At 41.6% G+C, this 72,089-nt stretch overlaps 1 long non-coding RNA gene and 1 gene segment (V, D, J or C); both read left to right on the top strand.

Annotated features, from left to right (window-relative positions):
* The first annotated feature begins 28,618 nt into the window (after nt 1–28,618).
* Nucleotides 28,619–41,904, top strand: LOC144698023 (Ig heavy chain C region-like). The segment is given in 6 exon segments: nt 28,619–28,673; nt 33,983–34,297; nt 35,806–36,111; nt 36,236–36,553; nt 40,513–40,833; nt 41,281–41,904. Coding segments are annotated over 6 exon segments (1,698 nt in total).
* A 4,709-nt stretch (nt 41,905–46,613) lies between these two features.
* LOC144697641 (uncharacterized) lies at nt 46,614–53,340 on the top strand. Its single transcript, XR_013580416.1, has 2 exons — nt 46,614–46,742; nt 53,203–53,340. It is a non-coding gene; the product is annotated as an uncharacterized LOC144697641 (long non-coding RNA).
* The last annotated feature ends 18,749 nt before the right edge of the window (nt 53,341–72,089 follow it).

Raw genomic sequence — 72,089 nt, 5'->3', positions numbered from 1 at the left:
AAGTCCCCATTGTGTTTCCTTTTGAAATCATCATTGGTCTCTGCTTCCAGCACCGCTGTGGGCAGTGCGTTCAGGCCCTTGTCACTCGCTGCATTACAAAGACAAGCTGTTCCTATCATTTCCCCTTCGGCTTTTGCCCAACATCTTGAACTTGTACCCGATAGTTCCATTCCCATCAAATAATCTGGGGAGAGGCCCTCGCCTGCCTCCTCCAAACGAGCTACAATTTTTCACAATGTTATCCGAACTCCTCTCAATCTTCTATGTGCAAAGAAGAACAACCCCAGTTTCCCGAACCTAACCTTGTAGCTAACATCCTGCACCCCCGCCCCCGCGCCATCTCTGCCCTCCCCCCTCCTGCTCCCCAGCCCTATATCCCTACAATCTTCCTGCTAAATCATCTCTGCACCCTCTCAAGGACCATGAAATCCTTGCTAACATGTGGTGACTGGAACTCGATGCTATACTTTAGTTGTGGCCCAACAAGATCAGTGCAATGTCCATGTTTTTGTACACAACGTTTCTCTTTCTGAATGTCAAGATCCCACTGCTTCGCAATTCAGTCTCTCAATAAGTCACGTTACCTGCAAAAGGCAATGCACATGCACCCTCAGGACCCTCTGCCCCTGCGCACTATTGAGAACTTCGCCACGGTATTGATATTGCCTTTCCCTACCCATTCTGCCAAAACACATCCCCCCACATTTCCCCTTGTTGCTTTTATCAAATGCTGGGCAGGAATAATTTCAGAATCGACAAGTTTCACACTGTTCTCAACATTAATAAACACTGCACGAATCTATCTTTCTTTTTATATTCTTTCATGCGATGTGGGCGCCGCTGGTAAGGTTAACATGTGTTACCCATTCCTAATTGCCCTTGGACTGAAAGTTTTGCCCTGCAATTTCAGAGGGCAGTTAAAAGTTAGTCACTTTACTGTGGGTATGGCGTTACAGGGTGGCAGGCTGCTGACTTTCTAGTCACCATTACTGATTTGTTAATTGAATTTAAACTGCACCAGCTGCTATGTTGCAACATGAACCAAAGTCCCCTGAGCATAATCCTGAGCCTCTGGTTTATCAGTCAAGTGAGTTTACCACTACTGCAGCGCCTATCTCCCCGGCCCACCAAAAGTCCATTATATTATGCCATCTCAGTAAGAAATAGGAAGGCGTTCCATACTAACTAATAAAAATTCCATTCACAGATTTCCTTATTTGTCACATTCACAGAATAATATAATCATGGAGTTGTAAATCCTCCAAACACGCGTTCGCCAGTTCGCTCTCTCTCTCTCTAAAAGCTATTCAAGAATTCCCACTTACTTCCCCTTTAGCGACACCCCTGCAAATATTATTATCTAATTATTTTCTAATTATATGTCCCGTTTTCATTTGAATCATTCTGTTGCACCTGCTTGCACTACCAGTTCAAGCCAAACCACAGCACACTGTGTAACAAAAATAAGTTGTTCTCCTGCTCTGTTTCTTTACCGTTTATTTTGAATTTGTGTTCCAAGGTTACAGACCCTTCTGCAAGTGAAGGGCTTAATCTTTTTCGAGCCTATCCAAAGCTCCAATCATTTTGAGCATCTTGATTATATCTCCTTGTAACCTTTATTATAGGAAGAAGAGGCAAAGGTTTCCTAGTCTCCCCACAAAACTGAAATCCAAAATCGTTGTTAAATCTCAGTTTCGAGACCTTGGTATTGTTCCTAAATTGTAGTACCTGGAATGAAATGCAATACTGCAGCGGATGTATAATCATTGATTTATTTTTTAAAAATAGTGGAAATTCTGCTGTGGTCTATACCTTTATTAATAAAACCAAAGATCGCTTTTACCCTATGAAAAAACTTCTCAACTTGTGACTATTCTTTAAATATTTACCTCCGTGAATCCCTGCACCACTTCTTCATGTCCCCTCTTCAAATATTATCCCCGTCCGTTACCCACTATTTTGTAGCACAACATTCCCCCAAAGCAGCCCCTCAGTAGAAAATAGCAGTGTTTGTATCATTAGCCGATCTTGTCATAATTAGTCACCTTCACCTTCTTGGAGATATTAGGCGTGATATTGTTACATTGGACCTTTCGGTACTTCCTGTTTGTCGTCCATCTGTGCGAACCTGCTCCACGTTTACATGGTTCACAAGAAAGCGGCACAGAAGTATCAAAGTGAGTTGCAGGTGTTAAACCTACTGAACATTGAGCGGTTTCGCCCCCAATTTACATATTTTATGTTTTTCTTAATACCAGCAGAAAATCACTAATAAATACTCAGTCGTAAGTTCTGCCTTCCCTTAAAAAAGGATAATATAGAATTGTTCGCCGATCAACTCAGCTGAAGTGAGATTAATTGATAGACCAATAACTATAGTTGTTAATATGTGGGTTTACTTGTGTGTCTTTAAGCAAATATAATCATTTATTATCTGACCATTAAGTGGAAAACGTCATCTGTATGCTGAAAAATAGTGCTCAGTTCCCAGAATGCAAGGTACTGACCCGTAACTGAGCGCGGATTAGCAGCCATCTGGCTCATCTCGGTAAATTGTCACCTAGAGCAGAACAATACAAGGACTGCTATCGATAAGAAATTGAAATAAAAGTCTCTGATTCTACTGTGCTCATTTGTTGCAAATTTGTTGATCGATTTTCCAGTAACAAATATTTGAACCTTCATCAGTCTGTGCTTCCTACTAGTCCACTTTGGGACGCTCGCCGGCTCAACGGTGAACTCGTTGGTTCAGCTCTGAAATGTGTTATGCACTAGTCTCCACTATTTTTCACAAATACATTGCGGAACTGAGAAGTTTACAGTGTTATTTTTAGTTCCCTCCCCCATATTTGTCAACCTGTTTTGAGAGCAATTTCAGGCTGAGAACTTGTGTGAGGAACTGAATCAATATTCAATATTTGGCTTGCGATGTCGACGTGCCAGGCATAAGCTAAAATGTGCAATAGCTGAGATAACTCCATCCCAGAGATAAGGATGCGGTTTAGGAAAGCTTGCGATGTATAACATGGTCTTAATCCGTGTCTGTTGCAAGTCAACTGTATTTTAATAAATTGAAAAGTGTTCTGGAGGCTGACTGAAGTGGGGAACTCATTACCATTACTAGTTGGCAATATGGAAGCGAGGATATAATGGTGACCACATGCAAGGAAAGAGTCAGTTCCTTGTTTTAGTTCCTTATGATACCAGAACTGCAGGTTATTAGTGACATCGGGGCGAACCCCGCCTGTGTGTTGCGGTGAACGTCAACGATATTGATTGGCTCAACTCAAGATTGATATATTTATTGTGATATATTTATGTATGTGCGTGTGTGTGTTTGTGTGTGTATTTATAAATATGTGCTTGTGTGTCCGATTAATCAGTGGTATTTACATAAAAGAACGGACTATAGCATCTTTCACCACCGTATGACACGTCAAAACATTTCACAGGCAATCAGAGACTTTTGTAGTCGCTATCGTATACGATACACGTGTATAGATAATGTTCACCCCTCAGCACTTAATTTAGGCGATTGCATCGCCGTTCATTTGGACTTCCGTTCGTTGATTTGTATTCCTGTAACAACATGCATAAATCAAAAGTGCACTGAAACTTGGGCACTGTAAGATTATCCCCGGGATTAGTACTAATTCGGTGATAGAAGCAATGAACTGCGGATGCTGGAAATCCAAAATAAAAACAAAAATAGAAATACCTGGAAAAACTCAGCAGGTTTGGCAGCATCGGTTTGTAGCCGGTTCCTTACTTGGTTCAAACGTAAATGCTGATTATTTGTGACCCTGTGTCCGCACATGGAAACTGAATCCTGTTATAGTGAGCGGACTTTAGAGAACAAGAGGAACATATGCTCTGGATTGATATGGTTGTTGACGTTGGTGTTCAGATTCCAAGCACGGCACAAATGAATTTTAAATCCAAGGTCGACGTTAAGTGAGCTGGCGAATCATTGTCAAACGCCTTTTACCCAACTGTCAATAAAACATCCCTCCCCAAAGCGAAACCTACAAGAGGTGGCCCTAATTATGGTGATAAAGTCGGGAAATTTAGACTTAGTATCTATTTGAAAAAAGGAGGGTATATGTTATGTTAGGCATGCCCCTGCCAAGTGTGTCAATGTAACTCTTACTCGAGTTAGTAATGGCGAGGCTGATATCATTCAGGCAGACATCAAACATAAACAAAAATGAAAGAATCATATTCTCTTGATTCAACTGCCAGAAGCCCAGAAGACTCTTGCACCATTTACAGATTTTATTTCCACATCCCTATCAGAATACCCTTCCAGGGAATGCTAATTCTTAATCTATACAAGTTCTATCAAACATCAGTCAGAAACGCGCCATTTAACAGTTTGTGTGTGCGTTCAATTGACCTGCACTCAATTTAAATTTGATCTCCAGCTTCATCTCTTTTATGAAACTCATAGATTCGCCTCATTTATAGGTCAATGATCTGGAAGTTCCTGAGGCCTGCTAATATTCTGATCCTCTGACTGTAGGAATATCATCTGTAACGCCGCCCGGCACCAATGCCAGTGTTTGGGCCTTACTGCTGTGTCACAAGGACCCCAGTTGAAAACTAGTTTCAAGGCTCGACCTGAAATGTTGAAGGTGTCAGGTTAACCCAATAGACTTAGAGGGCTACCCTACCAAGGTGGCGGGATGGATTAGAAAGCATTACTTTATCGAACAAGGCTCCAATCTCTATCACATTTCCAGGGATCAGTGTTCGCCTTTAGCACCAACCTGGATAGAATGGCCTGGGTAACGCAGAGGAGATTCAAACACTGTTTATCAAAAAAGGTAGGCAAGTCGGAAGGATTTCTGTACCAAAGTGCCAACCTACCCACCCGATTTTCCGTCTTTGGCTGGTTGAATTATGCCCCCATAATGTGAAGACATAAACTCGGCCCATACTCCCATCCATTTCAGCTTGCTCATCATCCTCAAGGTAGCGCGTTTCATTTCATAATCTCAATGTTAATTGCTTGTATTGTATTTAATTTGTCGTAGTCCTATCCGGACAGACACCAAATAACTAGCCGCCAGTAACCAAATTATTGTGTGGTTAAATGCATTCCAATACATTTCTTCTGCGATCTGGGCCATCTTGTATTTCTTTCTGAATTGGGATCGCTTGAATAATGTGGGAAGCTTGACTCCCATACTTGGGAAACCCAACTTTTTTAACACTAAATTACACCCCTAAATAGAATTGAATATTTACCGTCCTTCAGTGAAATGCTACGCCATCTTCACCTTTTATCCATGAACCAATGGATATTAAACCTTAGGCAGGCGCAATGTGACCTGGCGAATAGTTGTCACCAGTCTTTTACCCAGCAGTCAATAAAACTTCCCTCCAGCAATGTTTTAATCCACTGCTACAGCCTTTGATGTGGAACCTTATGGAAAGCTTGTATTGAAACCAAGTGTACTTCATGACCAGGCTGTCCACCATTCACTGTTTTTGCTATTTCTTCACAAAATATGTTTAGTTGAGAAGGTCTGCTATGGCGGAGGAATCTATTACTAATAGAGGTAAAGCGGTGCAAAACTGAGTTGAATTTTGCATTACCATGATCTTGAAAACGGTCATGAAAATAGATTTTCATTTTTCAATCCCGAGGTGTTTCTTCGTTTCACGGATTCACTCATTATAGCGTCTGCAGTGGGATTGTACATCTATTCTTGCACTGAGAGCGATTGTATGTGCAGTGGCCCTCCTTAGAAATGTCTTGCTTTGGGTACCTCCAGCCAGTATAGAGAGCCACATAGAAATGACAAGTACATCATGATAGATTTAAGAAGATACGTAGTGACTTGCATAAATTTTGATGCAGTTCATTTTGTTGTTAGGTTTTGATGAGGAGACAGAAAGTGTTGAAAATTTTCAAAATAACACGCTTGTCAGCAATGTTAATGTCACTGTATAAAAGGCACAGCGGCAGGCTGTGTCCAAAGATGGATGATTGACAGATAACAGACAGCACTGGTGAATCATGTTTTTTTTTCTAACCGGAGGAAGGCATGAAGTAGGGTTCTCCAGCAGCAGGTACTAGTATAACTGTTTTCCTTGATATAAGTTAAGGGCTTGGACTAGGGTTTGCAAGGAAACAATTTCAAAATTGACGCATTGTTGAAATCGTGGAAGTATTGCAAACTTGTTAGAAGGATAGCCATCGATTTGAAGAGGACATGGGCACACTGGTGGAATAGGTGGACAAGTGATAGATGTAACTTTAGACAACGTTGGAGTGATAAAAACAAAAATAGCTGAAAAAACTCAGCAGGTCTGACAGCAGAGAGGAATATAGTTAACGTTTCTAGTCCGAGTCATCTATCGTTTTATCTCCACCTTTTAGCCCATTTCGATTCCTTCCCCCCCACCCCACCCCCACTAGGGTTATCTGTCACTTGCTTGTCCTGCTTTCTACCCTTAATGTCACCATTAGCACATTCATTAGGTAATATGACCACCGTCAACACCCCCTCATCCTTTTGTCTATCAAATATTTGGCTATATCTTCTTTGCCTTCACCTATCACTGGCCCTCCATCCAGGTCTATCGGTCCCACGCCCCTCAAGCAGCTTATATTCCACCTCATGTCTCTATCTCCTTAGTTCTGTTGAACAGTCATTCGGACTCGAAACATTGACTGTATTCCTCTCCGCAGATGCTGTCAGGCCTGATGAGTTTTAACAGCTATTTTTGTTTTTGTTTAAATTTTCCAACATCGGCAGTATTTTGCTTTTATTGAAGTGATAAATTTTGGCAAGAAGAACGAGGCAAGTCAATGAATAAATAAGGGCACTTTCCTCAGGGGACTGAAGGCACAGACAGACCTGTGGGGTATATTTGCACAAACCAATGAATGCAACAGAACAAGTTGAAAACGTGGTTCAAAAGTTATAGCTGATCCTGGGCTTCATAATTAGAAGCATATGATACAAAAACAAGCAGGTTGTCATAAACCTTTATAAAAATGTTTGACATTAACTGGAATATTATGCTCAGTTCTGGGCTCTGCTCATTCGGAAGGATGTGAAGGCATTAATTAGGGTACAGAAACGAATTTCAAAAACGGTACCAGGGATGGGGTGGTTCCGTTGCACGGGTGGTTTGCAGAAACTGGGGCTGTTCAACTTGGAGAAGGGAAGGACGAGAGCAGATTTTATAGAAGTAATTAAAAAATTATGATGTGCCTGGACAGAGTACAAAGTGAGAAACTATTCCATTGGCGGAAGAATCAAGAACCAGGGGGGACTTATTTAAGGTGAAAAAAAGTGGCACAAGGGAACGGAAAAAAATAATCTTTCTTAAACTCAGCGAGCGGATAGGCCCTGGAATGCCCTGGAGTGAGAATCATTCATGGCTTCAAAAAAGAATTGTATCATTATCTGAGAGAGAAACATTGCAAGGCGGAGAATTGGGTCTATATGAGTTGCTGCTGCAGGGAATGGGCACGGGTATGGCGATCAGAATGGCTTCCTTCTGCGCCGTACCCAGTCTCTGATTGTATGGCTAAAGGTTCTGAAATTCATTCCTCTGTCGACTTACCAGATGGCCCGATTATGATGTGAATATCGAAAGCCTGTGGATCACTGTTTAATATTCAGGGATTGTACGACTAACTTTCCCTCAGCACGGACTTTATATTCCAAAGGCTCTTCCCACTGAAACTTAATTATCTGCGGATTGTGCAAGAATACCAAACGTCTGATCTTGTGTAATGACTTCAGTTGTCAAAATGATTGGAATGGATTTGGGAAGAGCGTGATGGATATGTTAACATAGCTGCAAGTTATTGATATTTTGGAGCAGTTTCAATGATTTATGGACACACTGAAATCTTTACGTGCGACTTCGAAAGACCAATGAGTGCATTGGGTGGGGGTGTGGGGGGGGGCGGGGAGGGGGGGGGGCGGCGGCGGTATCCTTTACATGAATCAAGCGCAATGATTGTTATCAAATCATTATACAACGATTTCAGTATGACTGTTAGAAACTTGGATATACGGTAGAATACAAAAGCACAGAAGTGCGTTATTAGAGAAACAAAGTCGATACACAATAAAGAATGTGTCATTTGGTGTTTTTAGCCTGCTCCACAATTCAACAAGGTCATTGCTGAACTTGTATATCAACTTCCCCCTCCACATCTATCCACGAATCCCTTGATTCCATAGTGTAAAATGTCTATCTTTCCAAAAATTCATATCCTCAGCTTTTATTTATTTGTTCATGGGATTTTGGTGTTGCTGGCTAGGACATTATTTATTACTCATCCATAATTGCCCTTGACAAAGTGGTGGTTAGCCTCCTTCCTGAACTGCTGCAGTCCATGTGGTATAGGTGCACCCACAGTGCTGTCAGGAAAAGATTTCTACCCAAATGAAGACATATGTGTAGAATTTAAAAACAAAACACGAACACATTTTTGGGAGTGTACTATAGGCCCCCATCAGTCAGAGAGAATTAGAAGAGCAGATATGTAGGCAAATTTCAGAGAAGTGTAAAAATAATAGAGTAGTAATGGTGGGGGATTTCAACTTCCCCAACATTGTCTGTGTTAGTCATAGTGTGATAAGTTTAGAGAGAGCAGAATTTCTTAAAATGCATCCAGAAGAGTTTTTTCAAGCCAGTACATGGAAGGTCCAACAAGACAGGGGGCGGTCCTGGACTTAATTTTAGGCAATGAAGTCGGGAAAGTAGTAGAGGTATCGGGGGGGAGCTTTTTGCAGATAGTGATCATAGCTCCGTTAGATTCAAGGTTGTTATGGAAAAGGACAAGGATGAGCCAGAAATCGGAGTTCTAAATTGGGGGAAGGCAGATTTTAATGACATCAGATATGATTTGGCCAGATTGGAATGGGAGCAGCGACTTTAAAGTAAATCTGTGTCAGAGCGGTGGGGCTCATTCAAGAAGGAAATGTAAAGAGTACAAGGCCAACATATTCCAGTAAAGACAAAGGGTGAGACCAACAAATCCAGGGGACCCTGGATGTCGAGGGGTATACAAGACTGAATAAAGATAAAAACGGAGGCTTACGGTAGATACCGAAGGCTCAAAACACCGGAATCCCTAGAGGAGTATAGAATGTGTAGGAGGAAGGTAAAAATGAAATTAGGAGAGACAAAAGGGGGCATGAAAAAACATTATTCAGGTAAAATATAGGTTAATGCAAAGTTATTTTACATGTATATTAGGAGCAAGAGGATAAGTACAGAAAGAGTAGGGCCCATTAAGGACCATAGTGGTAATTTGTGTGTGGAGCTGAAAGACGTAGGTACGTTCAAAAAGAATACTTTGTGTCGGTGTTCACAAGTGGAAGGGAAAACGTGGGTACGGAAATCAGGCAGAAGTACTGTAATATAATTGAAGAAATTAGCATCGAAAGGATGGAGTTCCTAAGTGGTCTGGCAGGCACAAAAGTAGATAAACCTCCAAGTCTGAATGAAATATGTCACAGGCTGTTGACAGAGGCATGAGAGGAGATAGCAGGGCCGCTGGAAATAACTTTAAATACCTCTCTTTCCATCGCAGAGTTGCCAGAGGACTGGCGGCAGCCAACGTGGTACCATTATTCCAGAAGGGAGGAAAGGATAAACCAGGGAACTGAAGGCCAGTCAGCCTCACCTCAGTGGTGGGGAAGCTATTGTAAGTAATTCTGAGGGACAAAATTAATCTACACTTGGAGAGGAAGTGATTAATCAAGGACAGTCAGCATGGCTTTGTTAAGAGGAGGTCACGTCTGACCAATTTGATTCAATTTTTCGAAGATGTGACTAGGCGTGTAGATGAGGACCATGCATTTGTGGTACCTTACTTGGACTTCAGCAAGGCTTTTGATAGGGCCCCGCATGGAAGACTGATAACGAAGGTAAGAGCTCATGGGATCCAAGGCAATTAGGAAAATTGGATCCAGAATTGGCTGTGTGGCAGGAAACAGAGTTTGATGGTCAAGGTTTGTTTTTGTGACTGGATGCCTGTGTCCAGTGAGATTCCACAGAGATCGGTGTTGCGTCCCTTGCTGTTTGTGTTATATATAAATGATTTTGACTTGAACATAGGAGCGTTGATCAGTAAATTCATGAATACCATTAAAGTTGCTGGCGTGGTAAATATTGAGGAGGATAGTCTTAGATTACAGGAGGACATAGACGGACTGGTCAGATGGGCTGATCAATGGTAAATGGAATTTTATCCAGATAAGTGTGAGGTGATGCACTGGGGCAGGATAAGCAAGGTATGGGAATACACAACAAATTATATGACCCTGGGAAGTACGGAGGGTCAGAGGTAACTTGGTGCACATGTCCACCGGTCCCTTAAGGTAGCGGGGCAGGTAGATAAGGTGGTTAAGAAGGTTTATGGGATACTTGCCTTTATTAGCCGAGGCATAGAGTATAAGTCAGGGAGGTTATGCTGGAACTGAATAAAGCGCTGGTTCGGCCACAGCTAGATTATTGTGTGCAGTTCTGGGATCCACATTATGGGAAGAATGTGATTGCACTAGAGTGCAGAGGAGATTTACCAGATGTTGCCTGGGATGGGGAGTTTTAGTTAAGAGGAGAGATTGGATAGACTGGGGTTACTTTCCTTAGAGCTGAGGAGGTTGAGGGGGGATAGGATTGAGGTGTATAAAATTATGAGGGTCATACATAGGGTAGACAGGAATGAACTTTTTTCCTCGGTGGAGAGATCAATAACCAGTGGTAATAGATTTAATATAAGGGGCAGGACATTAAGGGGCAATGGGAGGAAGCATTCTTTAACCCAGAGGGTTGTGAGAATCTGCAACTCAATGCCTGAAAGGGTGGTAGAGGCAGGAACCCTCATAACATTTAAGAAGTATTTGGATATGCACTTGCGATGCCATGGCATACAAGGCTTTGGGCCTAGTGCTGGAAAATGGGATTAGAATAGTGAGGTACTCGTTCGACCGGCGCAGACTCGAAGGGCCGAAGGGCCTTTTCTTGTGCTGTAGACCTCTATGATTCTGTGACTATATGGTTTTGACCCAGTGACAGTGAGGGATCGGGGATATAGTTCCAAGTCAGGATCCTTACTCTCTTGGCAGAAAAATCCGAAAGTGTTGATCCCTCTAAATGAAAATTTTTGTTTTTTAATCATCACAGTTGCAAATGACCGGGCACTTACCAGAGGGAATGAACCCCAATTCTGGGCTCTCCGAGCAGAGGAAACACCTTAGCATTTACCCTATAAATCTCCCTAAGAGGTTTACTTTTGCCTTTCAATGCATTTGTCTCTCATTCCCGAAACTTCAGAAAGTATAGGCTAAATTTATCGTTATATGAAATTCCTCTTGCAACTGAAACAAACTAGCGAGCGTTAGAATTACTCCCACTGGGAGAAGTATATCTTTCCATAAGGCCGGGGACACAAAGAACACACGCTGCTCCAGACGTGGCCTCACCAATTTCCATGATTAATTCCATCCACGGTGAAAATACACCGACATTAAAATTCAGAGGGAAGACCACGGAGTGAATGGACAATGGTATGTGAATTCGTTCACTTTATGACTTCCGCCCCCATCCGGGAGCACCTCCAGCCGTGAGGAGATACTGGCCAATCCAGTGGCTGGCAACTCTCCAATGCCAGCTGCAGAAACTGGAGGGGTGGCGACTGGTACGACTGCAGCCAATGCTCAATGGAGTGCAGAGCTGGAGCCGGATAAGATTGCGGGTGGGGAGGGGTGGGGGCGGAGGTGGGAACACCAGTGTTGCGGGTGGGTAAATTGGGCTTGTGTGAGTGTTTGTTGTGAATCCTGATCGGAAGGAAAGGGACATGTCGAATTTAATTCCCTCATTTAAAATGGCTGGAACAGATAATGCAGGAAACTGTAGGCCTTCGAGTTTATATATAGATAGATATATGTATCAGAGATTAATAGAAATTATGAGAACGCAATTTTCCATGCTGCATCTAAACTTACATCGAGGCTTGTGCAACTCAGACATAAGGTAGTCCACAGTTTATTCTAGTCGCATGTAAATTAATAAAATGCTATTAAACAATATTTATTATTGTTGTAAAAACAAAAAACTGCAGATGCTGGAAATCCAAAATCGGTGGAGAAGAGTACAGTTAACGTTTCGAGTCCTCATGACCCTTCAACAGAACTGTTCTTCTTCGCCGATGTTGCCAGAGCTGCTGAGATTTTCCACGTATTTCTGTTTCTGTTTTTGTTCATTATTGTTGTACCTGCCTCCCTCTTTTAATAAGTCGGTTAGCTGTCCAGTATATTTGATCGTCTACATTTAATTATTTCTATTGAAGTCTAATATGTCCGAGAATTTACCATAAGCTCTGAATTATTAAGAGAGAGATTGAATAGCAAATTTGGAGCCAAATTACAGAAAGAACATATGATTACATTGTAGTTACAAACGGGACTTCAATTATCTTAATATATACGGAAGTAGTGGCAATGTGAAGTGCAAAGAGGGAGAGGAATTCCTGAAATATGTATAATGTGTGTGTTGCCAACTCACGAATAAATGTAGCAAATTTATTAGGATGTACCCATTTGACATAGTTTGTGTCTTGGATGGGAGGTAGGAGGCAGAGTTTAAAGATTAACCAATATGTATTCAGATTGACAGGAGTTATGGGTTGCTGCCATGATCATTATGAATGTTAAACACTGCTGGTACTGCGGATGAATGTCTGATATATTGTTCGGCTTCCTTGTCCAGGATGGCGCCAAGCTTCGTTATGATTGTTGGAAGTGCACTGATCCAGTCGAGAAGAGATATTCCATCACATTCCTTACTCGTATCTCGATGATGTTTTACAGGCTTTTGAGGGGTTCGGGATGTGGGAAATTGGTCAAAAGATGAGTTACTCGCCTCAGAATTCCCAGTCACTGATCTGCTTCATTTTATAGTTACTTTATTTACATAGTTGGTCCAATTTCGTTTCAGATGAATGGTGATCCCCAAATTCAATAGCCGATGCTGTTAAGATGATGTTATGATTACTGTTTCTAAAATATTTTCCCAATGAAACATGCTCCGTTAGCAACATTTCATTTCCTAGAACTAGATCCATTGTTGCCCTTGGTTCTTGAGATGGAAAGACATGATTTGTACGTATTTCATGAATTCCGCTCCCACTTTGCACTTTATACTGCCACTATCTCAGGCTCTTGGATAATGTTACAAACCGGCGGAAGTTAGCTAATGTAGAGAAGCGAAAGCATGACAGTCAAGCTTACGATTAATTAAAACGTGTAGGCAGGTCGAAAAAAAGCAATGCAAGTGTATATGTTTAGTATGTATGTTTACTGTTTCACATTTGGCTGGAGTATAAAGGGGAGCGTGTTATGAGTCAGTTGCACTGACCCTTATCAGTTCAAGCGCACCAGTTTCGAATTGCCAGAGTAAGCTTTTTTTTAAAAAGTTTTTTTTAAGAAATACATAATTGCATATTACGTATTAAAATCCACGTGCATCTGTAAAATTTGCCCCCACCACGCTCTGCGGTTGAGCTATATAATGTCCATGGCGGTCAGTCTTACTATGTTGAAGACAGTGTCTCACTTGCCGTTCATTAGAAGGGAAATTCTACAGGAGATATGTAGTAAATCATTCAACAATACAGGCGTGGGCAGAAACGTTGTGCAAAGGCTTGTACATGTGAATGAATAAGGCTTCAAAGAATAACGTGTGTGCGGAACACTGGGGAGCAATAACACCCACATATATGAAAAACACTAATACTCAATGGCAGCAGCTAAACATTAAAGAAGCTCACTGATGAATAGTATTGTGTTAGAGGCACGCATTATCCTGTGTATCTAAATGTAAAATAAATTTAACAAACTCGAGCTCATCGGACATTTGTAGATATCTGGATATGTGAGCATTTTAGAATTCTATTTCTGGTTTTCAAATCCCTTCGTGACCTCACCCCTTATTATCTTTCTAGTTTCCTTCAGGCCTACTATCGGTCGAGATAACTGAACGCCACCAAATCCGGCCTGATGTACACCCTCAATTTTAATCACTCCATAATTGTGCCTTCTGAGGGCAAGGCCCTGGGCGCTGTAATTCCGCCCCGACACATCTCCACATTCCTACAACTCTTTCCCTCCTTAAGACGATTCTTAATAGCACGCTGACCAAACATTTTTTTTACATCTGTCCAAATAACTCCTCATGTGAAAGCAAAATACTGCGAATGCTGGAAATCTGAAATAAAAACAGAGAATACTGCAAAAACTCAACAGGCCTGGCTGCTTCTGTGGAGAGACAAACAGAATTAACGTTCCGAGTCCGTTTGACTCCGAAGAAGGGTCCTACGGATTCGTGGCGTTAATTCTGATTCTTTCTCCGTATATGCTGCCAGACCTGCTGAGTTTTTTTTTCAGCATTTTCTGTTTTTATCCCGTTATGTGTTTTTTTTTTGGTTCCCCTTAATTAACCCCTTACTATTCGATTAAACCTTGTGGTAGCGAGTTCTGAATTTTCATCACTCTTTGGGTGAATAAGTTTATTTTGAATTACAGGCCGGATTTGCTGTCTCTCTTTTAATGATAGCCTCTGGTTATGTTATTTATCAACAAATAAAGTATTTCCTTCGTATAGATTATATCCAAACCTTGCATACATAATGGCCTCTATTATGTCACTATGCAGCCTTCCTTACATCAAGGGAAATGTGACGCTCGCTCCTAAGCCCTTCCTGATATATATATCTACGAAATTCTGGTAACATCGTTGTGCATTTTCTTTTCACTCTTAAGCGCCTCTATACCCCCTGATTTTATAATTCGTAGAGCATAACTGCACACACTACTCGGAGTGTAGTTGAACCAAGGTTCGATATAGGTTAAGCATAAGGTTCCTGCTTTTCAAATTTAACCCTCTATAAAGAATTCCTGATGTTTTTTTATTGTCTTGCTAACTTGTGATACAAACTTTAGAGAACAATGCACTAACACCCCACGATCATGCTTGTTTCCACCTTTACCCCATTATCACTTACGTCTTCCAAGTTAAAAGTGACCTCCACATTCTTCCCACCAAAATGTATCCCTTCACATTTATGTGTGCTCAACTTCATTTCCCAAATATTTGTCACTTTTTCCAGTTTATTCAGGAAACACAGAAGTTAGCGAAAATTCAGCACTCGCTCCTACATGGTGTGGTCGTGGAAAATATTAATAATAAATTTAGGAGAAGCTAGAGTACATGCGAGAGGAAGGCATGAAGCATATTTTGATTTGTTGACATGAAGCAAGTGGAAAGCGGCTTTTGTGGAGAATGAACACCCGCACAGAGCTATTTGTCAGAATAACCAGTAACTGCACTGTAATGTTCTCTTCAATTATGGTCAGTAAGAATCAGCACACATTTGGCCTTTTTGTTTTGATTCGCTGTTGCACCTCTGTACAGCTTTAACAAATATGAATAGTTGGAAATCTCTTTGTTCCTCCTCTGCAGTCTATAGTTGTATCAGAATGTAGAATACATCTTGATATATTTGTCTTGCATGAAAGCAAAGTGACCTCGCACTTGATCAAATTAATCTCCATCTGCCGGGCTTCAACCGAACTCCTAATCTGTAGATTAATGCTGTGCCCCCACCTGCACTATTTTCTAGCTCACATGCTTACAACCCTCTGCAGTCTTAGACATTTAAATCTCTATTCTTTCATCCAATACATTCAATAAATAAGGCGGACATTTGAAAATCCAGATGACAAACTTGGGGAATGATGACATGTCAGATCCTATCAATCCGAATGTGTAACATTTATCACAATTTTTTGGGTCGTCCTTTTTGTTTCTTTTTGAGTGCCTGTCGACCTTATTCGAGGGTTTCACTAAATCTGTATGGCTAATGTCGCTTGCTCCACTGGTTTCTACTTACGGGTATCATCCTCAAAAATTCAGCTAAATTTGCCGACTCACCATAATCGTAACAATGCACTGCAGACACTATGGGAGGAAATCTCAGCTCTCCCCGCCGGTGAGATTTTCCAGTCCCACCGGAGTCAATGGACTTTTGAGCGACTCGTCACATTTTAAGGCCCCGTCCCCGCTGTGCTTGATTAATTTAACGGGAAAGTTCAGTCAACCCAATGCGAAATCTTTGAGAGGAATAAAGAATGGAGTCTGGGATAATCGAGCATGAAAGTCAGGAGAAAAGCTCTAATCTCACGCTATTGAAGACAGAATCAGGAACGTGGGCTTTAGTGGAAATGGAATTACAGGTGAATAGGGAATGGAAATCACACATCGTCATTTTGCTTCTGGCATTTGAGCTAAGATTCAGGTGCCAGTACATTTCATTCAACCAACTCTACGACACATCCTACATTGCCGCCATTTGTGCATTTGAACTCGCTAAAGCATTCCCTATAACCAGTGAGATTATCTATTTCAGTAGCAAAAACAGGAAGGCAGATTATTATCTGAATGGCTATAAATTGAGAGAGGGGAATTTGCAACGATACCTGGGGGTCCTTGTACACCAGTCGCCGAAGGTAAGGATGCAGGTGCAGCAGGCGGTAAAGAAGTCAAATGGCATGTTGGACTTCATACCGAGAGGATTCGAGTACAGGAGCAGGGATGTATTGCTGCAATTGTACAGGGCCTTGGTGATACCACACCTCGAATATTGTGTGTAGTTTTGGTCTCCTTATCTGAGGAAAGATGTACTTGCTAGAAGGAGTGCAGCGAAGGTTTACCCGAATGATTCCTGGGATGGCGAGACTGACATATGAGGAGAGGTTGAGTCGATTAGGGTTATATTCACTGGAGCTCAGAAGAATGAGGGGAGATCTCATAGAAACTTATAAAATTGTAAGAGGACTAGACAGGGTAGAGGCAGGAAGAATGCTTCCGATGGTGGGGGAGTCCAGAACTAGGGGTCACAGTCTGAGGATGTGGTGTAGACCATTTAGGACTGGGATGAGGAGAAATTTCTTCACACAGAGAGTGGTGAGCCTGTGGAATTCGTTACCACAGAAAGTATTTGAGACCAAAACATTGTGTGCTTTCAAGAAGGAGTTAGATGTCGCTCCTGGAGCGAAAGGGTTCAAAGGGTGTGAGGAGAAAGCGGGAGCAGGCTATTGAGTTGGATGATCAGCCATGATCATAATGAAAGGCGGAGCAGGCTCGAAGGACCGAATGGCCTGTTCCAGCTCCTTGCTTCTATGTTTCTGTTTATTTTCTGAAAGCTATATTACAACCTCAGTCTCTGTGTTGCACGGGATACACTCCATGTAAAATGTTGCGGCTCCCACATATACAGCAGATGGTTAATAATTGAAACTGGGCCGGAAGAAATCAGCACGACGTACTAGGATCCCTATAATGCCCATCATTCCATTTCATAATTGGGTTATTGATCTGCTTAAAATAAACCAATTAAAATCTCTGCGAATGAAAATGGCTTCCCAATGCTCTTAATGTTGGTTTCCCAACGCCATCAACATTAATATGCAAATGTTAACTTCAGCTGCAATGTTCATGGTACCAGCAATTAGAAATAGTACAGTCCACCTGTCAGTTATTATCAAACCGACACTGTTTTCATAATATGAACTTTATCCAGGCCCATTATCACTATCATGTTGCCAGCTTATGTATATGACCAAGCTGAGGACAGCAAACCCTCAGTACGTGAAAACTCGTTGATCACACGGGCATTGCGTTTGCGTGAATCGAATTACAAGGCCCACGTTCTAACAATTATGAATCACAAATGATTGGAATGGTGATTTTTCGGGAGATTTTTGGCAAGTATGTATCAAAGTACATCCGGACGGTGATTTACCGCCCGTCGATATTAATGATCTAAAATCATGAGAGGGCGGCGCAGTTATGACGATTTGAGTTACAAAGCCTTGCGGGAAGGGTACCGGAGGGAAGTACATTCTTTGAAACTAGCACCTTTGATCTTACAGTTACTCCTCCCATGAATGCCGATCGGCTCGACTATTGGAGGGCTAAAAGAGTACCATTCCCTGTTTCAAGGGATATATCCACATGAACATGGTTTTGTGCTTTCCAGGGGGTAATGCACGTTTATATCTGTCAAAGGCAATGTACCTGGCTCCTTGAGCTCTGTTTAGGAGATGAAAAAGCGGTGTCAACTCTAAACGCCTTCCAAACTAATCGTATATGTTCACATAGCTCATTAATCAAGCATTAAACTTGCTCGTAAATCCCGCAGCCCCACAACTTTCTGTATGAAGACGTTTCACTTGATCACTGCTTAAAATCCCTGAATTTTAATATTGTCCTCTCCTTGATCACTTAACCATTAATAACGTCCTGCTCCCAAATATCTACCCTGACCAATTCTTTGACGTTTTTAAACAGGTTGCTTTATCTACTCTTAATGTAAGCTTTCTTTAAAAAAAATGAGCAAGCATATAGTTTTTTTTATTCCTATTTACATATCGTCATAACTGGCATCGTTCTAGTCATCAAGAATAGCATCAGAGTGATTAAGCTACAGAAGAAATAGCCTTCAAGGCTGCCCTAATAGTATAGGAGCATGAGTTAAAATACCAAAACAGCAGCTTGGGAATTAACATTCAGTAAATTTAACAAATCTGCAGATAAAACGCTACGATCAGCAATGTTCACCTGAAATTACTGGATTCTTATAGAGGACGGCCCTTTCGTTTTCTAATGCCATTAGGGAATGATACCTGCTCTTCTCACCCCGTCTCATATTATCAAAAACCCAAATACCCAACAATGTAACTGGCTTTTAACTACTCTCTGAAATTATAAAGTAAGTCATTCTTGTCAGGAAAGGTGCTCATCACACTTCGAAAGGGCAATTAGGGACAGTAAATAAATATTAGTTTTACCAGAGGCGTCCTGTGAATAAATGAAGCCACAAAAAATGTTTGGCACAGCATTTAAAGCCTCAACGTCCATATATCATATTGGAGAGCCAAAATTACGTAAACTCTCTGCTCTTCCCCAAAACCGAACTAATTTCCTTTCAGAGTATCATTTCCAGTGCCTTCTTTACAAACGGCATCATCTCAATGTTATTGGCACTGAATGTCCCATGCCACTTATTAGCACTTTCCCGCATATTACCCAACTCCGTTTGGTTTTCCAAATATTAAAAAGTGTTTCTTATGTTGTGTTCACCATTCGGAAAACTCTCCTCACGGCTGTAACAACAAAAAATAATAAAATGAAATGTAGCGTCTTTCATCGGCCTATGGGGTTTCACTGTTTGAATTATTAAATACAGAATGACACCAAGGCACATAAGGGGACATTGGGTCAGATAACCAAAAGCTTCGCCAAACAGGTAGTTTAATGAATGACTTAAATGGAGAAAGCGAGGCAGAGAGGCGGGGAGCTGTAAGGACTGCATCTCAGAGTTTGTGTTCGAGACAGTTGAAGGCACAGCCACCAATTGTGGAGCAATTAAAGTTTGGAGTGTACAAGAGGCCAGAAATAAAGGCATTGATATCTTGTAGGGTTTTTGTGTTTGGAGGAGATTACAGATATAGAAATGTGCAAGGCTATGGAGGCTTATGAAAACAAGGATTAGAATATTAAAATCAAAGGTTGCTTGCCCAGAAGTAAATGGTAGTCAGTGAGTAAATAGATTATGGGTGAGTGGGACTTGCTTTGAGATAAAATGAGGGCAGCAGAGTTTTACATGACCTCAAGTTTACAGTGGGTAGAATCTGGGAGGAAGGAGTGCATTGGAATAATTGAATCTAGAGGTAACGAAGACAAGGGCGAAGGGTGAGCTGAGACAGGGGCGAAGTCAAGTGATGTTATGTGGGTGGAAATAGTGCATCTTAGAGATGTTGTGAATATGAACTCGGAAGCTTTTTTCCGCATCAAATACGACATCGAGGTTGCAATGAGACTGCCATAAACACAGCCTGTTGCCGGGGAAATAGTTGGAGTCAGTAGCTAGGAAAGGGATTTTGGAGCGGGGACCACAATAATATCACTGACGTACGGGGTGATGAAATATGCCCAGAGAACAGAATCATGTGCTAGAGTTTTACCCATTTCCAACAACACTGATTGTAATGAGATCCCTGTTGGCCTTGCTGTGTTGCATTTTAATTGAGTTGCGTTCTTCTCCTAAATCTTTCCATAATTCTGCGGTACTGGCCTATCAACGGCTTTCTTAAGGTTCACGTGGGTAACTGTATGTGACTAAAAGTCGAAATATCACGGCAAAAAAAAGAAAAACATGGAAGGTTTGTTGCATAAACACGGCTCAGGCCGAGCATGCGGTCTTTGTTTATCACTGGTAGATCAACACATTTGTCACATTAAAGGCATGAACGTTTCAGTAGAGGTTATTTGAGTGAGAACTGTTTATTTCATTCGGTGCATAAAGCTGACATTTAAACATGGATATCATTATCAATCTAACACTAATTTTTGAACATGTACGTTTACAATATGCAAGATGAACTACAGCGATTCGCCAAGCCTCCATCGAAAGCACCTTCAAAACATTCCACCTCTACCATTTTGAAGAAAAAAAAATGTGCCAAAAGCATGATAACACTACGACCGGCAGGTTTCCCTCCAAGCCTCACAACATCCTGACTTGAACCTATATGGCCGTGCATTCACTGTGGCTGAATCAATGTCCTGTAAATTTGTTGCTAACAGCAGTGTGTCCGTACCTGCACAAGATGGACTGCAGAGATTCAAGAAGCCACCTTCATAAGCACAAATAGTGATTGGTCACCAATGATGGCCTTGCCAACCAAGCCCACACTCCATGAAAGAAAAATTAAAACAAACAAAAAAGTATGAAAAGCAATCAACGTGAATGGAAACAAGCTCTACATGGTGACCGTGAATTATCTTCTCTATAACTCTGCCGATCTATCCACGTTAATTGGATGCAGAGTCGACCAGTGTGACTGTGGATATACGAGTCATAACCTAACCTATCGCAAACCCTGAGCAGTATACATTGCTAATGGTCTATCACTCCGCCCTATGCAAATCCGCCCTGCCTCTTGAGGTTTATAAGGTCGGTGTTCTGCTACACACCGTTACACAGAGCAGTTGGTCTTGAGGTCTAGAGTTCATTCTGTTTATGTTTTCCACACTGGTGAAGAAACAATGAATATTTTCTGCCTTTCGCTCCTTTTAACCTGGTTACCAAGTAAGTGCTGTTCGCTAAAGGGAATGTGCAGAAACTGGATGAATTAGTGCGGCTGCGCCTGTATTGTGTAATTAGCCTTTGCCTTTAAATGTTTTCATTGTTTCAGACCCGCAAGTTATTTAATATATTTTCTCCATTCAGGTGCCTTCAGTGTTAGCGTGGACCAAACACCAAGAACGGCAACGAAAGAGACGGGCGAATCCCTGACAATCAACTGCGTCCTAAAGGATACTAGCTATAGCTTGTGCTCGACAAGATGGTTCCGGAAAAATCCGGGATCAACAAATTGGGAACGGATAAACATTGGCGGCCGATATGTTGAATCAGTCAACAAGGGAAGCAAATCATTTTCCCTGCGAATCAATGACCTGACAGTTGAAGACAGTGTCACGTTTTACTGCAAAGCTCAAACTCACAGTAATGAGTTTGAGCTTCTGCTCACACAAGAACACCCTCGGACCTCCTGGTAATTAAAATACGAATTGTTTCGCTCTTTTCGCTCTAACCTTCACTTTGCAGCCACGGATTCCCATCTGAGACCGGCGGAGATGTGTAAATAACTGGTGACAGTTTCAGGATCAGAAATCCCCGCAGTGAGAATGCGGATTTGATGTGCGGTTGTTCAATTTACAGTCTCGGAAGTGAACCTATTTGTGCACTGGGCTGTACCACTGTGTACATACTATAGCAGCCACAGCAATCGAGAAGACGGTTCCTGTAATACACAAACTACCAGCAGAGATTCTGTTTTAAAAGTAAGAACAAAGTCACCATTTCTCAACGGGTTTAGCAGCAACTTATTGGTTACTCGGTGATTTGGAGGGGTAACAAGTTTAGTTATAAAAGGCTTGAAAAAACAACATTGTGATGTGTATACAGATTGCTGTTTACATCAAAACTGAGAGACTTGTATTACTGCACGTGCGATCTTTTTGCACTGATCTCTATGACTGTGTGGATGGGGTACCACAGTGATGAATCCTGGATTCTCATAATACATAAACTTCCCCACACCTCTTAAGGCAAAGCGAACAGATGCCATTTTCTGAGTAGCTAAGATATCTCATGGCTAAATATTTATTATCTTCGTCAGACAGTGCCTGGTATATTAAAGGCTTTTTTCTTGTTATTTAGGTGGTAATTTTATAGATTTTATAAATGTCATCTTCATAATGGAACACTTTAGATTCGCCAGGATTTTTCGAGTGGGTGAGAATTATAGGCATCTAAGGGATCCTAACATAAAGGCAACGATTTGCTACATTTTTCAATCAATTTCTTGGATATCTGACGGATTTATTGTAAAGTTTTGGAGAATGGATTTATTGTGTTGGTGTGAATTGATGTGTAGCTGCGATGTCACAGTGACTCGGGCCACAGCACAAACCTCCCCGACAGTTATTTACTTTACTGTTCATGAATGTGGCTGAATAATCTATTTTCTTACACTTGATCTCTTGATGCACAGAGGTTGAAATCAGTTCCTGATCGGCTTTTGGTTGGAATCTATCTGTATCCCCAGTAACATTGAAACACTGGATTGTCTTTTTCAGTGTTACGAAAATTCACATTGCTCAAACAAACGATCGGCACGTACAGAAACTGACAGAAAATAAAGATTTATTAATGAATAAAAAGTATGCAAAATGTTCTTGGATCCGTCTTGCTTTGGGATATTTATTACCAAATTATTCTTCGTTGACACTTTTTGAACTGGGCTGACTTGGAGCTGAATGACTGTGTGGGTATTACTGCAGCTACTATGATGGGGCTGGCACGGTGCTGACTGTGAACTCTGGTAAGTGACCTTTCTTTCTACTTTGTCACTAAGATTTTGTACACAGAGGATAAGAAGGATCAATGTTCTCATTAAAATCGGCTGAAGCAGGGTTGTGATGTTCGCAGCTGCTTTCCAGGACCTGATTAGATTGACTGTCGGTCAACTTAGAACGGGCTTAGAATTTTGTTATTTCAATAGGTATTTTGTTCGAGGATATAGTGAAATTGGTTTTAGGTATATAACTTATCTGTCACATAACACTTAATATAGTTATTAAGAAAGATGGTGATTTTCTTAATACTTAAAACGGAACCAAATTTGCAAAGTTCCACCTTACTGATCTGTTCCTTCATAAATTAGAGAGACAACATTTCTAATCCGAAAAATTAATGCAAATTTGCAGTAAGGAATGACTTCGGAAAGCAAGTAAAGGATGCATCATTTTATTTTATAAAACACAGCTTACGATTTATTACTTCCTCTAAAACCTTTATCGTTCTCTATGACAAAGAGTTACGTTAATATCGGCATAGACCCTGAAAATCTGTTGTCCATTCGCACTTGGAGATTCGAGACTTATGATTTAAGGGCACAAGTCAGTGACCGAGAAAGTGACTCACTGGGCATCACACTGGTCTGTCCCAGTGGCGTTAAAGGTGCGTTAGAGATTCCGAAACCTATTTTACAAGCGCCAGCTTTCCTCTCCTCGATTGACTTGGACTAAAATATCATGGTTTTAATTTCTCATCAAGGAAAAACGACAGTGAAACCAGTCGAGTTTCCTAAAAGAGATTGAAATGTGATTCTGTGAACCTCGGTGGAATGTAGACCGTACAAGGTGAAACACTGACTCCCGATTCGCTATCAGTTGGTGTTGTATTACCAACGACAACCAATTCACCCCTGGACTGCAATTCTATGGGAATCATGTTTCCATGGAAACCAGTCTCCCAGACCCGTACTTCAGCTGATAGCTGCGCTCTGTGTGTATGATTAGGATGAACAGCAGAGAGCTTTGAAACAACAGCGGGTTACAATGTTCCAATTATATTCTCTTTTAAATTCTATGCATGGAAATAAAGTAAGAGCTCCCCTCCCCTATATTCAAAGCTTCATTGAGTATGGTGAAGTCTTTTCTCACACTTGTTATGTTATACCGTTCATTGCCTTACTTTATTTGAAGAATAAATTTAGTAATTTGGGATATGAGGGCTTGAAATCTCTGGTGGTAGTGTAAAAACGGGCGGTTTTGGTTCCGCCGCCTGTTTAAAGCAGCCTCTGATGTTATGTCTCATTGATTGCAATGGGCTTTACATCAGGCGCTGCGCATATTAGCTGCCAATCCGCTTCTGCCTGGTTTGCGCCATCGGCAAAGATGAATCTTTAGCCCATTAACACTGAAATGGAAGGGTGAGATGCAGACTGGACTAGGAGCATTGCTGAGGTTGAAGGGAATCGCTGCCGATATGGAACAGTCATTAATCGAAAAGTGCAACATTCTGAAAGCAGAAAAATAAAACGCGTGGCGGTAAACTAGAATTGCTTCCATTACCTGGCGTCATACAGGTTGTTCCACCCATAGAATTACTTCTCTCTGCAACTTATGCTCCCCAATTTAAACCACGTTAAAACTATCACCTTTCTCTTGAGCTGTTACAGGACCAACCGCTTAGTCTGTCCATGGCATTTAAGCAGGCATTAATTTATTGACATAAAAATGTTTTGAACCCTTTGTCGGATAGTGTAACGAGGAATATCAAACGCTAAACGCAGTTCCCTGAAATTGGAAAAAGAGGTTTTGTGGCTTAATATGATTCCTTGCCTTTACTGACAAATCAGCAGGTAAAACTATGGTTTTAGTATATACTTCAATGGTTTTAGTATATACTTCAATAATATTCACATTCCCAACATCAGAGGGAAATCATTTTAAATAGTTTTTTCAACTTGGCAAAGGATTGTGAATTTAAGACTTGCATTGACGATAATTATGCAGCTGATTAATTTGTTCACTTCCTTATCCCCATTTCAGCACTCCCTCTTTTATTTTTGCAGACATGTATCAATTTTTACCCAGTTTTGTACATTTTCATCAACTGTAATTTGTGATGCATTTTATTTTTCTCCGAATTTTCCATTTTTTTTTCGGCTGCCTATCTAATCTCCTATACAAACCCTTCCCAACTTTGCCCATGTTATCTTCCCGACATGTCTGAAGAACTTTTGTTTGCACATTTCACTCCAACACATTCAGGCCCATGAACAGTGGTAATTTCCTTCAGATGTATGATTCCAGAAGATGACTTAGCATTATTTGCTTCACCCTTATCCTGTGTATTCCTTTATCACTGCTCAAATAATTAAATTGCATTGCTAACACTCCATGTGTCTGGCACAGGTTCAGTCCAAAGATATTTGGAACTTTCTCGATAAATCATCTGCTCTTTGTCTGTTATCGATATTTTAGGCTATGTGCCATCAATTCCCACTTGCAGTTTTTTTTAGTTTTTTTTTCCAATTTCAACTTAAAGTTCTCACATTTGAACTCCTCCACACTACCCCCTTCTAACATTCAATCTCCATGAAAGTATTTTATTTTCAGTCGAGACAAACACCGTGTTTATCCCTGTGTTTTTTTTATTTTTTTCATCTTCCCGAAATTAATCTCATTCTTCATCCATTTTCGAATCGTATCTTCCCATTTGTCTTGTGCCACTGTGTAACTAGTTTCTTATTCTTACTGGTTAGCCAAGGAACGTTTTGTGGCAACGAATGACAGGACAGCAATGTAATGTTTTCATATCGCAGCGAGAGACCCCAAACGATCTAATATAGAGAGAGGACTCTAGGAATAAAAACCGCCCTTTATTTAATGCTAATGCCTCTAAACTTCTAACATTAAGGCAGAACTGCATGAAAAATCCTACTAGAAAATGAGAAAGAAATACATATAAAATTGTGAAACATTATCAATGATATGTTAATGGACCTGACACAGGCTGATTGGAATCATGAATTGATAGTTAAAACCAAAAACGTATAATGGGAGATCTTTAAAGAGCAAATGGCTCGGGAACAGAGTGGACACATTTCCATGAAATGAAAGGGAAGAACATCAAACTGGAGTTCCATGAACGACTAAACGTAGAAATTAACATGATGCAGAATCGCAAGGCCTATGGGAAATCTGTGTTTCATAAGGAAAGAAGCAATTTGAGGATCTAAAGTAAAGGGTGAACGAGAAAAACGGAATAATAGTGGCAACGTATGTGAATATATTTGCCTTTAAAATAAAAGGCAAACTCAAAGTGTTTTATAACTTTTTTTATGAGCATCTAAGCAGTAGGATTGTCAAAGGAATGGTGAGGATAAATAGGGGCCGAAACCTATATTGTTGTGGCGGTAGAGGGCACGTCAGTGGCAAAAATAAATAGTTTACATGTTACTTCACTGAAAAAAAACCCTGAATTCTGTCAATGTCACAGAAAGCTAGGGGGCACTAGGGAAACTGAAGAGATTCTATATATTTTAAAAATGTTATTTACAATGTTGGCAGCGCTTAAAGTAGAAAAGGAAATCACTTGTCGGATGGAATGCTGATAGAAGCAAGTGAGGAAACAGTTAAAGCTATCGAGACAGTCTTCCAAACCTCCTCAGATATGAGAGTGGTCCCGGAAGACTGGGTATTCCAAAATGTTGTACCCGGGTCCACAAAGCGGAGAGTAATAAACTTGAGAAATACAGCCAGTCAGCCCAGCATTAGAAATGGGGAAAACTGTACAGACAATAATGCGGAGAAGATTAATTGGCAGTCTCAACTACAGTTTAATAGTTACCAGCAAATGGAGTTTGTTAAAGGAAAAGCATGTTTAACTATCTTGGCTGAGTTTTAGATGGTGTAACAGAGACGGTTGTTGAGCTCAGTACAGGTGATGCTGGGTATATGGACCCACAAATATTGTTTGCTTAAGCACCAAGATTAAACTCCACGGTGTTAAAATGGAGGCGACAGGCTGAATACAAGATTTGGGAAATGATAGAAGTCACTGAATAATGGTTCTGAATTATTGTTTCTGATTGGAAGCAAGTGCCCTGTGTCAGCCCGGGGCGGTATGAGGACTATTGTTCTTTCTGGTACATATTAATGGCCTGGTCGCAGGAACACGGGGCAGACTTTCAAAAATTGCAGATGGCACGCAACGTGTAAATATAATAAAGAGCGGCAGGAACGTAGTCTGACTGGTCAACTGGGTTGATACATGGCAGGTTCTGTTTAATGCAGGGAAGTGTTGTGGTATACGTTTTTGATGGATGAATGCGAAAGTGTAATAAAAACTAAATAAGCAGTTCTTAGCCGATGGAGAAGGGGTTTGGAACCGAGTGACCTGGGGCCGCATGCACAGTGATCTTTGAAGGGGGCAGACATTTGCTGTTGTTTCTTAAAGCATAAAGTAATAAGGTTATGCTAAACTTAAAATAATGTCAGGAAGAAATATTAATCTATATAATGTAATTGTTTTTTAAATAGAGGTTTAGCCTGTGTGGGTTAAATGGACTAAAGCCAGCTTGCCTGCCTGCTTTGATGTATAGTAGTTTTGAGATGTAAACTGTATGCTAGGGTGCATTTGCATTTTGTTGAATGAAGCATTCGAGAAGCGGAGTGAAAACTTGCACTTAGCCAAGAGACACCAAGCAATGTTTATATTACTAACAAAATTGGTGTTGTGAAAGGCGTTCAAAAGACCTGGTGATAGAATGTAAAATTGTATTCAAAGGGGAAGGCTAGGTATATGCGTTAGAGTTCTGTGTGTTGGATCCAGACGCTTGTAAGGTCAAAGGCTGTAAGCCTACAACTGCCTGCAAAGGAACCAACTTAAAAAGAAACTCATCTTGAATTCATAAAATGAAATTGCTTTGCCTGGTGTCTCGTTAAGTCTATTGGCTATTTTTGCCTTCTTGGAGATTAATTTGGAAATTTGATATAAGTTATGATAATAATTTGTAGACATATTTATGTGTTTAATGCCTTGTTGTCAATTAAAAATGTTTCATTTAGTTTGATATAAAAACCACTGAAGGGTTGGTGGGTTCATTTCTGAATTCAGAGTTGCATCTCAAATGCACCAATTGAAAATATCGGTAATGACAGTTGTTTAAATTTTCCCTCTGGGATTTTAAAGATCAGCCTTTATCAACCGCTGTGTCATGACAATAAAAATAGCGGTTAGGAACCAATTGGAATAATGTGCCTAATTATGTGAACTGCAGTTAAGGTATGATGTTAAACTCTTAGAAAGGGCATAGAGGAAATAAGCTATAATAGTACATGTGACACGGGATTTAAATTAGGAAGCATCTTAGATGAACTTGGATTGTTATCTTTAGCCGATTCGAACAAACAGATTTGGAGTGAGCTGATGGGCCGCTTCTTCTTGCTCCGCCATTTGATAATACCATGAATGATCTGAGTGTGGCCTCAATTCTATTTTGCTGTCGGTTACAAATCCCATTATTTCAGAAAATTTTGTTTGAAAATATTTCCAGATAAAGGTACAAAACCATATTGCTCTATGAACATGAAAGGTAAAACAGGTTATCGATAGCAGTTAACAAACACAACTTGGACTTACATTACCTTCCGCGCAATGAAACATCCCAATGTACTTCAGAGGAGACTTAAGAGCCAAACCGATAAGACACGTAAGGCGCTAATTAGGAGAATGGCCAAATGTTTGGTTAAAACAAAACCGCTGGATAAGGGGTGAACTTTAGGGAGGGAATTCCAGAGCATAGGTCCTCATCAGTTGAAGGCACTGCCGCGGGGTGGGGGCTGGGGAGCGTAGGGGGGCAATTAAAAACGGAGAAGCTTTATTTGGCAAGCCCACATTTTTGGAATGTTATGTAGCTGGATGAGTTTACAAGGTGCGGGATGTCCAAGGGCATGGGTGAAGTTGAAGGCAAGGATGGGAATTTAAAAATCAATGCTTTGGTTGACCGGGGCACAATGCCGTTCACCAAGCACAGGGTGATGGGTGAATGGTACTTAGTGTGATTAGTAAATGGGCAGCAGTTTTGGATGATCTAAACTTCACTGAGGATAGAATGTGGGATATTGGCTGCAAGTGCATTGGAATAACCAAATCTAGAGGGAATGAAAGGGTGAATGAGGCTGCAGCAAAGATTGTGGCAAAGTGTGAGCGGAGTGGGGAGATCTTCCTGAGGTTTAAGTAGACTGTCTGAGCAGTGGAGCAAATACATGGTCAGAAACTCGCCTTGGGGTCAAACAATTATACCAAAGTAGCAAAAAGTCTGATACAGACTCTGCCATTGACAGACAGAGGGGGGAACCGGCATCAAGGGAATGGAATGTGCAGCTGGTTCTGAAGATCACGACTTCCGCATTCCCAATACTTAGTTGGAGGAAATTACTGTTTATCCAGGACTGGATGCCAGGCAAACAGTCTGACAATTTAATGACACTGGAGGAGTCGATAGAGGTGGTGGTGGGGTAGAATTCAGCATCGTCATCATACAGGTGAAAAATAATGGTGTGCTTTCAGATAACATCGCCGAGGGGTAGGGTTTAAATGGGAAATGACAGAGAAAGAATCAAAGTACTTTCAATATTTGACAATCACTACTTGGCAGGGCAAAAGTGAAGAAATATTGGACATACGGTACTGACAATAATTCAGTCGTAAATTAGCAAGTGCTGACAATCAGGGTTTATCGCAGGTCAACCCACGCTGCTCAATGCACGCCTTGGGACTCTTAAAGTTATATGCGCTATAAGATTGGCCTTATCGTAAAAACCCTCACTCGGGCCCGAGCCATTTGCTCTCTATGTAAGCTTGATGCTTGTGCATCCTCCGCGGCAACGCCTCTACCAATCAGAGCCACTTTCCAACCAATCAGCAATCTCTTATGAAGAAAACAAATAGGAGCATGAGTAGGCCATTTGGCCTCTCAAGCCTGCCCCGCCATTCAATAAAATCATGGCTGATCTGCCCCACGCCTCAACACCTCTTTCGTGCCAGCTCCTCATAGCTGTCAACCTCCCAATATTTCAAAAACCTATCTATCTCCTCTTTAAGCACTTTCACTGACCTTGCCTCCACAACACTCTGGGGTAGAGAATTCCACACATTCACTACCGTCTGAGGGAACAAATTCCTTTACATCTCAGTTTTAAATGATTGTCCCTTTATTCTCTAACCATGTCCCGTAGTTCGAGATTCCCCCAAAGGTGAAAATATCTTCTCAACACGTACCCTGCTTGGCCCCATAAGGTTTCTGTGCGTTTCAATGAAATAACCCTCATTCTTCTAAACTATAATGGACAAAGCCCTAAACTGTTTTGCCTTCCATGATAAATCAACCCCTTCATCCCATGAATCAGCCCAGTAAATATCTTTCGAACTGCTTTCAATGCCAGTAATTCCTTTCTTAAATCTGTTGAATGAATACTTCTCATCCGTCTTTACCCAAGAGAATGAAGACGAGGGTATCGAACTCGGGGAGAGAGATTGCGAGGTTCTTAAGAAAATTGATATAGGAAGTGACAAGGTATTGGAGTTGTTGGCAGGCTTAAAAGTGGAGAAACCTCCAGGTCTAGATGATTTATGTCCCAGACTGCTGAGGAAGGCTAGGGAGGAGATCGCAGGGGCTCTGACCCAAATTTTTAATTCCTCGCTGGCCATGGGGGAGGTGCCAGAGGACTAGAGAACAGCTAATGTGGTTCCGCTATTTAAGAAGGGTTGTAGAGATAAGCCAGGGAACTCCACGCCAGTGAGTCTCAGGTCAGTGGCAGGGAAACTATTGGAGAAAATTCTGAAGGAGAGAACCTATCTACACTTGGAGAGGCAAGCTTTGATCAGGGATAGTCAGCATGGCTTTCTCATAGGGATGCCATACCTAACAAATTCGATTGAATTTTTTGAGGAGGTGACCAGGTGTGTAGATGAGGCTAGTGCAGTTGATTTTGTTAATTTGGATTTCAGCAAATCCTTTAACAAGATCTCATTTGGGAGACTTATACAGAAGGCAAATGCACATGGGATACAGGGTAATTTGATAAGGTGGATTCAAAATTGGCTTAGTTATAGGAGACAGAGTGTGATGACAGAAGGATGCTTTAGTGACTGGAAGCTAGTGCCCAGTGGCGTACCACAGGGATCTGTGCTGGGTCCCCTTTTATTCATCATTCGTATAAACGACATAGATGACTATATGGGGGGTAGGATTAATAAATTTGCGGATGACACAAAGATTGGCTGGGTGGTTAACAGTGGGGTTAAGTGTCTCAGGCTACAGGAAGATATAGACGGGATGGTCAAATGGGCAGGTAAGTGGCGGATGGGATTTAACCCTGAAAGGTATGAGGTGATAAACTTTGGAAGGAGTAATTTGACACGGAAGTATTCAAAGAACGGCATTACACTAGGAAGTTCTAAGGAACAAAGTGGCCTTGGCGTTTGTGTCCATACATCTCTGAAGGCGGAGGGGCATGTTAGTGGGGTGGTAAAAAAGGCATATGGGAAAGTTGCCTTTATCAATCGAGGCATAGATTACAAAAGTAGGGAGGTCATGTTGGAGTTGTATAGAACCTTCGTGAGGCCACAGCTGGAGTACTGGTCGCCACATTATAGGAAGAATGTGAGTGCACTGGTGGGGGTGCAGAGGGGATTCAGGAGGATGTTGCTTGGGATGAAACATTTAAGTTTGAAGAAAGATTGGATGGAATTGGCTTGTGTTCTTTGGAGCAGAGAAGACTGAGGGGCGCTCTCCTCGAGGTGTACAATATGGATAGGGGGCAGCTGTTCCGCTTCTTTGAAGGGTCAGTCACGAAGATACATAAGTTCACGGTGAGGGGCAGGAGGCTTAGGGGGGGATATGAGGAATAGCCTTTTTACCCAGGTGGTGACGGTCTGGAGTGCGCTGTCTGAGAGGGTGGTGGAGGCGGGTTGCCTCACATCCTTTAAAACGTACCTGGAGGAGCACTTGGCACGTCATAATATTCAAGGCTATGGGCCAAGTGCTGGAAAATGGGATTAGGTAGGTAGATCAGGTGTTTCTCACATGTCAGTGCAGACTCGATGGGCCGAAGGGCCTTTTCTGCATTGTGTGATTCTGTGATTCTGTGAAATTCAGGAACCAAAACTGTAGACAGTGCTCCAGGTGCGGCCTCACCAACGCCCTCCACAGATGTAAGAAGACTTCCCTATTTTTAAGCTTCAACCCCCTACCAATACAGACCAAAATTCCATATGCCCTCTTAATCAGTTTTTGCACCAGTTTGATGAATTTGTTTTTGTGTTTCATGCACAATAACACCCAGATCCATCTGTGCTGCACGTTTTTGGAGCCTCTCTCAATTTAAATAATAGTCTGATTTAGGCTTATTCCTACCAAAGTGTATAATCTCACACTTTCCTGCAGTAAGCTCTAACTGTCAAGTTTTTGCCCACTTACTCAACCCATCTATATCCCCTTGCAGATTCCTTACGTCTTCATCACAACATGCCCTCCCACCTATTTTGTATAGTCAGTAAATTCGAATACATCACACTCTGCCCCGACTCCAAGTAACTAATATTGACAGTGCATAATTGAGGCCCTAGGACTGAACTTTGTGGTTTTCCAAACTGAAAAAAAATCATTTAATACCAATTCTTTGTCTTCCCTGTAATAGTCAATCCTCAATTCATGCTAATACATTACCCGCAATGCGATTGTTTTGTCATACAGTATAAATATGTTGTTTCCCCTGATATTGGTATTTTCTTGCGAACTATCCTGATGAGTGCAAGACGTAAAGCTTCGATAAAAAATGCAATTTTTTCAGCAACATTTGAATTCCCATTCATGACCTGAATTCCTTTATCACAATATTCCCATTTTCATGTTTTGCAGAAATGTTAGGTGACATCCTGTTTTTCATTCTGCTGGCCAGTAGGTATAAGGAGACCATTAACATTTACTTTAACACTACTGCAGCCACCTCCATACCTGCTCCCAGGCAGCTTTGATAAGCAGAAATATAAAGTGCAACCAATAATGCTGCATCAGTTACATATCTGTCCCGACTTATCCCTTCCTACAATATGTACTTCGGATGAAATAGCTTGAGAAAAGTTCCAATTTACATTGCTACCTGCAACAGGCACTGGTGATAAATCATTAAAATAAATTTCAAATAGATGCTGCCGGTGTGTGGATGCCACTCTGAGCAAACTCCACGGCCGCTACTATCGGCTCCAAATAAATAAATTAATAGCTTGGTAAGTTCCGGGAACACAGCCAAATTTCCATAATTACTGGGTCGGCTGAGAGCATGGACTCTTGCCGAAACCTTGGAGGCGAAATGCAGTTCGTGATTAGAGCACAAATCGACTCCCTATTTGTTGCGGTTCAGTGCTTTCCCGCTATAGCGGTGAACTTCCCAATGTGCGCCGAAATAACGGAAGGAAATTCCAAGCAATTCTATTATATTATGTAAATGGGGGCGATGAAGTTTCGATTGCAGTTATTAAATTAATAACAACAATAATAATTTCTGAGCTGTCCTCCATTTGTGTTGCACCTCGTGCAGACCAGGGCCGTGAGTCAATCTTATTATCTTCACAATCAATATCTGTCCTCTATTTTTGATAAGATTTCAGGTGGTGTCAAATTCCATTGCATTGCTACGATAATAATGGACATGACAATTAATCGAGCGCAAATATTCCAATAAATAAGTGAGGAGAAACCTGATTTTTTTCTTGCGTATTCTAGGTCCTCAGAACACCACAAGTGCCTGGCAAGCTATGACATTCTTTTTGAAGTGTAGGCATCATTGTGCTGTAAGAATCCCGGCAGCTAAGTAGCTCACACCAAGCTCGTATAAAGAGCCTCTGACTACAACATCTAATTTCGATGTTGGTCAAGGGATGAAAACTGTTCGAAACATGTTGCAAAGGATTTATCGTAATTATAGAAAATGACTAAGATGATCTTTGTAATTTTAGGGTTTACCCCCCCAATCATCAATCTCTTCTACCGTGAAAATTCCGAGCTGAGAGCAAAGGGTTTTGTGCAGCTGCTCTGCCTCATCAGCGACTACAAACCAGAAAGCATTGGGGTGACCTGGCAGAAGGACGGAAACACCATAGGTTCTGGCTTTACCACTACATCCCCAGCTAAAACATCGAAAGGAGACTTCAGCTCCACGAGCCTCCTGAAAGTGCCCCTTCAGGAATGGAGCAGCGGTTCCGTGTACAGGTGCAAAGTGACCCATTCCGCAACCAACAGTAACAAGCAGAAAGAAATCAGATCAACGTCAGGTGAGGAAATGGAACCAATTCAGATGCAGATGTCAAACAGACTTACTTTATTAGTATCGGATTTATTGGGATGTTATTGCAAAAACAATAATTTATCCTTTAGGATTCAAGGCCCTGGATCAGGCACACTGAGTGTTATTAGTGACAATTTAAGATGCAATGAAACATTACAACGAAAGTTGTTGGAAGAGTTTCAGCAACATTGACCAATATACTTGAAGGTGCTCTTTGAAAGAGCTAGCGAGGGTCATAAACGGCCGAATGGCCTCCTGCTGTTCTCTATTATTCTCTATTGCACCGGCAATGCCTGAAGTTGTGGATGGTGCTCACAGTTGGGCGAATTTGGTAAAAAGGCGCTTCTAAGGCGCCTTCTGATGAATATTATGTTCTGGTTAATGTACACATTGTGCTTAACCTATTATGATATTGCCAAAAAAATGTTGACAGGCCCTACTCAGTGTATTTGCCAATCCCTGAAGGTGAAATAGAACAGAGGGATAGAGAAAATGGGTACATTTTCATTGAAATGGATAAAACAATAAAGCCTGGTTTAGATAATCGTTTCATTTGCCAGAGTGGATTCTATTTGCTACTAGGTATCAGTACAAAAATGTACACATAAGATGAAACGGATGAATGGAGAACAGAGCAAGTAAGGACAGAGAAAGAGACAGCAGAAATAACCTGTCACAGGTAGGAAGATCCGGATCAGGATGTTCCTGCCCTGTCACCCGGAGAATCGGGGTGAGGTGTGGGGGCTGGGCGGGGTATTGGAGGTCGCCGGGAGGGATAGGTTGGTGGTTGGATCACATCCTGGCCAATCGCAGCAGCCCCTGATTCAGGAGTATTAATTGGCTCAATCCGGACTGTGTCTCTAACTCAGGTGAACATTCCGCCTCAGGGAGCTGTTAACCAATCTGATTGGCTGGCAGCGCTGTTTTCCCAGCAGCGCCAGCGGCATCAGTGGCTAGGACAGGGAATAGACAATCTCGGATTCCAGTGTCATTTAAGTGTCGGGTGTTTCACCACTGGCAGGGGAGATGATGCCGAGGGTGTGCAGAAATGTTTAAGGCGTTCTTATGGAGAGGCCCTACCTCTCACTTCCTGCCTCCCTCCTTTTCTCCCTCTCTCAATTTTCCGCTCTCTTTAAGCCCCATCCGTTCCCTCACACGTTTTACCCCTTTTATATCTAAGACCGATTGTTCTCTGCCTGTGTTTCTGCTTCACCTCCTCTCTCTCTCTCTTTCTTTGTGTTAAGATTTAAAACCTCTATGTAACTCTGTATTTTTCTCCGCTCTGTGCCACTTAGTCTAAATGAACAGTTCAAAGTGATTCATGTCAACATTTGTGTAAACAGCAAAATTTGAGGTTAACTTGAACAATAATCAGTGAAAGACTTGATTTGTCAAGCTAACGGTTGTCACTGATATTAAACTTCTTGTTAAATAAGTAGAATGATCAGCATTAAAGCCTCCTCGTGATTTTGATTTTTTGTTTCTCACTTTTAGAGATCGCAGTACTTCTCAGAGATCCCTCAGTTAAAGATATTTGGATCAATAAAACTGCCACCCTAGTGTGTGAAGTGGTGTCCACATCTCCAAATGAGGTTGTGATCTCCTGGAGGGTGAATGGAAAGGTGAGGGCTGAAGGTGTTGAAATCGAAATAGGTACCCAAGATGGTAACCAGTACCTGACCATCAGCCGCTTGACAAGCAGCGTGGAAGAGTGGGAGAGCGGGGCTGAATACTCATGTTCAGCACAGGACAATCTATCATCGACTCCAGTATCAAAAGGCACACGAAAGAGAAAAATAGGTAAGGTTATATATATGTACATATATATATATATATATATATATATATAAATATATATATATACATATATACGTTAGGAATGTCAATGGAGTTAAGACTAACAGTGGTTGAACTTCTGTTACAGTCGAGCCAGTGAAGCCAAGTCTCCGGCTCTTGCCTCCATCACCAGAAGAAATTCAAAGTGCCAAAGCCGCAACCCTCACTTGTTTGATAAGAGGATTCTACCCGGACAAAATAACAATTTCCTGGGAGAAGGACGGAGCTGCTGTGAGATCGAATATCACTAGTTTCCTCACGGCCCTTGAACAGGACCAGACCTTCAGCACAAGGAGCCTCCTCACTTTACCTGAGGCGGAATGGAAGACAGGAGCAAGATACACCTGTGCCGTCTCACACCCATCGACACAATCCACCGAAAATAAGACCATCAGCAACAAGAAAGGTAAAAACAGTTTCTCAGTATGCATTTCCACAATCAAGATTTGTGCTTAAATCGACAGCAACACCCAAGAACGCGCACACTAGCGAGCACATTCCTCTAGGTCGCAGGGACTAAAAAACGTATGGGAAACAATTAATGTGGCCTGAGCTCCCAGACAGCACAGCGATGGTACAATGCTCAACACTCAATATGTCCGCCTCCACAAGCAATTTGAGAATCCAGTGATGATAAGAGGCAGGATAAGAATGTCTGAGACTTTACTTCACCGTATTCTAGAAATGAGCGCTTTATTTAGATGGTGCTAAGCACTCCTTAAGGGACACTGTGTTCCACACTGTGGGGATAAGCGTGGTCCACTTCACTCTTTGCTACCTTCTTTAACAAAGCACAATAGAGACTGCTTTTCAGCAGTGAATTCAGAACCAGAAACAACCAGTTAGCAGGGAGTTGAATAATTGAAGCAGTTTTGTATGATTCTCGTCTTGAGACGGACTGGAACAAATGAATTAGAATCACAGGGCTGGACAAAATAACGTCTTCATGGACTAAACCTAATCAAGTTTTTTTCTTTTGGATCAATTGAATCGCCTGTGATAAACATTTTAATTTCTGGTGGTATAGATTCATTTTCATTGAAGACAAAAAAAAAATCTGCACAATGATTTACCCAAATCCTCAGTGATAAGGCCGGGAATATTCAGATTTCCCGGGAGGCTGGATCCCCGCACTTTGCTGAGTCCGCTGATCTTGACCTGTGGTGACTGGGTCCTGATAATTGGCCTCAGTGCCTCTACATTTGTGCAGTAGCAATAGTATATGGTTTGATTCCCAATCTACGTTAACTATCTATGCGCCAATTTGGAATAAAAGGAGGCAAAATTGGGTGTGATGCCTTCAGGGCATAATAATGTGCTGGTACTTTCTGCATATGCGGGTTCATGGAGATGAACCATTGGCTTATGTTCGAGAGGTGACGAACACAACTCAGTAGTGAGCAATGGCATTAAAGGGGCAAATACTGCAACTGACACAGCCCCACTCTCCTAAAGCTCGAGCCCCATCTGATCACTGAGCATCTCTGCATTGCAATATCAACCTACTCATAATAATGTTCCCTAAGTTAGGCTGTTTTTCCTCACTGGGTTAACCAAATTGAACCGGTGGCTCTTGGAAGTTACAGTGGTCTGGGCATATCTGTTAACAGAGGAGGGACCCTTTGTTTGCCCCTCCTACGACCTGAGGAGGCATCATCGGAGTCAACATGTTTGCACCTCTGCTGATGGCAAGAGTGGACCGGGCTGTGCTACATTCACAGTGAAGTAATTCACAGAGGAGTTTTACCCGGATGCTGCCTGGTCTGGAGGTTATTAGCTATGAGGAGAGGTTGGAGAAACTCGGATTGTTCTCACTAGAGCGACGGAGATTGAGGGGGGACTTGATCGAAGTTTAAAAAATTATGAGTGGCATGGACAGGGTAGATAGTCAGAAGCTTTTTCACAAGATGGAAGAGTCAATTACTAGGGGACATAGATTTAATGCGAGAGGAGAAAACTATAGAGGAGATGTGCGGGGCAAGTTTTTTACACAGAGGGTAGTGAGTGTCTGGAATTCGCTGTCAGAGGAGGTGGTGGAAACAGGTACGTTAGTGATTTAAACAGGCACCTTGACAAATACATGAATAGGATGGGAATAGAGGAATATGGACCCCGAAAGTGCAAAATGTTTTAGTTTGACAGGCAATATGATCGGCGCAGGCTTGGAGCGCTGAAGGGTCTGTTCCTGTCCTATACTTTTCTTTGTTCTTTGTTCTAAAATAGGCTGCTGATACACGTTCTCCTTGCTGACCCACTCACAACGGGATGTAGTCTCCGCTGACTGGGCCAACGCTTATTGCCCATCCTAAGTGTCCCATGAGAAGGTGGTGAGCTACCTTCTTGAACCTCTGTTGTCCATGTGGTGTACGTACACCAACAGTGCTGTTAGGAAGGGAGCTTCAGGGCTTTGACCCAGTGGCAGTGAAGGGAAGGCAACATATTTCCAAGACACAATCCTGATCTGGAAATATATTTGTCATTTCTGTCACTCTCATTGGGTCAAAATCCTGGAATTCCCTTCCTAAGAGCGCTGTGGGTGTACCCACACCACTTGGATTGCAACGGTTCTAGAAGGCAGCTCACAACCACCTTCTCAACGCCTATTATGGATGGGCAATAAATGCTGGCCCAGCCAGCGAACCCACATTCTGAGGACGAAAAGCAATGGACATTTGACAAGGGTACTCAAAGTGACATTCCACGTTGGATCTTTTACCTTAAAATATTGTTTATGTAATACAGTTAAACGTCTCATGTTGGTTCATTTAGTTACAAGGAAACTGTTAGAAAATAAACTGAAACATCCCATTTTCTTTGCTAGAAGGATGATCTGAGCATTGCAGTGTTGAAACCAGCCCCTTTCAAACACGGGGCCTTTTTTTATGTCAAATGGTTGCAAAATCCCTCCTCGTTGATACTCGGTTTTCTGTTTAAACTCATTGAGATGGCTCGTTTTATTACACTCAGTCATTATTATTTTTTTCATTTCCTCATTCCCTCTAAATATTTTCTTTTGTTGCCAAATGAGGAGAGACAATATAAACTAAAGTCTGCAATTCCGAAGGGGTTGCAGGAACAGAGAGACGTGGCCTTCTACCTGTGCAAATCATTGATGAGCGCGGGGAAGCTGGAGACAATGGTTAAACAATGAGAACCAGGGCTGTACAAACAGAGGCAGAGAGTTCAAAACAAGGAGATTATGTTCAAACTTTATTCCAGTTTAATCAAATAAGCATTTTATAATGTGTCCATTTCTGGGCACCACAACTTAGGAAGAATGTGAAGGCTTTAGAGAGAGTGCAGAAAGGGATTCTGAGAATTATTCCAGGGTTACGGGAATCAATTACGTAGGTAGACTCTACAAGGAAGGGCTGTTCTCCTTGGATAAGAGGACGTTGAGAGGAGATTTGTTAAGTGATTAAATCACACACCCCAACAAGCAAGTACGTGGTCACATCTGGATAAATGTCACAGTCTGGATAATTGTTGGTCTTTCAGGAAATCAAATGATATGTGTAGTGGGCGGGGCAGCTGGAGATGGAGGCGAAGGCCATGATCGTAATGAATGGCCGGCGAGCGTTCAGGGATCGAATAGCCTGCTGCTGCTCCGATTCCTTACGTTCTTATTTCCCCGACCAGAAGCAGAATTTTATTATTTTAAAAACTACCGCCCCCGCCCCCGCCACGCCCCATTTTTATTGGTAACCCTGTTATTGCTGTCAATGCACGGATAGTATAGAAGACCACTCCATTGCCACTAATTTAAACTTTGAGTATCTCTGGGCCAGGTATGTCATGGTAAACTGATAGATTTCCTCACTTTACATTCTGCAAAACAATTGTTTGCTTAAATTCAAAATTCCACCGGCGCTCCTTCCGAACCTGGGTGGTGTTTTTCTCTCTCTAAAACTTGGTGTCACATAATGCAGAACATCTACAAAGTTTTTTTGAGGGCACGCGTCCGCCCATTGATCAGTCCTGGGAAAATTGGCTCATAAATAGAGGGAACTTTTATTTACGTTACATGAGTGGGAAAAGAATCCGGCACCTACAGGCCACTAGACAGCGTTCGACCTCCAGTGTCAGCGCAAATAAAATAAAATATTCAGTCCCTGTCAGAGTAATCGGCGAGCCGTGGAAACTATTGCAGAGAATATTATTCAGAACATGATCCATGGAAGCCATAGGGATGAAAACAATAAGCCTAGGAGAGCACAGCATCCTGTTATCTCAACCAGCAACAGGATAATAACAACTCAATCACATTTCAGTAAGTACTGTTTCACATTTTTTAGCATTCTGCAGTGGTTGTCATCCGTGATTTCAACATGAGAGCTTGAAACAACCATTCGCTTTTCTTTCCAGCTGATTGCTATGAGCCAGACATTTCTGTCAATATATTGAACCCTCCGTTTGAAGAGATATGGGTTCAAAAGACAGCGACCATTGCTTGTGAAATCCTTTACAGTGATTTAGAAAGCGTCAGCGTGTCCTGGCAAGTGGATGGGAGAATGAGAACGGAAGGAGTTGAGACCCAGAATCCTGAGTGGAGTGGAAGCAATTTGGTCATCGTGAGCAAACTGACGGTCACTGCGGCAGAGTGGGACAGTGGGGTGGAATATGTCTGTCTCGTAGAAGGAAGTGAATTACCAACACCAAAGAGACGCTCAACCAGGAAATTAAAGGGTAAGCACAGATAACACTCGTTAAGGGACTGGTTCAATTGCCAGTGGCCCCAAACGAAATTTTTTTAAAAAGACCAAAAATTAAATGCTAGTATAATCAATTAAATACAATCGCGGGTCCTACCAGTCACCATGTTGATGAAGACGATGGTAAAAAAAAAGTAAGAAATGTGAAACTGCTGCTCCCCCCACCCCCAACAATGTCAGCATTTCTTTAAAGTGCTTTCTCCAACTCTTCGGGGGGAAAAATCGGACCACAAAGCAACCGATCAAAAGAAAAAATATGAATGACAACCATGTGCAAGGAAAAAGATCTTTAAACCTCAGAGATAGGAAATATTCCAAATTTCCAAATATATGGTATTTCTAAGAGAATAGAATGGATATTGAGGACCAAACAATAGACAGAGTCAGATTAAAACGTATTTGTATATTTCTCTCTTTACAGTTGGCACAATGATTAGTCCCAAAGTCTACATTCTGCCTCCGTCAGAGGACGAGATCGACACTGAGAATACGGCAACGCTGGTGTGTCTCGCCACCGGTTTTTATCCTGCTGAGATTTACATCGCTTGGATGGCCAATGACACCATTCTGGATTCAGGTCATCCAAGCCAACCGGAGACTGAGAAGGGAAATGGTTCCAGCTCCATAGCCGGCAGATTGAGACTCACCGCGGCCGAGTGGAACACTGGCACCACTTACTCCTGTTTACTGGGCCACCCGTCCCTCGAGAGGAACTTAATCCGAAGTATTAATAAATCCAATGGTAAACCTACTTTAGTTAATGTTTCGCTTGTCCTAAACGACAGTGTTAAATCGTGTGCATAACCCGCCATGATTGGCCAGGCCTTTCCTGTAGAAATGTCACCGCTGTGAGGTTCCTAATAATTTCAACATCTGAATCATCCAATCTCCCAATCATCTGACCTCACAATCACCCTCCAGGGCAGCGAACGATTGTTCGCATTTTATACAAGTTGCCAAATTATCAAAAAACTCATGAAGGGTTTAGTGACGCTATTAGATATACATAACATGGTTGGTTTGTCTGTATGTGGCACAACTGATTGCAATAAAAGCAAAATGAAAACTTGCTGCCTTGCCTATTCATGGTTTGTGTGTGTGTGTGATATCTTCGTGGTGATCATTAATAATTTGAAGCAAATGTATAAGATATATATGCTCCAATATCCAAAATGTGCAACACGCGTCTGTTCCTCCACCTTTAGAAATACTTGTGGTGCTTTCAAGCAGTTTACACAAAGCATCAGCGTTCATTCGGAGTTACTGTGATTTACTCTTTCACAATGAAGTATTTACCTAGAGGGCGGATTGAATAAATTGGATGAAGTTACGCTCAACCTATATAGTGACCAACATTCACCAAAACTGATGTTTGAATGGTTTCACTTTGATAAATCAATTCTAGCCGGAAAATCACCTACAATTGAGAGTCTTCTAGCTTCTGACTATTTACTCGTCTTCTATGTTTCAACCCGATGATGCCCCTCAACAACATCATTCGAAATCGCAATTCTGTATCCCCCTTGTCCGCTGATGCCACCGAGCACTACCTCACTGCCCATTCTCTGTATTCTCCACTGCCTCTCACTTTTGCACTGCATGTCTAGACAATCAATATTAGGTGAGTACAGGTTGTCTCCTCGAGGATAACAAAGCTATCATCTTTAAATCCTGCCATACACTCCATTCCCACGCATCCGCTTCCAAACAGAAATCATCCAAAATTCTTGAGCCGGTGGCCCAATTCACGGCATGTCCCCATTTAACCATCACTCTTGTGCTGGCTTCAAGTCACATAACTACACAATTTGAAAATTCTTATCCCTGTTTTTAAATGGCTTCTCTCCTCGATCAACTGTTTCTTTTTATAGTATTCATTCGGGTAGTTTTCGTGTTGCTGGCAAGGCCATGTTTCGTCCCTAATTGTCCTAGAGAAGATGGCGGCGACCTTTTCTCTTGAACCGTTGCAATCCACTTGGCGTATGACGCGCACAATACTGTAAGGGATTACAGGATTTTGACCCAGATACAATGATGGAATGGTGATTTAGTGGCAAGTAAAGATTGTGTGCAACTTGGAGGAGCATTCTCAGATGGTGGTGTTCCCATGCATCTATTGTCCTTTTCTTTCTAGATTGTAGTGGTTCCGCGTTTGGAAAGCGCTGTCAAATTAGCGTGAGGGTGTGGCTGGTGGGTTTCTTGTAGATGGGTCACACTGTTGCCACTGTGCGTCGGGAGTGAAGAGAAAAATGTTTAAAATGTTTAACATGTTACCGACCAAGCAGAAAACTTTATGCTGGCTATTGCCCCAGTCAGCCTGCCCTCCCGGATCTCCACGTGCCTCCAATTCAGATCTCGTGTGCATGCTCAATTTTCTTTCTTTCGTCTTAATTATTTCATGGGATGTCGCTGGTAAGGCCAGCACTTGTTGCCGAATTGCCCATGAGCTGATGTTTTCTAAGCCATGCTGGAGGGCAGTTTAATTTCAACGGAACTGGTGTAGTCCTTGAGTCACATGTAGGCCGGACCATGTAAGGGTTTCAGATTTTCTTCCGTCAGGCGCATTAGTGAAGCACATCTGGTTTACAGCAGTCGGTGGTAATTTCGTGGTCACCATTACTAAGGTGATTTCCACTATTACTTGCTCACTGACATCAACGTTATGCCACAAGCTCCGCATATCACTTATAGAATATGGGACGTCAGCTGCCCAAACACTAAGCTCTGCAAATGCATCACTAAACCTGTGCGCTACTTTAACCTATCTCTGCTACTTCAAGAAGCGCATTAAAGCAACGTTATTTCACAAACATTTGGTTACTTGACCTGATTGGATCTTACTTGACTTGGCATCAGGTGCTGTCTGATTTTGCTCCTCTTAAGCACCTCGAGGCTTTTCCCCACGTTTATCGTGCTGCAAAACGGCAACTTGATGTTGTTGTGCAATGAACGATCGATATGTATAATTTCCAAAGAGCGCATTCGGAGATAAGCATTGACTTTGAAATTATCCCCGTATATTTATTTTTAATCACAGCGGATATCATTAACATTTCCCTGGCTTCTGAATCAGAAGGTTATGGGTTAATCTTTCCACAATTCTGGCACTTGATCGAGGCTCATAATGCAGTCGAACAGTCTGATGGGTGCTGAAGTCTCAGTGCTGCTGTGTTCCATTTGAGAGACTTATTTTTGAGCCGATCCGACAGTTCAGGCGCATGTTGAAGACTCCAAGGAGAATTGCATGAGCAGTGATATCTTCCAGAGTCTGTTATTTCTATTATGTCCAGAAGCAGCATTGTTTATACTGGCTTCCTATTTGCTCCTTTTGTTTTCTTTAGGGGTGTTTTTTTAGTTTAACTTGCTGCGGACTCAAACACTAAAGAATTTAAATTATTGAAAAAGTATTATTATTTCCCTGTGAAGTATTTGGGAAATCCTGAATCAGTGAAAGGTGATCTACGAAGCAGGGTATGACTTTGTTGCCACCATCATCAACCTTGCTCAACTCACATAATTTAACATAGAATCTGTCCGTACGTCCAATGCAAAGCAGAGGCACCAAGAACTGATTTTTCAAAGAGAATCTCAGTCTGCAGTAAATCAACTGGTCGCATTCTTGTCATCAATAGTTGCGCTGTTTTTTCTTACCCCTTGCTTACGTGCATCAGGCCGCTACTCATTGCGCCCTGTTGAAAAACACACTAAAATTAAAGGTGCAGATCGGAGAGTTTGTTGGTAGGTCGCCTTATCAGGCAGCCCACAAACATCCTCACAATCTGAAAAAGACCCATTAAAGTTTCAATGGGCAAAATAAAAACATGTCAACCAGGGATAATTGCACAGTTCACCTTCTGGACAGTGCATTCTGGCATAACTTTCTGTTATACTTGGTTTGCTAGGTGAGAAACATAGCAGGAGTACAATACTTCATCCATTGTTGCTCTGAAATATCAGCCATGTCATGGAAAAATGTATGCATCGTCAAGTCAGAGAATATATGTCCAGGTGACTGTCTTGATGTACCTGACATGACTGACTGACCCAGAGTTAAGCAAATGTTGCTGAGTTTCTGAACCTCCAGTAGTTAGAGCTGCTCTTTTATGTGTTATGGAATCTCTCCATGCTGGAAAACATCTCGCTGAGTGAGGGAAGCAGTCTTCTATAGGGTCTGGCTGCTATCTATGTTGAAAGCTCATAGAGTGGCAGTTATCCAGGAAAAGAATGAGGCCATTCGGCCCATCTACCCGCAGAGTGTTTGGTGAAGCTGTGTATATTACAATTAATATCCCCTACTTGGCACACGTTCAAGTGCAATAGGTTAGTGAACAGAACTTATATCCGTGTCTTGCACAATGTCAGTCTTTGAATTATCTCGATACTATTCAGTTGCGTTGACTCGAGTCCGGTTAAACAACTTAAACAGCTGGCCTTACTCTAGTACAGATATTTCTGTAGATCGCCTGATCCTACAATGCATCATCAGCTCATATATATGAAGGGCACATGGCCTGGTATAATTCAAGATAGAGTAGGTATTGTAAGATCGGCACTCACTTTCGAATTGTAAAATTGGAAGGTCTTGATTATCTGTCTAGAAAACGAGGCCTGTCAGTTCGTTCAACTCTCATAGAGGGGAAGCTAACATTTCATGAGAACGGTGAATTTAATACAATATGACAATGTTTATTCTGTTGTGGTGCAGGTACTCAAAATTACGATGCTTCTACATTCACTTAAGCCACCTGCACTCAATACAAATCGAAATATCGGCCAGGACAAGCACCATGGGACAGCTTGCCGAATTAGAGTGTTGATAGTAGTGACACATTCAGGGGATTGAGGGAATTGTTAACGTCCTTTTTAATCCAGGCGCTCACAGTTCCACCCCACAGGGTAACCATCCCTGTGGCGTTACTATGACATAATGCTGGAGCTGTCATAGGGAAATATACGGTACAATGTATTACAGAATTCACAGGACCTTAGTAACCGAGTAAACAGAGAATTGTAACCATAATGTATCGCGATAGTCGTAGCAAAATGACGATACGGCAATGCTGATGGCATCAATAACAACACAATCTGATGACATTGGGTAAAGACTAACGCCGCTGTTCAGATTATACTGTCAACATATATGCACGTTAACCGGTTTAAATACTGTGGAATCATTTGTTTGTACCGACGAGTGACCTTTGCTGTAAAATGTCAATAAATCCTGAGAGGCAAACATAAACTGCGCCGATCAGGCACAGCTGAATCTTGAGGTGAAATGTGACTCCGCCCCCATTTTCCTGATGATCTCTTAAATTAGTTTAGCCTGTGAACTGCAAGTGATTCGAGCCTGAGTCCACCCTTCAGATAGGGGCCGAGTTCACCTTCTAAATAGATTTTTGATTATTTTGGTATTATCGGCTGCTAAAAGAGTAAAAATATACTTCAATCACATGTGATGGATCATTTTTCGTGGAAAAGTGCAAATGATGCACACATTATCATTTAAAATAACTCCTCTGTCCTAGGGGCCCTGTATGACCACGATTGTCAGCACCCAACCTGCATCCTCATGTTTTCGGAAAGTTACTTGGATCGACTTATGGTCTTTTCATGTTCAGTTACTTTGACTTCCAATGCTGCATACCCCTGCCAGCTGCCGCCTTTTTGTTATATCTAGTCTATATTCAACCTGATCTCATTTATAACACACTCCGTTAATTTATTCTAGAACGTCCCCAAATAATGGAAGGTCTGGACGATTTGGTGGAGGAAGACGGATTAGAAAATTTCGATGAGGATGTAGGCACTGCATCAACAGTTGTCGCTTTCGTCACTTTGTTCATTCTAAGTATGATATACAGCTCGTACGTGACATTCCTTAAGGTAATGATGGCTCACAATAGTATCGGGAAAATGTGTAAGTTTATTCAGCAATTGAGTTTCTTCCCGAGATATAGCAAAGATACAGATGAAGAACTAAACATTTCAATATTTGCATAATTTCAACCTTTCCCACAGCGTCAGGTTTAGTTTCATTAGTAATTTCCATCTAATTAAGCGACATATTTTATAAGCCTCCCTAATACGAAGATTGAGGAGAAGACTTAATGCATAGTAATATTATTGCCACGTTAAGGAGGAGAATATGTCAATAAACATAAAAAGATGCATTGTTTCTAGATTCTGGATCTTTAGTGATCTTTAATGATCCGACACAGTTGGTGATGTGATGGCAAATCCCGTGAAGCATTGATCATGAGGTTTCTGAAGTCACGAGAAATTTTCTCTGTGAGAAAGGGTTTGCATGTAAACCTGGATCACTGTAAAGAGATGAAGAAAGTATTGGTTGCAGATTGATGGGAGAAGGATCAATGTGAATAGATGAGAAAATAATTTATTATGAGTGCTGGGAGGTGGAATACAGTGCGAGTTGAGGAAAGCACTAGCTCACAAGTATGTGAGGTTAATCACTGTGAAATGATTAGGAAAGTGTAACCTATGAAATGATGGGAAATGGATCACTGTGGAGAAACGAGGAAAACAGTGACTATGGAAGGATAGGAGGTGATTTGGCCGTTGGAGAGATGAAAACAAACATTGACTATGGAATATTACCAAACAGGAACATTGTTAACAGGTGAGAAGGGAATTGACTACGGAAGGAATGGAGAAAATGTTCGCTTTTAAATCGATAAGCAAATGATACAAAACGAAGGTCGGTGGGCACAAAAATCCACAATCATAGAAAAATAAACTATAGATGTGGGATTCAATTTTAGCAAATGACTACAGTTAAGGTTAGAATTAAACAGAAGTGGAAAGATTCTGTCAAGAAGAATACAAAGGGAAGTTTGACAGCTGGGTGCTCACCCTCCTCCGCCTTTCATTCAGATTGTGGCTGATCTGTGCTTTAGCCAATTAAGCACACCTTGCCTTTATGTTTATTAATATGCCTAACTAACAAAGGTCTGTCAAATGCAGCTGTAAGCATTTAAATTGGCATCCAACCTCAACATTCTTATTTTCATTTGGGCAGAGGGGAGAGTCTTAGATTGCGTCCAGCCAATGTGTAAAGAAGTGTTCCCTCGAATCGTCCCTGAAATACCTAACTCTACTTTTAAGGTTTTTTCCGCATTGTTGTCGTACGGTAGATTTTTTGTTTTTAAAATATTTCAATATTAACAGCCATGTCAAGTAATTATTTAAGCTGCTCAATTAGATCACCCTGTAATCTTCAAAGCAACACAAGCCGATTGTGAAGATCATGCGGGCATATTTTTAACCGTTGTATGACCGATGTCGTTCCCGTGAATCTCTGTTCCATCCCTGCACGCACTTCCTGATATGGGCTTCCCAGAACTGAACATAGTAACGAGTGCTTAGTACAACTGAGACAAGACATCTACCCCTTTGTATTCCACCTACCCCATGCCCAGGGTTAAAATCAACTATCCATTTGCTTATTTAACTATTTGTATTCCTTTCCCACTAACTATAAGGATTTCCGTAGTTGGAAAGCTAATTATACGAGATGTTCTATAGTTTCAATCGTCTCATTGTTAGAAAATAACAATCGTCTATCTTTCTTAATTGCAGACTAGATGACCTCACGTTCCCAGAGGGAACTTTACCTATCATTGTGCAGAGCCTACCCCAATCCCCCATTGATTTAATTGTAGAAGACCGTTTGCGACTTTCTACTCTTTGCTGTGCTGCTTAAGTTATCATTGTCATCAAACTTAGGTGTACGGCTCTCTATTCCGTCTTCTCAAACCGTTTACAAGCATCGCAGAAAATTTACATCCCGATTCCGAGGCCCCCCTTCCAGAGACATTTATTCGACAATTCTAACACTGGAAGCTCTTTCCATTATTTACTAAAATCTACTCATAATCGTTTCTATTCCAATGTCCCAGGTTTTCCAGTGCCTCCACATAACTGAATGTTTTATTTCTGGTGCCATTCCAGTAATTCTCATTGCTGCTGTCGCTAAGCCTTTAAAGCCTGAAGGGTAGAGCTCAGAACTGGAGGCAATACTGATCTATGGTTCCTGGAATATTCCCCACCTCTGGGGCGAGGGGAGCTGGCGTGTAGGTCAATGGCATAATGTTATCCTTTTTTTTGGACAGGGTGTGTCATTGATAAGCTTCCATTCCCCTGTGATTTAAACCATATCAAAGCAGAAGTGGAACGTTGTGTCCAGACTATCTGTAATTGTAATCTGTACTTCATTAATCCGTTTCGGATGCGTCCCATTCAGCTGGGTGAATTGTTCACTTTGCGCACTGGCAGAACATTAACTTCTTCCCTTGCATCTGTGTTTCTCCTCTCGGTTTGTTCTTTCCAGTGCCACCTCCTGACTGTGACATTTGCAGCGTTATCTTCTTCCCTCAAGACATATGCAAAGTATTAACTTAGCCCCTAAGCGGCTCCCTCTGCCTCCAGAACAGAGTTAACTTTCGCTTTCTATTCGACTGACCCTTACTTTGGCTACACGTTTTCTCTTTACATGTTTAGAACAGTGGTTTAGACTCACCTCTCTGTTACCGGATAGTCTATTGTCAAATGCTCTTTGCCATTTTTATTTAAGCTCTTAGCTCTACCTTTGTGTGTTTTGTGTAACCAAACTATTACCACTCAGAGAGCCTCCTCTTGTTCATTTAGTGTTTTGCTTACATTCTTTCATTTCAATCCATCTGGAGCACATCACCTTTCCATTCACCGAAATTAACGCCACCTCCGTTGAATATTTTCACATATGATTAGTCCTTCTAGAATCCATATGTACTTTAAACATAATGATATTATCATTAGCTTCCCATAATATCTCCGTCTGCTACATGCTTCACTTAATTCCTTAGAGCTAGATCCGCCACTGTTTCCTTCCTTGCTGGGGGTGTAAAACACAGTGACCATGAGAACTATCTTATCCACATTGCAGGAGTTCCTCCATGTATATTTGTTTGATACTGTTTCTTTCAGCCACGTATAAGAAATGTTGCCCCCTATCGCCACTATGCTGAATTTCTGTGATGTTCCTGTAGTTTTGCTCCTCCATTTCCTCCCCACGATGTTGTGGTCCATAGTATACACCTAGCACCTATTAGTTTTTCTGCTATTCATCAGTTCTACTGAAACAAATTCCGTGTTTGAACTCTCAAGTAGACCAACACTTTCTCGTGCTTAAAAAATATATTTGATAAATGTGCCACCCTCCCTCCTTTTTTTTCCTTGCTCATCTTTCCTCAAAACATTGTCGACATGATTTCAAAATTGCGATGTCTTCCCTCATGTCACCTAGGTCTCCGTTATTGCGGTTACAACATGATGCTATGTGGCCTCGCGTGCCTGCAACCCAATGATGTTAATTAACATTTACCGGGAATTAACACACATGGACACAATGTGATCTTGGATTGTTTTGCAATTCCCCCTGCATTAACCCTTCTAACTCGGAGCTGTTCTTCAATGAAATCCAGTTTGTTTCTTTAAGTTCTCTGCAACTTTTCTCTGCCCTCCAGTTCTTCATCTGCTGGGTGGGGGGTGCGCCTTCTCTGCCATACTCATTTGAAGCCTCCACCACGATTTGGTTAATATTCCTGCGACTGCATTGTTTCCAGTCCTTTTTGTGTGCAAGGCGTCCATCTTGTTCAGGTCCCAGCAAGCCCTCAAATGGCACCACTGGCCCCGTATTTTGAAGCATCTTCTGAACAGTTTCGCCACTCGCGCATTAACCTGGTTTATGTTGCTGCTCTTGCACTAACTGTCCTGTAGCACTGGGAATAATCGAGAGATTGCCAACATGCAGGTTGTGCTCTAGGTGCTGAAACTATTTCGGTCGTACCTCAATCCTTTCCCTACCTATATCATTGGTTGAACATGGGCCGTGACATTTAGTCGTTTTCCTTCCCTTCTCAAAATCTTCTTCATCCACTCAGTGATGTTACTGACTTTGGCACAATTGAGGTAAAGCGAACCTCATGTTGGTGGTGGCAGAAGCGGCGGCCATTACCCCGGACTTCCCTAAGGAATTGCAATCCTTCACTTTGTGATTCACCAAAGTGTTTCAATCTGGCCCATAGTGCCGTGGATGATTACTACACAGCTCTACTCAAAACCCTGCAAACCGATTTGAATATGTAACAGTCCTGGAGGATTCCTGCACTGTGAGCATGTCCTTAAACTATCGGATGGCCAGCCACTTACTAACCTCCTGAACACTGGATCGGCAGGATGACAACCTGCTGGGATTAATGCACTGCAGGAGATCCTCAGGCCCGCAGTAACTCCAGCTGCTCCTAGATTAATATACACGAGTTGTTTGACTTCCTTTGCACCTTACTCATTTTTATTATTTTATTCATGTTGGAAACATGATGTTTATTTATGAATTTTGATCAGAGAAACTTTGATGTCCTCTACCGTGGGACCGTAAACCGAAGTCCCGTTTGCTTCCTCAGACGGAAGCAAACGATCCTATGACATTATTTCAAAGAAGGGCAGAGAATTTCTCCCCAATGCTCTGGTAAACCCCTATCACTCAATCAACATCATGAAAAGGAGATTATCTGGTCATTATCACATTGAGCTTTCTGGTAGATTGCTGTGTGGAAATCGCCTGCCACGTTTCCTGCATTACAAAACTGATTACAGCTCAGGAGGATTTCACTGGTCAGAAAGCGCGCTGGACGTTCTGAGGTGGTAATAGCGCCCCATAAATGCGATTCTTCCTTTTTATTAATATTTCTCTCTCTTATATACAATAATTTTCCAACTGTCTATCTACTTATTTATCTGTCATTTTGAATAAAGACTTATTCCATAGATTGCACTTGGTTTTAGACCCCTCCGTATAATCCAGTAGGAGAGAAACACATTGATACAAAGTTGGAGACAACAGGCATGTCTGAAATTAAACAAGTTACTAAACATCAAAATCTGAAAACTTACACCTTCAAGTGTGAACATTTTTTCTTTGTTTCTTTCTCACACTTGATATGTTTCACTCATCTCTCTAGTTTTCCATCTCTCTTTCCGACTAACCATCTCCCAGCCTGTCATCTATCTGTTTATATCTGTATGTACGTAATAATATTTCTCTCATGCACACACACACACACACACATACACACACACACTAGAAAATCTGTGGCATTGCACAGGGAGTTTCGGGAGCAAGTACTGCTTTCACATGTACAAAGCAAAGGATAATTAGAGCTAGGATATTATTCAGTTCACATTCCAAAGTCATTTTCTCAGTCCTTATTTCCTCCATGGCGTTATAAATTCCTAACTGCACATTTGGAATGTAGATTGTGAACATTCGCTTATTAGGTAGTGATTACAAACAAAAAATAAAAACAATGATTTTTTCAGCATGCCCATCCTCTCTGACAATGCTGTCGATAGCAATCTATACTTCAACCAACTGCACTTCTCTCCTCCCAAAACTGCAGTAGGTTTAACCATTTAGCTACAATATTGTCCATGCAACATCAATGTATTTTCTAAATGTTACGTCATGATCCATGATATTAAAATGGAAAATGCATACACTTATTCACCTTGTGAGATCGTACTGCAAAACAATTCGCTGGAATTTGAAGGAACAGAGGAAAGCACATATACGATCACTGACAATACTAACCGAGAGTGTGCATTAGACTTTGAACAGAACATGGCATTACAATAGAAAGCAGTTTAATTTAACTTGCGGGTAAATGAATGACAATTTATGTGCACATGAAAATCATGTGAGGACCGGCTTTTTGTGTGTAGGGATCGCCAACGGTAATAATGTTGAAATGGGAAAGTTCTGAACAGATACACACGAATAAAAAAAATTGTTGTCCAGGTCAATATTCCATTGAAAGCTAGCGGGTGATAAAAATACGAATGTGATGGCCTTTTTCTGCTCCAAACATATTGAGTAAGCAGCATTTTTTTTTTTAAAGTCCATTGTACAAATCTCATTTGGAATGCAATGTTCAGATCATAGGAACTGCAGATGGAGTACGTTAGGTGTGCTAGGGGTAAAGCAATGATTCACAAGTATCGCCACATTTGTTTCTGAAAATTGTATAATTATTGTTGGGTATTTAAAATCAGGTAACAAATAATTCACTTTTCATTTATAAGATCGAGAAGACACATGACAAGTGAGATTATCTGCACTTAGGGTTCTGAATGTTGATTGTGGGGGGTAATTACCGAAGCCCAGAAAGCTCCTTATCTTTCACGATAGTTATCCATAGTATACACTGGACTTTTCAATTGAATTGCACATCATCTTTCTCATTACGTTACTCACTGGGTTTTAATGCTATACTTTTTTTCACTGCAGGTGAAATAGCAGCTGCTTGACCAGAGGGAACTTCAGCTTTATATTCAAAGCTTGTTGGCGAAGATCTCTTGGGGCCGGATTGTCTCACTCTATCAGCGTTAGCAGCTGCTCCATTGCACCACTTCACCTTGTGGTTGCTGCATAGTCTCAGCCAATCCATGGCAACACTGCTTAATATACTACTATTAGCTCATAAATTAACGCTTCCTTTGTTAAGCAAGAGTGCTAAATAGAATTATGCATCATTACAACAACCCATTATGTTCGGCAAATCCCACAGAATCAATTCAAATAAATTGAGAAGAAAACATTGAATGCTGTTATATGTTCGTACAACTTATGAAATAGTAGATTTGTTTCCTGTTTCAGGCATTTGTTAATTATTTCATGACAATTTGAATTGGAAAATTAACAAGAAAAACGCCCTTACCACGTCCGTAAGTTCGCAGACAATCCACCATGCTTGTCGAACCTGCCCTTGTCCTAGGAAGATTTAAGGCTCGCCAGCTGTTACAGAAGGTCCAGGCATTCCCTTTAGGAAATGAAAACACACATGTGAATAATACCAAAAATACATCGTGGAAACAAGATCTGCGGCAATAGTAAGCATTCATCTGTTCATCGCTTATATTGATAATCCCATTTTGTTAAGGAAAGACTTTCTCTACTGGCATTTGTTCCAGAATTGTTAATAGACCATAGCTGAATGTGGAAATTATTTAATTAGTGCTACGTAACTGAGCAAATTTTCAAAAAGTTTTGTGCATATCTCACATACAGCCCCCAGAGGAGCACAGCATTGCATCTTCGCTTACCAGCATCATGCGAGTAACATAGACATTGATTTCTGGCACAGTCGCACGGGCTTACATACTTGTAGAGACCCAATGGAAACTAAAGGCGGACCTGACTGCTTCTTAGCTACACATATTCCTGAAACATATGTTTAAAAACAAAGCCCTTGTTTCAACACATGCTTGTGAATTCCTCTGGAGGATTGTTGCTCTGAGATCCCTGATGCCTCCAAATCAATTCCTCTGAAGATCTATTTCTGGCCAAATTTTTAACATGTTTGAAGAAAATCCGATAAGGGCACAAGAAGGGAGAACCTATATCACAGAATCACAAAATGATAATGGCACAGAAGGAGGCTATTCGGCCCATCGTGCCTGCACCGGCTACCCAAATGTGCATAACGACCTAATGTCATTGTCCTGCATTTACCCCGTACCCCTGCGCATTGTTTCTATTCAAACAAATATCCAATGCCCTCTTGAACCTCCATTGAACCTGCCTCCTCCATACCTCCAGGCAGCGTTTTCCAGACCTGAACCACTGTTGTGTGAAAGCGTTTCCTCTCACGTCGCATTTGTTTCATTTGTAAATCACTTTAAGTCTGTGTCCTCTCATTCTTTATCCTTTAACGACCGGCAACAAATTCTCCTTATCTAATCTATTGAGGTTCCTCGTGATTTTGATCATCTCTATCAAATCCCCTCTTAGCCTTCATCTCTCCAAGGAGAACAGTCTCAACCTCTTCAATCTTTCCACATAGCTGAAGATTCTCATCCGTGGAACCATTCTGGTAAACCTCTTCTGCACTCTCCCCATTGTGTTTACATCCTTCATATAATGTTGCAGCCAGAACTATACACAATACTCCAGCTGAGGCCTAGCGAGTGTCGTACATAAAATCAGCTCACCTCCATGCTCTTGAACATTATGCCCCAACTAACAAAGCCCAGTATACGATCTGCTTTATTAACTGCTCTCTCCACCTGTCCTGCCACATTCAATTATCTATGCACAAACACACCCCAGGTCTTTCTGCTCCTGCACCCTCTTTACAATTTTATCCCTTATTTAAGACTGTCAGTACATGTTCATCCTATAAAATACAACACTTCACACTTCTTCGCATTGAACTTCATCTGCCACCTACCTCCCCAGTCTATCAACTTGGCGATGTCCTCTTGGAGTTATGCACTGTCCTCCTCGCTGTTTACAACACTCCCAAGCTGAGTAACATCCGCAAGCGTTCAAATTCTCCCCTGCAAATCAAGATCTAGACCATTAACATATATCAGGACAAGCAAGGGTCCCAATGCCGACCCCTGGAGAACTCCACTGCAAACCTCCCTCCAGCCAGTAAAATATCCATTGACCATTAGTCTCTGCCTCCTATTTTCTTCAGATAATTTTGCATCGATGTTGTTGCTGCCCCTTTTATTCCATGAGCAATAGCTTTTCTCACATGTCTGTTGTTTGGCACTGTATCAAATGCCTTTTGAAAGTCCATGTACACCACTTCAGCAGCATTACCTTTATTGACCTTTTCTGTTGCCTCTTCAAACAAATCCAGCAAGTTCGTTAAACACGATTTCCCCCCGAAAAATCCATGCTGGCTCTGGCTTATCAACCATTATGTTTGCATGTGACTGCTAATTCTATCCGTAATATTTTTTTTTCTAGAATCTTGCCCACTGCTGAAGTTAAGCTGACTGGTCTGTAATTACTGGGCTTATTCTTACATCCTTTTTTGAACAAGGGCGTAATGCTTGCAATTCCCCAGCCCTTTCCATAAAACATCCTTGCCCAAATCTATAAGGTGCATTCTCTGCATTATACAATTTCAGATAGAAACATTGATATTTGATGTTCTCAACAATTAAGACGTAAATTGAGTGACAAGTATAATATATATGGATAGGGGTTTTTTCATTCAGTTTGATCATGGTTGATTTGTACCTTAACTTCATTGTTCCGCATTGCCTCAAGATCTTTTGTTGACTTTATCTGTAATGGCAATATTTGCAGTGATTTGTCTAAATGAAATGTTAGAAATATTGGGAACTTATGCCCATTGGTAGTCGTGTGGAGATTGCATGTTCTCAACAATACATTTAATATTCATTTGTTTTAAATGTTGCTACAGTGTTATTATTTAGTCACTATTTTATTCTCTGTACACGCAAAGGTTTAGAATATAATAAAATAAGTTGTATGATGCTGAAGCTCTCCGTTGTTATTTTTTGTTTAAAAACTGAGTGTCCCGCCTTTATTTCTAATGCTTGTTTTGCCCTATACACTTTGTTCAAGTTTCCGTTTGCTCCAATGATTATGTTAATGAAACTCACCCGTAAATATCATTAATATAAAACATCAATAATAGAAATAACGAGAGATGCAATTCAATTGAACAATCAGCTTATTAACCCCCATTTATTAATGCAGCTATTTAATTGACTAGAGAAACATAGGCTTGGGTGGATGAAGAGAACTTGGGAAATAATCCAGGCCATTTATTTGGTCTAATTATTCAGCAGCATGTCAGATATTTAAACACGGCCCACATATATTCTTCGGTATTGTGTATTCACTCTTAGCATCTATGTTCTGATAATTATTTTGTTGAATTAACAATCAACAATTTACTGAAGTGACACTTATGATTCAATATAGTTAGTTTAATTTAATGCGTTCTGTGGGAACATGGCTTGAGACGAATAGGCTGTTATGCAACAAGGAATGAGAGCTTAGTCCCGAATTTGGGGCAGCTGAGAATTATTGATTTATTCATGGCAAGTTGGCGCCTCTGGTTACGCCAGTTACTATTGACCATCCCTAATTTCACTTGAAAGGTGTTGATGCGTCGCCTTAATGAAATGCTGCGGCCCACGTGGTTTATGTGTAAAAACATTTATGTCAGGAAGGCAGTTAGAGGGCTTTGGGCCGGCAGCATTGATGGAAAGGCGACATATTTCCAAGTCAGGGTGGCGTGTGGTTTGGAGGGGAACTTGCAGTCAGTGGTGTTCCAATTCATCTATAGCCTTTGTCCTTCAAGGTGGCAGAGATCACGGGCTTGGATCGTGCTGTCGATGGAGGCTTGGTGAGTTGCTGAAGTTCATTTTGTGTGGTACATACTGTTGTCACTACCTGTTGCTAATGGAGGGACTAAATGTTTAAGGCGGTGGATAAGGTGCCATTGAAGGGGGCACCATTTCCTGGATTTTGCCGAGTTTCCTGAGTGCTGTTGGAGCTGCATTCATCTGGCAAGTGGACAATTTTCCATCACACTCCTGACTTGTGCCTCGTAGATCGTGGTCAGTTCTTGGGGGGTAATGAGGTGAGTTTCTCACTGCAGAATTCCTAGCCTGTAAACTGCTATTTTCGCCAAATTATTCATCTGGATGGTACAATTCAGTTTCAGTCCAATAGTAATCCCCACAATGTTGATATTGGGGGGATTCGGTGATAGCTATGTCATTGATTGTCAGACGGAAATGATTAGATTCTCTCACATTGGAGATGACCATTGCCTAATAATGGTATCGAACGAATGTTAGTTTCACCTTATCAGCCCAAGTCCAGATATTGTCTTGCTGCACAAGGTCAGGAGCTGCTTCAGTATCTGTGGTGCGGCTATTGATGTTGAACCTTTTACAATCATCAGCTAACATCACCACTTCTGACCTTATGATGGAAGGAAGGTCATTGATGAAGCAGCGGAAGATCTTTGAGCCGAGATCACTACCCTGAAGAACACCTGCAGGAAAATCCTGGGACTAAGATGTTTGACCTTCAAAAATTACAATGATCTTCTTTTGTGCTAAGTATGACTCTCACCATTGATTCCAGTTTGTTTTTACGGCTCCTTAATACAACACTCGGTCAATGATGCCCTGATGGCAACAGCAGTCACTCTCACCTCACCTCTTGAGTTAAATTCTAGTTCATATTTGGATCAAGAATGTAATGACATTCAGAGCTGAGTAGCGATGATGCAACCCAAACTGAGCGTCAGTGAGCGCCTCCTTATGACACTGTTGAAAACACCTCCCATCAGTTTGTTGATAACCAAGAGTAAACTGATGGCGGGGTAATTGGCCATGTTAGATTTGTCCCTTCTTTTTGTGCACATGCTAAAATTTAGCAACGTTCTACTTTGCAGGGTATATGCCACTGGTGCAAATACACTGGAACAGCTTGGCTGCCGGGTACAGCTAATTACGGAGGACAAGACTTCAGCACGATTGCTGGAATGTTGTCAGGGCCCGAAACCTTTGCAGTTTCGAGCGCCTTCAGCAGTTTCTTCATGAAGTGCGTTGAATCGAATTGGCTGATGACTGGCTCTTCTGATGCTGCTGACCTCAAGAGCAGCGGGAGAACAAGCATCCGCTGTACATTTCTGGCTGAAGATTGTTGCAGATTACTCAGCATTATCTTTTGCACTGATGTTCTGGGCTCGCCCACTATTGATGATGAGGATATTTATGGATTCTCATCGTCTTGTTAGTTTTTGACTTATCCAAGCCCTTTTATGACTGGATGTGGCAGGACTGCAGACCTTCAATATGATATGTTTGTTGCGTGATCACTTACATCTCTCGCTCACATGCTGTTTCTACTCTTTGCCTATCAAGTATCATGTGTTCTCACTTTGCCATGTTGACACCTCAATTTTATGCCTGCCTGATTCTGCCCAAGCCATGCCTTCCTCAACTCTTCATTCAGCCAGAGTGGATCCACTGATTTGATGGCAGTGGCGCAGTGGGATATTTGCCAGGCCTCGAGGTTGTAGATTGTGGTTGAATAGAATTCCACTGCTGCTGATGGTCCACATTGCCTCATGAATGCCCAGTTTAAAGTTGCAAGATGTGTTGGATATCAATCCCAAATAGCACGGGGGTAGGTGCCATACAACAGGAATCTTTCTGGAAAGTGTTTCGCAAGATAGAATTTAGATTAGCAATCACACCCTGATATGAAACCTAGGCATGCTGGTTAAGAAACCTAATTAACAGAAACGTCTATGCCACGTTCAGTTATCAGTCAGCCAACTGAAAGTGGCTACCTGAATAGATGTTATTTACTATCGCAGAAAGCAGACTTAGCATTTGTTTCTTGGTTTGAGCCATCTACTCTCTCGAGAGAGAGAAGTGTACAGAGTGAGATGACAAAGTGAGATGACAAGGCTTGCCTGCGACGAGGAACAAATGCCAATTTGGGAATTTGGTGTAAGTGGGAAATCGGTGCAAAAGGTGCCCTTTTTGTACCATTCTGGGACCTTCAGTAGCTGATAGGTTATTTTTGCGAAAAAGCAATGGGGCATAACTTGCTATTAGTTTAGCTGTATCAATTAGTACCTAATTAATATTTTAATTAAATAAGATTATTCATACATGACAGCGATGCTGGCGTGCCGTAACTAAAAAACGTCAGAATCTGTGGAATGATTGCAATCCCAAAAAACTAAATCTGAGGCAAGTGACTTCGCCTTTGATCTGTTGAGCAATTTTGTGGTTTCTGCGGTACACAGAGAGCTCAACCAAGAAGATTGGAAACACAATTATGTGGGCTCTTTTATTTCAGGGGGTGAAACCATATGCACCAATCACTGCAAGTCCGTTGACAGGTCCTGTCGCTGGAGGTGCTCATATCTTCGGCGTGATGATTAACTGAGCATATACATCACAATCTCTCTGATGGTGTATAGTAGTTTTAGATATGCTCCTTAAAGGCACTCCACAACAAAGAGCAGCCAGAGTCCCAGACTTTGTGTAGTGTCAGTGAGGGGGATCGCTATCCAGGCATTGTGTTCCAGGAGGCACTCTCACCCCTTTAGGTCAGGTAGAAAATTACAGTCCTTCAAATACCAGAGACAGCGGGTTATGACTGTGAGGTCGGCAGGGATCAGGATTCCGTGGAAACTGATGCTGGGTTCTGAGAACTTGGATTTGCCCAAGAGACCGACTTGCTTGCAACCTATTTGAATGAGCAGAAAGACTGCAGTTTGCAGAACAAACTGAGGATGGTACCAGGGTGCAGGATAGCATTCAATGTGTGTGGGGGTGGTAAGGGGCAGCGGACTGGGGTAGTGGAAAGAAATGTAGTACTGCCAGAGCAAAGTACAGTTAGGTGTAGACGCTGTCATTTGCAGCTGCGGCTTGAAGCTCAGAAGGTTGTGCTTATTATTCGAGAGAGTAACATGTGCTGTCGATGTAGGGGAACTGGTGAATATAATGTATTTAGATTTGCATAAGGCATTTGATAAAGTGCCAGATCAGATGTTATTGCGTAAAATAAAATCTCTCATGGTATAAGGGATAACATACTGACATGGGTAGAAGATTGACTTGCTAACGGGAAGCAGAGAGGAGGCATAAATGGGCCTTTTTAGCTTTGCAGGATGTAATAAGTGTTGTGCCACAGGGATCAGTCTTGGGACTTCAACTGTATATAATGTATATAAATGACTTCGATGAAGTGATGGGTGGGAATGCTGCCAAATATGCTGATGCTGCAAAGTTAGATCAGAAACACAGTTGTGAAGAGGACACAAGGAGGCTACAAAATACAAATAGGTTAACTGAGAGGGAGAAGATCTGGCAAATGTAGCATAATGTGGGAAAATGTGAAATTCTCCATTTTTTCAGGAAGAATAAAAGAGAGGAACATTATCTAAATGTTGAGAGACTGTAGAACTTTGAGGTGCAGAGTGATCTGGGTGCCATAATGGATGAATCACAAAAGGCTAGCATGCCACACATCAAGTAATTAGGAAAACTAATAGAATGTTATCATTAATTGGGAGGGAATTGATCACATAAGTGGGGAGGTTATGCTTCAGTTATACAGGAGGTGTCAGCTGTGGCTCAGTCCATAGCGCCCCCGCCTTTGAATCAGAGGGTTGTGGGTTCATGTCCCACTCCTGGAAAAACCAAGAACTGTGATTCTACTCGAAAGAGTAGCAATCTGTGACTGTTGACAACTCGAAAGAGTTTCAGTTATACAGGACACTAGTGACACCACACCAGGAATCCTATGCACAGTGTTAATCACGTTTTTTTTTTGAGGAAGGACGTACATGTGTTGGAAGCAGTTCAGGGAAGGCTTACCAGGCTATTACATGGAATTGGCTGGTTGTATAATGAGGGTATGTTGGAAAGGCTACGCTTGTAACCGCTGAAGTTTAGAAGAGTAAGAGGCGACTTCGCTGAAACATAGACGGTCCTGAGAGGTCTTGACAGGGTGTATGTTAAGAGGTTGTTTCCTCTTGTAGGAGAACCTATAACTCAAGGTATCTGTTAAGAAATAAGGAGTCGCCATTTCAAATGGAGATGAAGCGATTATTATTTTCCCCCAAAGGGTCATGCGTCTTTGGAACTCTCTTCTGGTAAAGGTGTTAGAAGCAGAGTATTTGAATATTTTAAAGGATAAGGTGGATAGATACTCGGTAACCATGGGGGTGATAGGCAATCTCGGGTAGGCGGGATTCAGTTTTGAGTTTACTATCAGATAAGTCATGGTCTTATTGATTGGCGGAGCAATTTCGAGAGGCCGAATAACCTACTCCTGCTCCTTGTTCTCATGTTCGTATGACAGCCCGAACCCAGGGGGAGGGACAGGAGCTCGTGGCTTCAGGCAAAGGTGAAGTGCTGGCGATGGGGGGGTGGGGAAACGGGGAGATCCATTTAGTTTGATAGAATTAGGAATCATATTCTTCAAAGAGATCAATTAGGATCGAAATTGAAATGCAGAACATCAAAGCCAATCTAACCGACATAATATTAGCATAGGTTCAAACAGAATAGAGGATTCATCTCCTGGCTCAAAGAATGGTGTGTGAATAAGGGGTCTCAATTCATGGGGTAGCGGCATAAGCACCCAATAAAGACAGGATTGTTCAATTGGCACAGGCTGTGCTGAAACAGTGCTGGTGGCAGTGTCATGGTGAACTGTATAGGGCTCCTGGTAGATCATCAAATGTCGGGTGGGAGCAGGGTCTATGTGAAGGGAGCAATAGAAATATGAAGATAAAACTCAAGGCAATGGGACAAACTAAAAACCAGCAGAGCGGATCAGGAATGTGCGAAGAGTTGAACAGTAATCCTACATCAGAAAGTGAAAAAATAACATTCAGGCAATAGTAGCCAACATCAAATTAAATTATCCTTATCAGAATGCAATAAAACACCCACAATACGATAATTCGAGGAACTATTGTCACAAATCGAGATAAATGATTAACAGCTGTCCTTTAATACAGAAACATGGCTGCACTGTGAGCAAGGTTGTGAAATAAATATTCCAGGCTACGCAATATTTCTAAAATGCAGACTGACTTGCTAAGGGGGACTGATAGTAAATGATGACATAAGGACCTTAGTGAGCAAGGGCCTTGGATCAGATGATCATGCAGTGGAAACTGGTTAGGAGAATATTTTGGACAAGGAGAGTCAGTAAACGCTGGTGGGAGTAGCTTATACATCCACTAGGGGAACCTAACAGTTGCACAGAGCATTAAACAAGAAATTATTGGAACGTGTTACAAAGGCAATTTAATGAAACTGAGGAACGTTAATCATCGTAAAAAAGGGCATAACAAAGTGACAAGACGCTTGTCGTCAAGAAGATCAGTATTTCTTGGAACAATGCTTTGCGGATAACGAGACAGTTAACTAGTAATCTCGTTGAAGATCTGCTGGGAGCTCGTGATCGTAATGCATTTAACTTCCACGTTAAGCATGAGAGCGACATATTCGACCAAACAGTAATATTCAATTTAAACAAAACCAATTCTTTAGGAATGAGGAGAGGGCTGAGTAAGTGTGGTTGGGGAAATAGAATTACAGCTATGGTAGTAAATAAACAGTGGGAACCATTTCAAGGAACAATTCAGATTTTTCGACAAAATTCATTCTATTGAAAAACCAAAAACCCAGCAAGGAAAATCACATCCGAGTGTTACTCAGGAAGTTAAGATAGTATCAGATTAAAAAGAAAAACTTATAATGTTGCAAAGAGTAGGAGCAAGGCTGAGGATTGAGATTGTATTACAAAGCATGAAGGGATCAGCCGAAAGTTGTTAAAAAGGAGGGAAAACATTCAATTTCAGAGCAAATTTGACAGAAGCATAAAAACAGATTGTAAAAACTTTCACAAGTTATAAAAAATGAAAGTAGCTGCAGTAAGCACTTACATTTGTCAGGGGAAATTGTTACGGGGAATGATGAAATGGCAGAGATACTGAACAGATAGGTTGTGTGCAGCTTCACTATGTAAATCACAAGATGCTCACCAGAAATATTGGTTGACATAAGTGCTTATAAGAGTGAATAAATTAAGGTAATTCATATCAACAGAAAAATTACTGAAGGAAAAAAAGCGGAAGTCCGACAAGTTCCCAGGGCCTGATGGCTTATAACCTGGGTGCCTAAAAGAGACAGTGGATGCACTGGAATTTAATTTTCATTCACGGGAAGTGGGTTTCGCTGGCTGGGGCAGCAGTTATTGCCCATTCCTAATTGCCCTTCAGCTGTTGAGCGGCTTTCTGGAACCTCTGTAGTCCATGTGGTGTAGGTAAACCCGCAGCTTATGTGCTTGGAAGGTGATGTCGAAGGAGCCTTGTTGCATTCCTGCAGTGCATTTAGTAGATGGTGCACACAGCTGCTACCGTGCTGTAGGGGGTACATGTTCGTGGATGTGATGCTAATTAAGTGGGGGGCTTTGCCTGGATAGTCTTCAGCTTCCTGAGTGCAGTGGGAGCTGCACTCATTCAGGCCAGTGGAGACTATCCAATCACACTCCTGATTTGTGCTTTGTAGATTGGTGGACAGACTTTGGGGAGTCAGGAGGTGAGTTTCCCGTCTCAGGATTCCTAGCCTGGGATTAGGTTCTTGAAGTCAAAGTATTTATTAACCTATTCCAGTTCAATGTCCGGTCAATGTTAACCCCCATTCTGCGATGGTAATGCCATTGATAATGATTGATGGCTAGATTCTCCCTTGTTGCAGATGGACATCGCCTGTCATTTGAATGGCGCGGTTGTAACTTGCTACTTGTCAGTCCAAGCCAGCTTACTGTCCAAGTCTTGCTGCATTTGGATACGAACTGCTTCAGCATCAGAGGAGTCGCGAATTGTGTATTTACATTGTGGAATCATCAGCAAACACCCCCACCTCTGACCTTATGATGAACGGAAGGTCATTGATGAAGCAGCTGAAGATGGTTGCGCCGAGGTCACTACCCTGCTGTAGATGTACTGAAACAGCTTGGCTCGTGGCGTGGCAAGTTTTGGAGTACGAGTCTTCAGTACTATTGACGGAATATTGTCAGGGACCATCGCCTTTGTACAATCCAGAGCCTTCAGCCTTTTCTTGAGATCACGTGGAGTGAATCGAATTGGCTGAAGACTGGCATCTCTGATTCTGGGGACGTCCAGAGGAGGCCAAGATGGATCATCCACTTGGCACCTCTGGCTGAATATTGTAGCAAATGCTTCAGCATTATCTATTGCAATGATCTGCTGTGCTCGTCCATCATTGAGGATGGCAATGTTTGTGCAGCCTCCTCCTGCAGTGAGTTGTTTAATTGTCCACCACGATTCACGACTGGATGTGGCAGGACTGCAGTACTTAGATCGGATCCATTGCTTGCGGGATCGCTTAGCTCTGCCTATCACTTGCTAATTATGCTGTTTGGCATGCAAGTAGGCCTGTGTTATATCTCCCCCCAGGTTGACACCTGTTTTTTAGGTGTGCCTGGTTCTGCTACTGTCATGCCCTCCTGAATTCTTTTCTGACTTCGCCCCTATTTTCCTGATGATCTCTTAGGTTAGTTTAGCCTGTGAACTGCAAGTGATTCGAGCCTGAGTCCACCCTTCTATTCAGATAGGGGCCGAGTTCGCCTTCTCAATAGATTTTTGATTATTTTGATGTTATCGGCTGCTAAAAAAGAAAAAAATAAACTTCAATCACAAGTGATTGATCATTTCTCATGCAAAGGTGCAAATGATGCACACGTTATCAATTAAAATAACTCCTCTGTCCTAAGGGCCCTGTATGACCTCGATTGTTACCACCCAACAACCATCCCCGTGTTTTCGGAAAATTAATTGAATCGACTTAAGGTCTTTTCATGTTCCATTACTTTGCCTTCCAATGCAGCATACCCCTGCCAGCTGCCACCTTTGTGTGAAATCTGGTCTATATTCAACCTAATCTTATTTATAACACACTCCGTTTATTTAATCCAGAACTTCCTCAAGTAATTAAAGCTCTGGAAGACCCATTGGTAGAGGAAGACGGATTAGAGAACTTCGACGAGGATGTAGGCACTGCATCAACAGTAGTCGCTTTCGTCACTTTGTTCATTCTAAGTATGATATACAGTTCGTACTTGACAGTCCTTAAGGTAAAGAGGGCTCACAATAGTACCGGGAAAGTGTGTAAATTTATTCATCAGTTGAGTTTCTTCCCGAGATATAGCAAAGATACAGATGAAGAACTAAACATTTCAACATTTGCATAATTTCAACCATTCCCACAGCGTCAGGTTGAGTTTCATTAGTCATTTCCATCGATATATTTTATAAAAATCCCTAATATGAAAATTGAGGAGAAGACTTAATGCATAATAATATTATTGCCACATTAAGGTGAAGAATATGTCAATAATGAAAAAAAAGATGCATTGTTTCTAGATTCTGGATCTTTAGGCTAATGATCCGAAAGAGTTGCTGATGTAATGGCAAATCCCGTGAAGCATTGAGCATGAGGTTTCTGAAGTCACGAGCAGTTTTCTCTGAGAGAAAGGGTTTGCAATAAACTTGGATCACTGTAAAGAGATGAAGAAAGTATTGGTTGCAGATTGATGGGAGATGGATCAATGCGAAGAGATGAGAAAATCATTTATTATGATTGCTGGGTGGTGGAATACAGTGCGGGTTGAGGAAAGCACTAACTCACAACGATGTAAGGAAAATCTCTGTGAAATGATTAGGAAAGTGTAACCTATGAAATGATGGGAAAGAGATCACTGTGGAGAGACGAGGAAAACAGTGATATGGAAGGATACGAGCTGATGTGGCCGTTGGAGAGATCAAAACAAACATTGACTATGGAAGATTACCAAACAGGAACATTGTTAACAGGTGAGAAGGGAATTGAGTACGGAAGGAAAGGAGAAAATGTTAGCTTTAAATCAATAAGCAAATAATGCAAGACTAAGGTCGGTGGGCACAAAAATCCACAATCATAGAAAAATAAACTATAGATGTGGGATTCAATTTTAGCAAATGACAAGAGTTAAGGTTAGGATTAAACCGAAGAGGAAAGATTCTGTCAAGAAGAAGACAAAGGGAAGTTTGACAGCTGGGTGCTCACCCTCCTCTGCCATTCATTCAGATTGTGGCTGATCTGTGCTTTAGCGAATTAAGCACACCTTGCCTTCATGTTTATTAATATGCCTAACTAACAAAGGTCTGTCACACACAATTGTAAGCATTTAAATTGGCATCCAACCTCAACATATTTATTTCCATTTGGGCTGGGGGGAGAGTCTTAGATTGCGTCCAGCCAATGTGTAAAGAAGTGTTCCCTCGATTTGTCCCTGAAATACCTAACTCTACTTTTAAGGTCTTTTCCACGTTGTTTGTGTATGGTAGATTTTTGCTTTTGAATTATTACTATATTAACAGCCATATCAAGTAATTATTTAAGCAACTCAATTAGATCACCCTGTAATCTGCAAGGCAACACAAGCCGAATGTGAAGATCATTCTGGCATAATTTGAATCATTTTATGACCAGTGTTGTTCTGGTGAATCTCTGTTCCATCCCTGCACGCACTTCCTGATGTGGGCTTCCCAGAACTGAACACAGTAACAAGAGCTTTGTACAACTGAGACAATACATCTACCGCTTTGCATTCCACCTACCCCACACCCGGGGCTAAAGCCAACTGTCCATTTGCTTCTTTAATTATTTGTATTTCTTTTCCACTAACTTTAAGGATTTCCGTAGTTGGAAGGCGAATTATTCGAGATGTTCTATCGTTTTAATCGTCTCATTGTTAGAAAATAACAATCGATATCTTTCTTAATTTCAGACTAGATGACCTCACGTTTCCACAGGGAACTTTACCTATCATTGTGCAGAGCCTACCCCAATCCCCCATTGATTTAATTTTAGGAAGACCGTTTGCGACTTTCTACTCTTTGCTGTGCTGCTTAAATTAGCAGTGTCATCAAACTGAGGTGTACGGCTCTCTATTCCGTCTTCTCAAACCGTTTACAAGCATCGCAGAAAATGTACATCCCAATTCAGAGGCCCCGCTTCCAGAGACAATTAGACGACAATTCTAACACTGGAAGCTCTTTCCATTATTTACTAAAATCTACTCATAATCGTTTCTATTCCAATATCCCAGGTTTTCCAGTGCCTCCACATAACTGAATGCGTTATTCCTGGTGCCATTCTAGTAATTCTCATTGCTGTTGTCGCTCAGACTTTACATCCTGAATTGTGGTGCTCAGAACTGGGGACAATATGCTTCCTGGAATATTCCCCACCTCTGGCGCGAGGGGAGCTAAGTTGTAGGTCAATAGCATAATGTTATCCTTTTTTTGGACAGGATGCGTCATTGGTAAGCTTCCATTCCCCTGTAATTAGACCCATGTCAAAGCAGAACTGGAACGTTGTGTCCAGACTATCTGTAATTGTAATCCGTACATCACTAATCCGTTTCGGATGCGTCCCATCCAGCTGGGTGAATTTTTCACTTTGCGCACTGGCAGAACATTAACTTCTTCCCTTGCATCTGTGTTTCTCCTCTCCGTTTTTTCTTTCCAGTGCCATCTCCTGACTGTGACATTTGCAGCGTTCTCTTCTTTCCTAACGATATCTGAAAAGTATTAACTTAGTCCCTAAATCGCCCCCTCTGCCTCCAGAACAGATTTACCTTTCGCTTTCGAATCGAATCACCCTTACTTTGGCTACACGTTTTCTCTTTATATCTTTAGAAAAGGCATTTAGACTCACGTCTCTGTTTCCCGCTAATCTATAGCCAAATGCTCCTTGCCACTTTTATTTAAGCTCTTAGCTCTCCCTTTGTGCACTTTCTGTAACCAAACTATCGCCACTCTGAGAACTCCTCTTGTTCATTTAGAGTTTTTCTTGCTTTCTTTGATTTCAATCCTTACGGAGCACATCACCTTTCCATTCCCCGAAATTAACACCACCTACATTGAATATTTTCACATATGATTAGTCCTTGTAAGAATGCATGAGTACTTTAAACCTAATGATATGATCATTAGATTCTCAGATTATCTCCGTCTGCTGCATGCTTCACCTAATTCCTGAGAACTAGATCCGCCACTGCTTCCTTCCTTGTTGGGGAATAAAACACAGTGACCATGAGAACTATCTTATCCATATTGCAGGAGTTCTTCCATGTCTTTTTGTTTGATACTGGCCAGGACTTTCCCCTTGACAATATGGGGGCGGTTCCCGGTCGCCGAAGGGAAAATTACGCGGGATGACGTCGGGAGGAATACCCGATGTCATCCCGGTCCATTTAAATTTTTCGGAAGGCGGGTGGAGAGCGAAACCAGCTGTCCGCCCGCCGACCTGCCAATTGCCAACCAATGCCATTAACAGGCTAGTTTAAGTAATTAAAGACCTGCCCGTCCAACCTTAAGGCTGGCGGGCAGACCAGGAGCCTGAGCGGGCTTCGGATTATTGATGAAACTTCATTCACTGGACGGATGAAGTTTCATGTCCGTGTTGTAAAATATTAATAAAGTGTATGTGGGCTTTATTAACATGTCCCATCTCGTGTGACATCGTCACATGAGTGGGACATGTTAATAACTTTTTAATATTTCTATTTTTAATGTTTTTGACACTGTCAGTATTCACCCTGAGACAGGGTTTTGCCTCAGGGAGAAGTGACAGTTGGGGATTCTCTCCCACTTAAAATTGCGGCGGGCCCCGTTTCAGTGGCGGGGGTTGGCTGCCCGCCCGCCGCCAAGCTGGTGGGGCCCGCCCGCCATCCAAGGGCAAGATCCTGCCCACTGTTTAATTCAGCCTCGTATAATAAATGATGCCCCCTATTGTCACTACGCTGAATTTCTCGCAAATTTCTGTGATGTTCCTGTAAATTTGCGGTCTTGCATTTTCTCCCCGCTATTTGGTGCTCTATAGTATACACCTAGCACCTAATAGTTTTTTCTGCTATTCATCAGTTCTACTGAAACAAATTCCGTTTTTGAACTCTCAAGTACACCAACACTTCCTCGTGCTAACACAGTATATTTGATCAAAGTGCCATCCTCCCTCCTTTTTTTCCTCCCTTATTTTTCCTCAATACATTGTCGACGTGATCACAAAATGGCTATGTCATGCTTCATTTCATCTAGGTCTCTATTATTGCCATTACAGCATAATGCTATGTGACCTCTAGAGCCTGCAGCCCAATGATGTTAATTAACATTTACTGGGAATTAACACACATGGACACAACGTGATCTTGGATTGTTTTGCAATTCTCCCTGCATTAACCCTTCCAACTCGGAGTTGTTCTTCAATCCAATCTAGTTTGTTTCTTTAAGCTATCTCTGCAACTTTTCTCCGTCCTCTAGTTCCTCATAGGCTGTCTGGGGGTGCGCCCGCCTTCACTGCCATACTCATTTAAAGTCTCTGCCACGACATGATCAACATTCCTGCGACGGCATTGATTCCAGTCCTCTTTGTGTGCAAGGCCTCCACCTTGTTCAGGTCCCAGTAACTCCTCAACTGGCCCCACTGGCCCCGTAATTTGAAGAATCTTCTGAACAGTTTCTCCACTCGCCCATTAACCTGGTTTATGTTGCTGCTCTTGCATTAACTGTCATGTAGCATTGGGAATAATCGAGAGATTGCCAACATGAATGTTCTGCTCTAAGTGCTAAAACTAATTCGGTAGCACCTAAATCCTTTCCCTACCTATATCATTGGTTGAAACATGGACTGTGGCGTTTGGCCGTTTCCCTTCCCTTCTCAAAATCCTCTCCAACCACTCAGTGATGTTACTGACTTTTGCACTATTGAGGTAAAGTGAAACACATGTTGGTGGTGGCAGAAGCGCCGGCCAATTATCCGGACTACGGAGTTCCCCAAGGAACTGCTATCCTACACTTTGTGATTCACCGAAGTGTTTCAATCATGGCCCATAGTGCCGTGGATGATTAAAAGACAACTCTATTCAAAGACCTGCAAACCGATTTGAATATGTAACAATCGTGGAGGCTTCCTGCACTGTGAGCATGTCCTTAACCTATCGGATGGCCAACCACTTACTAACCTCCTGAACACTGGATCGGCAGGATGACAACCTCCTGGAATTAATGCACTCCAGGAGATTCTCAGACCTGCAGTAGCTCCTGCTGCTCCTAAATTACCATATACGTATTGTTTGAGTTCCATTCTACCTTACGCATATTTATTGTTTTTATCATGTGGGAAATATGATGTTTTTTAATGAATTTTGATTCGGGTAATTTTGGTGTCCTCTACCGTGGGACCGTGAACCGAAGTCCCGTTTGCTTCCTCATACAGAAGTGAACGATCCAATGACATTATTTCGAAGAAGGGCAGGGAAGCTCTCCCCATTGCTCTGGTAAACATTTATCACTCAATCAACATCATGAATAGGATCTGGTCATTATCATAATGAGTTTTCTGGTAGGTTGTTGTGGGCAAATCGACTGCCGCGTTCCCTGCATTACAAAACTGATTACAGCTCAGAAGCATTTCACTGGCCAGAAAGCACGCTGAGTGTTCTGGTGTGGTGAATAACGCTCCATAAATGCAATTCTTCTTTTTTTAAATTGATATTTCTCTCTCTTATCTATAATGATTTTCCAACTGTCTCTCTATCTACTTGTTCAACTATATTTTTGAATAAAGGCTAATTCCATAGATTGCACTATGTTTTAGACCGCTCTGGATAATCCAGTAGGAGACCGACAAATTGATACAGAGCTGGAGACAACGGATATGTCTGAAGTTAAACAAGTTGCTAAATATCAAATTCTGAGCAATTACACCTTCAAATGTGAACCATTTTTGTTTCTCTCTCGCACTTGATATGTTCCACTCATCTCTCTAGTTTTCCATCTCACTTTCCAACTAACCATCTCTCCACCTGTCATCTACCTGTCTATATCTGTATCTACTTAATACTATTTTTCTCATGTACACACACACACAGACACAAACAAATTAAAATCTGTGGCATTGCACAGGGAGGTTCGGGAACAAGTTTTGCTTTCACATCTAGAAAGCAAAGGAGAATTAGAATGTGAATTCAGTTCACATTCCAAAGCCATTTTATCACTCCTTATTTCCCCCGTGGCAATATAAATTCCTAATTTCACATCTGCAATGTAGATTGCGAACATTCACTATTAGGTAGTGAATACACACAGAAACTAATAAAAATGTTTTTTCTCTTAGCATGCCCATCCTCTCTGACAATGCTGTAGATCGCAATCTATACTTCAACCAACTCTGCTTTTCTCCACCCAAAACTGCACAGATTTAACCATTTAGCTACAATATTATCCATGTAATATCAACGTATTTTCTAAATCTTAAGTCATGATCCATGACATTAAAATGGAAAATGCATATACTTATTCACCTTGTGAGATTATACTGCAAAACAATTCACTGGAATTCGAAGGAACAGAGGAAAGTATGTATACAATCAATGACAATACTACCCGAGAGGGTGCATTAGACTTTGAACAAAACATGGCATTCCAATAAACAAACAGCTTAATTTAGCTTGCGGATAAATGAATGACAATTTCTGTGCACGTAAAAACCATGTGAGGGCCGGCTGTTTGAGTGTAGGGATCGCCAACCGAAATAATGTGGAAATGGGAAAGTTCTGAACAGATACACACGAATAAAGCACATTGTTGTCCAGGTCAATATTTCATTGAAACCTAGCGGGTGATCAAAAATACTATTGCGATGTTGTTTTTCTGATCCAAAGCTATTAAGTAGCAGCAATTTTTTTTTAAAAAAAAGCCAATCTGATCTCATTTGGAATGC

This window comes from Cetorhinus maximus, chromosome 23 (assembly GCF_964194155.1).
Source record: "Cetorhinus maximus chromosome 23, sCetMax3.hap1.1, whole genome shotgun sequence".
Classification (NCBI taxonomy): Eukaryota; Metazoa; Chordata; class Chondrichthyes; order Lamniformes; family Cetorhinidae; genus Cetorhinus; species Cetorhinus maximus.
This window is presented reverse-complemented; position numbering and strand designations above follow the sequence as displayed.